The sequence below is a fragment of the Papaver somniferum genome, unplaced genomic scaffold (genome assembly GCF_003573695.1).
Source record: "Papaver somniferum cultivar HN1 unplaced genomic scaffold, ASM357369v1 unplaced-scaffold_128, whole genome shotgun sequence".
In the NCBI taxonomy this organism is placed as follows: Eukaryota; Viridiplantae; Streptophyta; class Magnoliopsida; order Ranunculales; family Papaveraceae; genus Papaver; species Papaver somniferum.
Genome location: NW_020621936.1, coordinates 2355821 through 2427909, shown reverse-complemented (window position 1 = coordinate 2427909; position 72089 = coordinate 2355821). Strand labels below are relative to the sequence as shown.

At 36.4% G+C, this 72089-nt stretch overlaps 4 protein-coding genes and 1 pseudogene across 5 annotated transcripts; 2 read left to right on the top strand and 3 right to left on the bottom strand.

The window, feature by feature from the left end:
- The first annotated feature begins 27587 nt into the window (after positions 1 to 27587).
- Positions 27588 to 30602, top strand: LOC113332111. The gene is made up of 4 exons (XM_026578786.1): positions 27588 to 28218; positions 28395 to 29527; positions 29849 to 29884; positions 29991 to 30602. Exons 1-4 carry the CDS (start codon positions 27588 to 27590, stop codon positions 30600 to 30602), a joined length of 2412 nt encoding a protein of 803 aa, XP_026434571.1.
- A 1251-nt stretch (positions 30603 to 31853) lies between these two features.
- Positions 31854 to 36620, top strand: LOC113332058 (low affinity sulfate transporter 3-like). The gene is made up of 12 exons (XM_026578732.1): positions 31854 to 33089; positions 33180 to 33228; positions 33315 to 33522; positions 33613 to 33787; positions 33901 to 33966; positions 34062 to 34292; positions 34535 to 34661; positions 34746 to 35032; positions 35640 to 35833; positions 35924 to 36030; positions 36111 to 36187; positions 36282 to 36620. Exons 1-12 carry the CDS (start codon positions 32736 to 32738, stop codon positions 36432 to 36434), a joined length of 2028 nt encoding a protein of 675 aa, XP_026434517.1. The 5' UTR covers positions 31854 to 32735; the 3' UTR covers positions 36435 to 36620.
- Positions 36621 to 37149: 529 nt separating this feature from the next.
- Positions 37150 to 43573, bottom strand: LOC113331760 (annotated as a pseudogene).
- Positions 43574 to 44206: 633 nt separating this feature from the next.
- LOC113331727 (bifunctional aspartate aminotransferase and glutamate/aspartate-prephenate aminotransferase-like) lies at positions 44207 to 48399 on the bottom strand. 2 transcript variants are annotated; one of them, XM_026578375.1, is made up of 11 exons: positions 47995 to 48399; positions 47735 to 47898; positions 47676 to 47689; positions 47469 to 47562; positions 46382 to 46485; positions 45846 to 46094; positions 45651 to 45764; positions 45466 to 45549; positions 44884 to 45054; positions 44690 to 44803; positions 44207 to 44502 (listed from the first exon to the last, which is right to left on the bottom strand). In XM_026578375.1, the coding sequence occupies exons 1-11, from the start codon at positions 48201 to 48203 to the stop codon at positions 44362 to 44364; spliced, it is 1458 nt and encodes a 485-aa protein (XP_026434160.1). In that variant the 5' UTR covers positions 48204 to 48399; the 3' UTR covers positions 44207 to 44361. The 2 variants fall into 2 exon arrangements, with proteins under 2 accessions (XP_026434160.1, XP_026434159.1); XM_026578374.1 differs by having other exon boundaries at positions 47676 to 47898; positions 47995 to 48394.
- Positions 48400 to 48793: 394 nt separating this feature from the next.
- LOC113331728 (trafficking protein particle complex subunit 12-like) lies at positions 48794 to 51804 on the bottom strand. Its single transcript, XM_026578376.1, has 2 exons — positions 50479 to 51804; positions 48794 to 49201 (listed from the first exon to the last, which is right to left on the bottom strand). Exon 1 carries the CDS (start codon positions 51608 to 51610, stop codon positions 50480 to 50482), a length of 1131 nt encoding a protein of 376 aa, XP_026434161.1. The 5' UTR covers positions 51611 to 51804; the 3' UTR covers positions 48794 to 49201; position 50479.
- Positions 51805 to 72089: the final 20285 nt, after the last annotated feature.

Genomic DNA, 72089 nt, shown 5'->3' with positions numbered 1-72089 from the left:
GGTTTACATAGCCTATGCTTGAATGCTTTTATCTTATTGCTATGTATGTTTATGGGATGTTTGATTTCGGTTTTACTACCTTAATATTCGATCTCATATATTGTGAACCCTTATGGTTTGGGTGACTTTTTGATTTAGCAGGATTAAGTTCTAACCCATGTTGGTAGGCTTTATCAAAGAATCATGAGGGGTTCTGGTAGAAACAATATGTGAAAAGTCACAATATGTTGAATCGGTTTTGGTTTAGCATAAAAGCATATGTGTTTCGACGGTTTTCAACTCTTGCTTGCAATTGTTAAAACCGGTTTTCAACCTTTCTATGGTAAAGGTTGAGGGTTGTTGTTATTCTTTTGTTTTGGCAGAAGGATGACAACGTGATGATATTTCGATATTAATTCTCCCTGGACGAAGATGCAAACATATTGGAGAAGTGGATGCAAAATTTGAGGTAACAATCTTGTTAGTTAATTGTTTTCCTGTTTAAGAAAAGCCTGAGTTTATATTATATATATTTGTTGCTTTTGCTTAACAAAATTTCGGTACAATTGATGTTTATTCCATGATGTGTGTATGGATATGTGATTCAATTGGTTCCAGTTAAGAAAGACTATTGTTATCTTGCTTTGTTGTGTGGTATCAATTGTTTAGGCTTACAAAATTTTGGTATAATTGATGTTGTGTGTGATTCAATTGGTTCCGGTTAAGAAAAACTATTGTTATCTTGCTTTTGTATGGTATCAATTGTTTAGGCTTACAAAATTTCGGTGCAATTGCGGTGCTTTTAATGTCTATGTTGTTTCAATTGCTTCCGGTTAAGGTGAATAATTATGCAAGTTGATTTATTTTGGTTTGTATGAATTATTTATGGATTAACGAAATAAATAAGTGTACGGGATGAGTTCTTTAGTCCAATTCGATTCCGGATAAGAGAAACTAAGTTAATTCTGATCTTAGTTAGATTTATCGAAGTGAGGTTTCGGTTATTCAAGTCTAATTGAATGCCTTAACAAGAAATGCTAGTTAACTAACCTAGTATTTGTCTTGTTTAAAATTGAAAGGTCTAAGTTTATGGATAATTAGAACCTGATGAGAAAAATAGAATTTATCTTTATTTTTGTTTTATCGAATTAAGCGGTTGTTTTTGAACAATCGGTTTAGCAAAGGGACTAAAGTGCTTTGTTGATTTTTGGTTTGCTAAGCTAAATTGGAAAAATTGTTTCGGACAACTGTTTCCTTGATAACATATCAAAATAAAACTACTTGTAGTTTCGGTTTTGATATTGGTTATCAGAACATGATGTGTGGAACCCTCATGCCTAACTCTACAGGTTGCAAGTCTTTTGAGATTTGTAAGATTCTTTTCGTGTTGTCCTTTATTTTTTTCGTTTCTTTGTCATTTTTGTGACAAAAAGGGGGAGAAATATATGGAGTAAATAGGTGATACTGGCATTGATTTTATATTGATTGGTATCGCTAAGGAAAAGAACAATGGTGCTTGAACGTTTATCTAAAGAAAGAGTGAAAGCACAGACTAAGGGGGAGTAACATGTCATATGAATTGGTATAACAAAGACGTGCGGATTGAATATATACATATCTTCCTTAGGGGGAGTAATAACTTTGTTATTATATTGTCAACAACGACATTTTCAAGGATTGAATGTAACCAGTTTTACTGTGATGTTGAATCGAGAATCAAGCGGATGTGTAATGAATTCTTGTAATTTGTTTATCCATATGATGTAAGAGTTTTATCACTAAAATTGACAAAGGGGGAGATTGTTAGAGCATGGCTCGTTTGAACCCACCAAGCATTGGTATGTCAAGTTTAGTTGTCATATTTTAGTAAATCAAAACTCATGTTAAGAGTCGCTTGATTATGTAGTAGAGTCAACTTCATATAGGTTAGATTTAAAGTATTAGGATATGAGACATTACAAGTATTGCAAAGTCTTGAAGATGTGAAGAATCAAGGAGCTACAACGACAAAAATCATCCTTCCACTTGAGGTTAGTGATATTTGACTTGAACTGTTTCATTCCCTAACGTATCTTTCAAGTCGTGCATATTGAAAGCATAACTGTGAAACATATTTGAACTCTAGATAGACATAGTATTAAGAAATACAATACGAGGTTTATTGCTTAACCATTAAACTTTGTAGATAAGACATCGCCATAATCATTTGAATTCTATTGTGATTATGTATGGGTATGAGGTGAGGATTTCATCCTAGGAAACAATGTTTACATGTGTTCTAAGGAAGTAAGTTCATAAACTTGTTTGTGAACCGAAAAGGAAATTGCCAGGTGTTATTGGTTTTGTTATTCATTGCATATCTTATGAACAACCAATATGTGTGATTGAGTATAACCACTCACAACTTGTTTGTGTTCTTGGTAGAACTATTCACAAAGTCCTGACTTATGTATTGGTATGACTTTTATTAGTGAAACCGATCTTAAGTAATCACCTGAGATGGTATGATCGGGTTTGTGTTTTGTCTGACCAAATATGGGAAAGGGGAACCGATCCTAGTAAGAGGTGCAGTACATCACAAAGGGGAACCAATCCTTGTATGGGGTGCAACAAAGTTTATAGCAGAAAGGGGAACCGATCCTATGGACATGTGCAACACGTTTTTAGGCAAAGGGGAACCGATCATATGGACATGTACAACACATATAAGTTATATACCATATATATGTGGGGAACCGATCCTAGTACCTAGCAACCCGAATTTTGGAAAGCTAGTGTGACTATGCATAGTACTCACATGGAGGTAGAACCGAAACTTGTTTTGGTAGAACCGTTAAACCCACGATTGTGATTGAATGTTGGTTTGATCAATCCCATAGTTCTTGAAAGTCATATGAACCAATTCTAAACTTGTTTGGAAGTGTGGAAAATCGGTTTCAAGGTTGTAAGTGTGAAAGAGAACTTACAAATTAAGGATGTCGACATACTTTGAACATGTGTTGTGAATGTTCATCTCTTTAATTGTTCAAAGATATTCCTTAACGGCTAAGGGAAGAGAATCCCAGGATCGAAACATAAGTAAGTTAAGAAATCTTTTAGTTAAGGTTATTATTTCATTTTGTAGGGAAATTCCAGAATTAGTAATGTGCATTTACTAATTAGATTTTCCGAGAGATTTCGATCATTATTTTTGGACAGAGCATGTCCAGGAATTATGAAAATCGAATTTGTGCTTTAATGAATATCTTGAGAATATTTTCGGTTTTGGAAATTCTTTGGTGTCAAAACTTCCTTGTCTATAAACACTTGAAGTTTTTTCTAGCAAACTAATCCTTCGTAACAACAGACTTCCTCTTTTGTTTTTGTTACTGGTGTAGCCGCCTATTCGGAGAGGAGAGTAACCTAATTAGGCGAAATCTCTTACGGCCGCTCAGTTTAAAGTCTTATTTAGGATTGAGAAGCTCTAGCGTGTATCATTGGTGGGAAACTAGATAATTGCGGTTTATCTTTTGTTTTCGATTGATTTGATTAACTAACGGTGGTTGAAATCTGATTGCACCTAGTTTGTTTATTCTTGAGAATCTTCTCTTCTGATATAAGATTCACTCAAACTAGTTCAGAGTTTCGACATGTATCTTTAGACTGTTGTGAGTTCTAAAGATGATCTTGTGATAATCCATTGTTAACTGACTCTGTTATGTGCGTGATTGATCACAAGATATTCAAGTGATTGTGTGCAGGTTTTTATTGAAGATTTAAGAAGATTTGTATACAAAGATGATATTGAAGATCTGACATAATCTTTGGTGTGCACAATACTTGTTTTGGTAAAAGAGGATCCAATTAATAATCGGTTTATCCTTATGGTAGATTGGATTGATTAATTGAGTAGATCGGCATCAACACAATTCTTTGGATTAAGAGTGTTGTTGGCTTAATCTTAAATTATTACTTCAGTAATTGAACATAAGATAGATCTAAGGACCTGACGAAGGAGTTTATGTTAAGATAAACGGAAGAGCCTTTGTCCGACTCATATCACTTGGTTGAATAGAGTTGATACCAAACAGATTTGTTGTTCCTTTACTGTTTGGAATACGAATCAAAGGAATTGTTCCAAGTACATGACTTATTTATAAGTTGGAGGCGTGGGAATACATACGAAACTAGGTGAACTATAGGTTTGTTGCTTGGTCTCAACTATACTAAGTTAGGCGTAATTTTGTGTAGCGGCTTATTCCTGAGAGTATTCAATTCTGGACAAGGTCCCGGGGTTTTTCTGCATTTTCCGTTTCCTCGTTAACAAAATCTTGATGTGTCATTTACTTTATATTTCCGCATTATAATTTTTTTATTATAATTAAAGTAAATCGCACAAACGTTAATTCCTATTTACTTGATAAGCAATCCTATTGTGTTTGGTCAAGTCCGAACCTTTGTATCAAGTAAACATACTTCGTTGTTGTATTGTCTCGATCTCGTATCCATAGACGATCACACGAAGTGTGAACCGATTAGTTGTATTGTCTCGACTCTGTCCATAGACAATCACTTTCGGAGAAAGGACTTATAGGTAGGAAAAGTTATAGCTTGAGGTATATTTGGGTACCCTCGCATTTTCAGACCATACAAGCATCCACAACATATCATCATCGCAATCATAAAGGCAAGAATAAGCCTTCCAGACACCGGCTCAGCAGTCCAGACACCAAATAACTTAAAGTCAAGGACGGATCAATAACGCATCTACACTCTTCTAGATTAGCCCTGACATGATCATTGCCGAACATATATTTCATCTATCCATCCCAGGAGTGCAATGGATTTTGGTAAATTTTGAAATCCACTGGAGAGGTTAGATACTCATTCTTCTGGAGATAGAGCCTTATTACACATTATGGAGAAGATCGATGGTACTGTTGGGTGGATGCATGCGCAAAAGAGAAAAAAGTACCTACCTTGAGCTCTCCTGGATCGCCTTACTGCTGATTATAACTATTGGAGATTTCTTTGTTGCCATTTCTGCCGCTTGTGACAAAGAACGTCATCCACACCGAGCTAAATGTCCAAGTTTGATCAACTACTCACGGATATTACACTCACAGCTAAAATACGGAGACAAGACGAACATACCTTACCGCTGACGATTGGCACGCTTGCGATGGAGCTGATAACAGTAACGAAGAGGAGCCGACTACTGCAGACGAAAGCACAGAGACAGACGAGCAACAAAAACAAAAGAGGGTTGATACCCCTTTTCATACGTACGGAGTTTCTAGAGTTTGAACAGAAGAAGGATTCCTTCTTGCTCCATGAACGGGAATAGATGGTTGGGCGCACCGCACTCATACTCCATAGCCGAATAAGCAGCGCACCAAGATCACCAGCCACTCAGACCTGCAATGCTCCATGACCGAACTAGCAGCGCGCTAATACGAGGATCACCGGCCAAAGGAAAACAGTTGGACCCGCGGCTCCAACACTCTATGGCACCAATACTCCGTGGTCAAGTCAGAAGCGCGCCAACACAAAGATTGCAGACTACTCACGTCTCTTTCCAAAGGTCAGTCGAATTTTCCTGTAAATCTCTGCATGTTTTCCCCTTTTGATTTTATCCTCGTCTGTTACCATCTCATCTTACCCAGCAACAATGCCACTATTACGTGCTAAGCATGAGACTTAATGTTGATGGTGGTTTTTAGTTTAGGGTTAAAATTGTAAAACCTTGCATTTAATGTGCCGTCACTCTGCAAAGAAACGGAGCCATGTAAAAGTGATGAGTGTTCAACCTCTTCGCTGGCGCATTTATTGAGCAACTCAATATATTCATTCGAAATTTATCCAGAATGGTCCATGTAGCAACAATCCCAGATATTCTATAAATTTTGGTACCTTGCCTGTATTATTCAATTAATATAAGTTTCTTTGGACGCTTTCTGTGCTATGTTCCCAGGATGAACCCTTAATATTGATATGGCATGACAATTTGTGTTCACTCGCATCAGAGTAGCACGAATTTCCCGAAAATATCAAGGTTAAGGTCCTTGCATAAAAGTATTCAATCGGAAAGCATACTTCTCTCTGGTAATAAACTTAAAGAACTCTGTGTCAACACACAGAATTCAATCAATTTTGTGATGATTCACAAGATTAAGATATTAACCTGATTTGCAAAAATTAGAGTTTTGTGCCCTGCGCAGTATATTAGACCTCGTTGGTCGAAACTAAGCTTAGGTAAACTAGGAAATTAATCCTCCATGGATTAGTAGGTGCAAAATCCTACCCAAAGTCAGAAAACAAGGAATAAAAGGAGTCGCGGAATAGGAGCAGCAACAAAGGGAGGTATGGCCATGCCATAGGCCAGCCGGCGCCACTTGTAAGTGGCCACGCCCCATTTTGCCCGACCGGCCCCTATTTCCCATCGACCAATCATGTAGCTTTAAATCCGCCACGCGCACTGGAAGTGTGGCCACGCCCATGCTTGGCAGGCCCCTATTTTTATCGACCAATCAGGTTGCTCTAAACCTTCCACAGTATTAAAAGAGGCAAAATTGCGCCAGATGGTCACAATGCCAAATTGGCTTTCCAAAACCGCGCCCACATGCCAATGGCATGCCAAACGTACATGCCAAAAGTGTCATCCAGCTCCGTATGTTAATGGCATGCCAAACATGCCATGCCGCGTCAATGCACTAAACGTGCATGCCAAACAGGCTAAACATGCCGCGCCAATACGCTAGTTGGCATGCCAAACATGCCAAATGTGCCACTATGCCGCAGTAACATGCCGAACGTGTCAAAGTGCCATAAATAACGCGCCTACGTGCCAACTCACATCATGTTCATGGCCAACGCCATAACGAATTCCAGTTAGGGTATTCTAATCAGAAACACGGCTTTTCTTTAATGGCATTAGTCGAAACCCTAATTTCCAGTTGTGGCCCAAATTACGCCAGTTTGTCCCCACAACATGCCACGAGCCATGTGGGACCCGAAAAACCCTAAAAATGGCGCCATACTATAATCACTCGTGGCCATCCATGCGCCCGTGGTTATTCCCATATTATGACCCGCCATAATTCCTTTAATGTGGCCATGACACCGGTTTCGATATGCCAAACCCTAATTTAGCTAAGGTTTCCACGCCGACCAAGCCAAGTAATGCTCCCTAGGGCATTAAGTTTGATATGGCAACTTAAGCCAATGTTGTCGAAGCCATATTTGGGTCTAGCACCAATATGCCAAAATCCTAGTCTTGGACATGCCGTCAAGCCCTAACTTTGGCCACGGCGCCAAATCCTAGCCTTGGTCATGCCACCAAACCCTCAACTTTGGCCACGACGCCAAATCCTAGCTTTGGCCATGCCACCATGCCACAGGCGCCGCGATGCCACCATGCCACCGGCATGTGCCAATGGATCCACTATGCTATTAAAAGATGCCAACGGAATGTGGCCATAATCAATGGCCACCCTCTCGTATGAATTACAATCTCATCCATCCAAATTCGCCACAGAATTAACATGCCTACGGAAAGTTTTAGGAGACCAGCCAAGACAAGCCTAATAGCATCACACGCTATTCTCATGCGGCAATTCTCCTTACTTTGACTTGCCACGCATGGCTATCTGCTACTTAGTTGGCACACAATTAATCATAATAACCAGGTCTTGCATACAAGACCCCTTCAGCAATCTGCTGCATATTTTCCACGAAAATACTCGAGACATCAAACATGTCACAAACTGGGGGATGTTCATAAGGGTATTGGTCTGGCGGTTTACAGCGTGCGGCGTGCAACACGTCCATTATAAGAAAGTGTCAGAAAACAGGGCAGTTAGTAGCGGCAAAAAGTAGTGGGTGTAAACTAATCTTTTTCCTTCACAGTGGGAATGTGGTCTCTAGGATTTACACATTACCCCACTTCTCCATCACTCAATCACTCCCACTTTATACGATATCAAGGTGCGTTCAATTATGACTTGTATAAATAGGTTTCTACCTATTTCGACCAAATACAGGGGTTTTGGTTAACAACAACACAAGTATCCAGAAAAACACCAAAGAACTGATAGCTTACATTCCGCAAGCCAGTTCCATATTCTGATACAAGTCATAAAAAAGCTACACCTTCAGAATCAACCATTCTAGTCTCAACACCTTCTTTGCTTCCCTTCCTAAGACCAACCCTTCTCCTTCACTTTCTGACTGAAGCAAGACTTGAACGGCCATTTCTTGGTTTAGGCCAGGATTGTACAGATTGATCTCTCGAATCTAAAAGTACTCACGTGCAGTGCATTTGTTTAGGGTTTAGATTCTTTTCTCATCAACACACCCAAATTTACCAAAACCAGCAGAAACAGTTTTTACACCAAATTGAACTGATCCTATGGACATGTGCAACACATATAAGTTAGATACCATATATATGTGGGGTACCGATCCTAGTTCCTAGTCAACCGGATTTTGGAAAGCTAGTGTGACTATGCACAATACTTACATGTAGGTAGAACCGAAACTTGTTTTGGTAGAACCGTTAAACCCATGATTTGTGATTGAGTATTCTTTATCAATCACATAGTCCTTGAAAGTCAGATGAACCAATTCTAAACTTGTTCGGGGGGGGGGGGGGGGGGGGGGGGGAGAATCGGTTTCAAGGTTGTAAGTATGAAAGAGGACTTGCAAAGTAAGGATGTCGACACACTTTGAACACAGGCAGTAATTTTTATCTTTAATTGTTCAAAGTTATTCCTTAATAGCTAAAGGAAGAAAATCCCAGGATCGAAACATAAATAAGTTAAGAATCTTTTAATTAAGGTCTTAATTTTATTTTAGGAAAATGAGAATTAGTAATGTGCATTTACTAGTTAAAGACTTTCCAAAGAGATTTTCGGTCAATATTTTGGACAGAGTATTTCCAGGAATTATGGAAACCGAATTTGGAATATATTGCATATCTTGAGAATATTTTCGGTTTTGGAAATTCCTTGGTGTCCAAACTTCCTTGTCTATAAATACTTGAAGTTTGCATTTCTAGCAAACTAATCCTTCGTGATAGCAAACTTCCTCGGTGTAGCCGCCTATTCGGAGAGGGGAGTAACCTAATTAGGCAAAATCTCTTACGGCCGCTCAGTTTAAAGTCTTCTTTGGGATTGCGAAGCTCTATTAGTACCGTTGGTGGGAAACTAGATAATTGTGGTTTATCTTGTGTTTTCGATTGATTTGATTGACTAACGGTGGTTGAACTTTGATTGCACCTAGTTTGTTTCTGCTTGAGAATCTTCTCTTCTGATATAAGATTCATTCAAACTTGATCGAAGTTTCGACAGGGATCTTTAGACTGTTGTTAGTGCTAAAGACGATCTTGTGATAATCCATTGTTAACAGACTCCGTTCTGTGCGTGATTGATCACAAGAGATTCAAGTTGTTGTATGCAGGTGTTTATTGAAGATCTAAGAAGATTTGAAGACAAAGAAGATAATGAAGATTTCTGATTTGGGCTTATAATCTTTGGTGTGCACAATACTTATTTCAGTATAAGAGGATCCAACTATAATCGGTTTATCCTTGTGGTAGATTGGATTGATTAGTTGTGTAGATCGGTATCAATACAATTCTTTGTGATTAAAAGTATTGATTGCAAAATCTTAACAATTACTTCGGTAGTTGAACATAAGATAGATCTAAGAACCTGACGAAGGAATTTATTTGAGATAAACAGAAGATCCTTTGTCGAACTCACATCACTTGGTTGAAGAGAGTTGATACCAAACAGATTTGTTGTTCCTTTACTGTTTGGAATATGAACCAAAGGAATTGTTCCAAGTACGTGACTTATTCATAGGTCGGAGGCGTGGTAATACATAAGGAACTAGGTGAACTATAGGTTTAGTTGCTTGGTCTCAACTATACGAAGTTGGTTTAATTTTGTGTAGCGGCTTAATCCTAAGAGTATTCAATTATGGACAAGGTCCCGGGATTTTTCTGCATTTGCGGTTTCCACGTTAACAAATCTTGTTATGTCATTTACTTTTATTTTCCGCATTATAATTGTTTTATTATAATTAAAGTAAATTACACAAACGTTAATTCCTATTTACTTGATAAGCAATCCTATAGTGTTTGGTTAAGTCTGAACCTTTTAATCAAGTAAACATACTTCGTTGTTGTATTGTCTCGATCTCGTATCCATAGATGATCACACGAAGTGTGAACCGATTAGTTGTATTGTATAGACGCAGTCCATAGACAATCACTTTCGGAGAAAGGACTTATAGCTAGGAAAAGTTTTAGCTTGAGGTATATTTGGGTACCCTCGCCTTTTCATTATTGACTAGTCGTATTTAGATCGACAAGCTATCATTTAGTGATACTCTTCAGTATCCGAATCTGGTAGTTCTGTTAGACTTGATCTGGTTAAATTGTTTAATCCAGGTCTTGGAAGATCTAAACCCGACCAAGGAGTTTCATTTATTTTAATAGGAAAGCCTTTGTCACACTAAACATACATATCTCTGGTTGATTTCCTGAGATAGGAGAGTGGTTACCAAAAAGATTAGTCCTTTACTGTTTGGAAAACGATTGAAGGGTTGAGTGGTTAAAGTTTTCAGAGAGGCTGAAGCAACTTAATATAGTGAACTGTATCTTAGGATTCACGTGCGTCGACTAGATTGGTTGTAGGCGCAAGGATACTGAGGAAACTAGGTGACTATGGGTAGTCTACTTGGTCTCAACTATACGAAGTTGGTAGTGTCTTTGTATAACGACTTAATTCTGAGAGTATTCAAAACTGGACTAGGTCCCGGGGGTTTTCTGCATTTGCAGTTTCCTTGTTAACAAAATCTTGCTGTGTCATTTACTTTACTTAGGAATTATAATTATTCTTTAGTTATAATAAAGCAATTTACACTTGTACGTGAACCAGGCGCTTGATATTGATCCTATAGTAATATCTGTCTTGTACCATAACGATTATCAAGTGATCATCTTGTTGTTGTATTATCTCGACTTGTTTTTCCATAGACGATCACGCAAGGTGTATTGTATTCCAATAATTGGATTAACCTTATAGTTTAAGGTTCAGTTTCGAACTAGAAACTACATACCAAGTGTATACCTTGTGGTTGCTATCTTCTTGACAGTTTATGTCTAGAGTAGATCACGCAAGGTATCATACTAATAGCTTGATATAAAAAAGAGTTGGTGTACTTGGTACCCTCGTCATTTACTCCCTCGGATTTTCGACCCATAAGTTTATGTAATGTCTCATATAAGATAATCACTAAGCTCGTGATAATTAGAATGAAAAAATTGTTAAACAAATGCATCTCTGTGGCAGGATGCTTATGTTCCAGGCAGAAACATTCTTGATAATGCCACCATTGCTCGTGAGGTTATCAATTATATAAAAACAACTAAAGCTTATAGTGGGTCTGTAGCTGTGAAATTAGATATGTCAAAGGCTTTTGACAGAATGGAGTGGACTTTTATTATTCAAGTTCTTCAAAAACTTGGATTAGATCAACACTGGTGTAAAATAGTGAAGCCGTATATATCATCAACTACTTCTGTATCAATACTTCTGAATGGGGATCTTATAGATATTATATATCCAACAAGGGGTTTACGACAAGGGGAATCTTTGTCTCTTTACTTTTTTATTATGTGTATGGAGGGTTTCAGTAGGATTATTTCTTTTTTTTTGTTGCTAATAGACAAGTTTTCCTTGTTTATAGTCCAACCATTTCTCATTTGTTCTTTATGATCAATTGCATCTTATTCAGTTCAACAAAAGGAAAATCATTGCATAACTTACTTTATATCATTAACAGTTTCTGTGCAGCTTCTGGAGAAATGATTAATTTCAGCAAGTCAAGCATACATTTCAGCAATAATCTAAGTCTTGAAGCACAAAAAGACATTGCTTATATGATGAGAATGAAAACAACGCCTTTTGAAGAAAAGTACTTAGGCATCAATTTGTTCATTACAAGAAACAAGCATAAATTCTTTCATCCTATTATAGATTAGATGAAGCAAGCTACCCAACTAGAAAGGAAATCTAATTTCATAGGAAGGAAGGAAGGAGTACACAAATTCAGTCAGCAATTGATACTATGGCTTAGTTCTAAATGGGTTACTTCAATATTCCAAAGAAAGCAATAAATGATATTGAGTCCCTTTAGAGAAGATATTGGTGGCATAAGGCAAATTGAAGAGGATATTACATGATATCATGGAATTTAGATTGCAGGGCAAAGAGATTTGGTGGTCTAGGATTCAAAAATGTTCAAATCTTTAATGAGGCTTTATTAGCTAAAATTGGCTTGGATACTCATGAAAGAAAAAGATGCAAAGTGGGTGCCAATGAGCAAGATATTTTAAAGATTCAGATCCTCTTAAGGATGATGTTAAAATAAAAGGCACTTGGATGTAGAGGAACACTTACATTGGTCTTGAATGGGTGAAAAGACACTGCATTTTGCAGTTAGCAATGTATAACATATAAGAGTTTTTAGGGACTGATGGATTTCTGAAAATGGCATTCTAAATCATTCTTATCAAGGAAACAATATTAACATTCATAATAATTTGAAGGTGGATGATCTTATAGATGAAGATAATAATTATTGGAGCATAAATCGGCTTAATAATTACTTCACTGAAGAATAACATAGTATGGTTATGAGTATAAGGCCATCTGTGAAAACAGAAGATGAGTTAAAGTGGTCTCTAACTAGAATATGCCACTTTATTATAAAATTTCCTTACAATGCTGTAATGCAGCAGTAACAAAATGTGAGAGACTATAATCCAGAAGATAAGAAGTAAAAATGTCAGTTATTTCTCTGAAAATGCCATTCTAAATCATTCTTCTCAAGGAAACAATATTAACATTCATAATAATTTGAAGGTGGATGATCTTATAGATGAAGATACTAATTATTGGAGCATAAATCAGCTTAATAATTACTTCAGTGAAGAATAACATAATATGATTATGAGTATAAGGCCATCCGTGAAAAGAGAAGATGAGTTAAAGTGGTCTCTAACTAAAACATGCCACTTTACTATAAAATCTCTTTACGATGATATAATGGAACAGAAACAAAATGTGAGAGACTACAATCCAGAAGATAGTAAGTAAAAATGTCAGTTATTTCTCTAGAAAGTTTCTAAATGACAGTAATACTTGGACAAAGATATATATCTTCATCCTGGTTGCAAATACGTTTACGGAATAAAATATAAATCTGATGGTAGTGATACAAAGCCGTTTGGTTTCCAAAGGTTATACACAACTTCAAGGGGTAAACTATCATGATACTTTTGCCCTTGTCGCAAAAATAATTACTGTTAGAGTTTTGCTTTCTTTAGCTGCCGTAAAAGTTTGGCGTTTACATCAACTTGATATTAGCAATGCATTTCCTTCAAGTTGATCTTGATGAAGAAGCTTATATGTGTTTACCACCTAGATTCAGTAAACCTAATTAGGTTTGTCGTTTAAACAAATATATTTACAGCCTTAAACAACGCTCTCGTCAATGGTTTGCAAAATTTTCTTCTGCCATTTTATATTGCTGAGGGTTTCCAGCTGTCCATTGTTGATTATTCGTTGTTTTCTCTAATCGAGATACTTTATCTTTATATGTTTTAGCCTACGTGAACATATAAAGATATTGTTAGTTGAATGTCTAGAAACATTATTTTCTATCAAAAATCTTGGACATTTATAATCTTTTCTGGGAATAGAGGTTTCCCACTCTTCCAATAGAATTTTTCTTTTCCAACATAAATATACTCTTGATGTTTTACTTGATGCTGGATTAACAGGTACAAAACCATTTCCCTTTCTAATGGAACAACATTTAAAGTTGTTGTCTACTGATGGTGAACCTCTTTCTGACCCTCTTCAATTTCTTCGACTCATAGGTCGCCTACTTTTTATCTCATAGTAAACATACCTCATATTGTTTATGCGGTTAATTATTTAAACCAATATTTGTCTTTTCCTAGGTTTTTTCACCTTGATGTCGCTTTGCACATTCTTTGGCATTTAAAAGCTTTAAGGGACTATAGGGTATGGTATTCTTCTTTCCTCTCGTATCTCTTTACAATTACGAGGTTTTTACTGATTCATATTGGGCTGGATGTCCTATCACTCATTGATACACCACTTGATATTTTGGTTGATTGGTTGATAGCCATATTTTTTAGAAATCCAAGAAGCAACCTACTGTCTCACGTTCGTCCGCTAGAGCGAAATAATATTGTTTAGCTAACTTAACGGCTGGACTACAGTTGTTGCATTATTTAGTTACTGATCTTCGTGTTTCGATGCCTTCTAATATCCCTATTCAGTCCAACAGTCAGGTCGCCTTGCAGATTGCAAATAATCTTGTTTTTCATGAACGCACAAAGCATATCAAAATAGATTGTCATTATGTTCATGATCACATACTTCTCAATCTCATTCAACCACAAATTACAGCTTCTCAATCTCAAATTGCATATCTTTTTACGAAGCCTCCATGTACCGATCAATTAAGAAAACTTGTAAGCAAGTTGGGAATTTTTCAAAGCTTCTCCGCCTGCTCCAACTTGAAGGGGTTATTGACTTGTATACACTCTACCAGCCCATGGTTACTATAATCTTCAAGGGGTTAGTCCTCGGGGGAGTTGGGAGAGTTGAGTGTAGTTCAAGTTTTACCCGTTAGTCGTGGGGGAGTCTGGAGGAGTCTCTCAAAATCCCCCATTAGTCGTGGGAGAGTTTAGAAGAGTCTCTTAAACTTCCTATAAAACCCCGTTAGTCGTGAGGGAGTTTGAAAGAAACTCTTGAACTCCCTGTTAGTGGTAAAACCCTAGAATGCTAGGGAGTTGGTTGTTTTGGGGAATTTACAGTGTGTTTTTGCCTCACTACAAATCTCTCAAAAGAGCAGAGATTTTGGAAGAGTCTCCCAAACTCCCTATACTCAAAACACCAAACTCTCTCAAACTCCCTCAAAATCCCCACGATTTAAAATACACTAAACTCCCCCCAACTCACCCGTGGACCAACCTCCTGTTTATCTATTTGTTATTTTGTTTTTATTGATAGATGTATTTCCTGTAATATAATATGAGATAAATTGACTAGGTAAATCTAGAATTAGTCAATGCCTATCTCACATCTTGTTATATATGTGTTACATATAGTCGTGCATTCTACTTTTTTTTGAAGGAAGAAGGGGTTTTGAAAAGCCCCTAATTTTATTTATTGACTACCTCATTCAAATTGAGGTTCGAAGGATTACATAGAAGAGGTGGAAGATAGGCACACCCTCCTGGTTGATCATGATAAATTACATCAAGAAACAGGACAACACAGATAGTACATGATTTACATTTGAAACTTAAAGAAACAAGATGTGGGAATTAAACTTTTGCATCCCGTTGAAAGATTGGATATCCTTATAATGGTTTCAAACCAATTTGTTTCATGATCATCATGGATATTAGACGCTTCCATAAAAGGGAAGTAACACGCCCAAATTAATTTCTTCACAAACGATCTCCATATCTGACTAAGTAGATCATTTTCCTCCATAACATGCTTGATGATGATGCAAATCCACCAGAAAAACCTAATAATACAATAAGAAGACAAGTCCTGATAGTATTGTGAAACCATCAGACCGATAAGAAATCATAAAAATTATTTAGAAGCAATTTCTTTTTATTGGAAAATAAATCTATACAAGTAAACAAACTCGATCTTCCCGGTTGATCTGGTGGAATAATATACCGCAAGCTCAGTATTCGATCGAGCTTTCCCTAGATTTTTCATCTCAAATTCGGATTTTAAATAGCTTTTAAGGTATCTTATCACATCAAGAGTACACATCATGTTTGTACCATCAACATAAATAGGTACAATTCCAAATCAGGAACTTTCTTATGAATACGCAAGGAAAAATTACTTGTCTATCCCCTCCAAATCAAATAGCCACTTAGACGGGTATACCACATCCGTCTGATTGCTTGAATCTATAAGTGAGTGTTCTATCTAACTGTAAACGCACTCCGTGGTTTAGAGTCATTTGATTTGGGCAACAAAAGTCTATCAAGTACTTTTGTAAATATCTTCTATCTATTGATTCTTTCAGAGATAAGTAACAACCACATACATATGCTGCATTTCAAGTCCTTTTTAAATTACCAAGATAACTAGGTAGCAGAACTCTATAACGTTCATTACAAGAGAACAATTCCAGGGCTTTGTGAGAAACCTCGCACCACAAGGCGAGTCTTTGTACTTTAAGACTACTTTCTTCTCATTATGCTTTATGACAAATTAATTATATATGTCCAATAGGATTTACACTTGGTTGGTTAGCACTACCACACTAAATACCCGTATATTTTCCAAAGAACTAAGTTCTACCTAGATTGTGTAGGCCAAATATGTTATTTATTTGAAATTAATCAAAATAAAGCATAGTTCGATCTCATTGTGCTCTACTTCTTGAGAAACTATTTATGGACTATATCATCACTGTGCACGCATGATCCTTCCATTGACTCATGTGCATTCTCATAATCCGTTAGGATTTCATTTTTCTCTAGAATCATTTAAAACTTCGGAGCGTCCTCCAGTTTGATTCATGGACATAGTCAGAGATAATCTTATGAGATGATTTATGATGACATAAATAAGTTGTTCCTTACTCACCTATATCCTTTCTAGGTGAGGATTGATCGAACTTGGTGGTATCTCCATCTTCCTTTATGGAGCCAAGGCCTCAACTACACTTCCACCAAGTGTAGTTGCAACACCTAAGTTTATGGTGTACCCTATACTGATGATTTTTAACCTTGCAGGAATATTTTCAGCTGGTATGTGTGATCTTGTCACTTTAGCGACATCAGTGTACATTCAGAAAATCAATATTTTGTCACTTCACATTTACATTTGTGGAGTACAAGAATCAATATGAGACACAGTGGGAACACACCACGACAATTGTTGTCGTTCCCTTAGAAAATACGTTTTCTTATCTCCCCCTAACGATGGGAAGATTGTCTCATTAAAATGACAACCCGCAAATCTAGCGGTAAGAGATCTCCTGCCAAAGGTTTTAAAAATGCGGATAATTGTTGGGAACTCGTTTCCAACATAACTACTTAACATTTTTGAAGACCCATTATAGTACGATGTGGAATCTTAATGGCACATGTATAGTGCAACCAAAAATGCGTAAGAACACAAATGTCAGGCTTAAATCCAGTTACCAACTGGTACGCAAAAAAAGGTTGACTAATATTTGGGTCTAAAAACTATTTAAGTAAAGATGCGCGTAATATTGCATATCCCCAAAGCAATAAAAGGTAGGTTAGTATGCATAACCTATTCCTTAGACATCATCTGTAACATTTGATGGTAGTCTGTGCTAGACCAATGGGTATAAGATGCTTTACATTGATCCTATTAAACATGCAATATTCATCAAATCCTTTTGATGTACACTCGCTAGCATTTACAATAGGTGGTGAGCCCTTACATGTATTTTAAGTGCTAGTAGTTTTCCATACGCAAAATTTCTTGGAAACTATAACTAGTCCAAAATGTCAAAACATCCACGAGAGCCATAAGTCACTTTAATGGTCCGCATTCTGTATGGATATTTTTCTAAATATCAAATTGTTTTCCTTGTAATATGGATTATTTACCATTTGCATCTTAGGATGGCATGTTTTACTGAAGACTTTATAAAATGAGTGATATGTTTTCTTATTTAAAAGCGTGGGGTGGGGTGGGGTGGGGGGGGGGAGGGGGAATCTAGTACTTTAGAAAACACTTATTGAGAGATATGTCGTCACTTTGCATTCCGTCAATCTGTTTCCCATTTTCATTCACTCAAATAAAGTGATATTTGTATGAGTTCTTTCAAACAATCATCATGTCACAACCAAAGTTGCTTTATGGTTAAGCCCAAAGCATGTATGATTCAGTTCCTAACATTCAAAGTTGCTTTATGGTTATGCCCAAAGCATGTATGAGTCAGTTCCTAACATTTCATCGTCAGAGTCAATATGGATTCAATAATACAAATATTATAGTGAATTACATTTCACTAGGTTAACTCATTAGTTTCTCTAAAATATATCTCCTTCCAAATATATTAGAGACTATGAAAGATGCAATCAATTACATTCTCATCATTGTGATGTTCCACATGATATCCATTTGCATGGGTTACTTGAGAATTTAACAAGGTGTGATTATCTCTTGGTACATATGGAGATTTTGCGACGTCTTTGTTTTATCTTGAAAACAAATTTTTAAGCAATGTTGCGCTCAATGATCCAATCCTCGTAGTCACATTATAAAGAGATAGTTCAACAACTAGTTTAAATTCCTTAAATTAGTGAAGAAAAACAACTATCAGGTAGACATTTGGGTCTTGAGAGTTTTAATAAGTTGTGTCGCCTTATTACGTAATAAAAGTGGGATTCAACTCAAAGTACTTTAGGGTGAATATATATTATGTTTCACCCAATATATATCAAGCGCTTTAGAGAATTTATGTCTCGTGTTTTCATTCCATAAGTGCACACATTGGATTTAGTTCAACTCAATAAGATAGTCAATTGGCCCGGCAAAGTTCTTATTGTCATTAAAGTTGAGGTGAAAATTGGTTGTTACTATGATACACAAATTACATTATATATACCAGTACCTATGACCAGGTGCATTTCCAACTCTTTCATTTATGATGGGAGCTACAATTACATTTTAGCTAATCCCATACTCGGTTGATACTTATGTACTTGTGTTATTACTTACGAAGACAAAAGTAAATCTTTGTCCTCATGATACATATGTCCCTTTTCACATGCTTTATATGAGTCGATACGTCTAACCCTCATTACTTCGGGGTTCTTTCCATTTTTAATTTTGCTACATTTAGCTTAATTTGAGAAATTTCTTTATCTCAACAGGCCAAGAGAATCTCATTTTGAATGTCAACCATTTACTTTAGGTTGAATAGCTTACTAAATATAGTGAATCTCTTGTTGATACTTTAACATATACTGGTTCATTAGTTTTGATGAAATAGAAAAAATGGAAGAGGGGGAAAAAATCTGACTCATATCACTTTTCGTGAGTTCTTCCACAAAAATTGGGATGCATGTGTAGACATAAAGTTGTACGAAGGAATAAATTCCTTCTTCTTTTTGAAAGAAATGATTTCCACCTCAAATACACAATAATGATGCTCAAGTACTTCTGAGTCCAAAATGTCATTTTTGAGTCGAGTTGGGTCCAACTGGAAAAGACCTTACTAAAAGAAAACCATAACCCGATTAACGGCCAAATTACGATGATCCAGTTAGTAGTGTTAACTCGTTAAGGTCATAACGTGTTCAAGGCCCATGAAGAGTTACATGCCCATTTAAAAAAGGTAGTAGTGCATTTTAATGTTTTGGTTTCACAGGAAATAAAACAAACAATCAAATGACACCATTTTTAAATAAGTGTGATATTTATACGATATGATTATAATTATTATTCTAATTGTATATGTGCATGAATGTATTTGTGGAAACTAAATTGACTTGCATGAATATATTTTATTACTCTTATTTATGAGTGGAAGGTAATTATAGTTATTATATATTAGTTACCATTAATTAATTAATTTATTTTTTTTTTCATTTTTAATTAACATGTATATTATTTATTAACTATATTATTATGAAAAATATTTTAATTATCATGTATATTATTAATTAACATTAATTCATTAATTAGTTCAAATTGTATATTAATTAATATTGTTTCATCTTTATGAAGCTAAAAAAAACGTTTCATTATAATATTTATTTTTATAAGAATACAGACGTTACAAATTAATAGAACAAAATTTATGAGAAAAATGTAACAACACACAATAATTATAGTAAATAAATATCACAAAATTATAACTATACAGGATTAAATGAAATCTAACCTATTTGACGTTACACAAAACAATTTTGAACAAATCAATTAAAACATTCCATGGCATACAAATACAAACAAATCATCCATCATATTAACAGTACAGACATCGGCCAAATTTATAAACAAATAATACGTACATAATATGAATATGGCATATACATGCCTAGATAAAATTTAACTTATTTCATTGACACACAGACAGAAGACTTTCATATACTTATAAAAAATAAATTAAAAAATGTTAAAAAAATGAGTCTTTGTTGCTGTTATTATTATTATTTTAAAATAATAATGGAATGAAACAGATGATATTATTTATATACACCAGACAACATTATTAAGTATGGATTATATATATATATATATATATATATATATATACATATCAATTAATATCAAACAGGACAAAGATCTGATGACGCATCTAAAAAAAATTGAAACAGAACAGACAAAGTCTTATGGTTACACCATATTTTCCTTTATATACAACCCTAGGAATCTAGTTGGACCGCACATCCATGGGTCGTAGTCCATGTAACATTTCCTTAATTATAAAAATTTCTTTAATATTTTAGATTATGTCTCATTAAAAATGCATTTATGAATATAATAAATTGAAGGTTATTATAGAGAGTTCATTGGAAAAACACGACTATAAACAGAAGTTGGACACAATTTTGAAACTGGCGAAAATGGAATAGAGGATGATCTTTTTGAAACAGAGGGAGTACAAAAAACCAAACAAATAATGTTATGGATGATTTATGACCAGGTTGCGCTCTTTAAGACGTTTCGCGGCTCTATCCAAGATTGTGCAAGCAGTTCTTCCATGTCGCGTCGTCCACAGGATAAAACGGGCGAGTAAAATCTCTCTCACAATCACTCTTATACTTTGAGAGTACGTGATACCAATACATTTCAGTTCTTTGGTCAGAATTAAACTTGTAAAAAACGAGTGATGATCACACAGTACTAGTTTTTTTTATCTCAAAAAATACTTATTGTTTCTTTAAACTCCAAAAGCATTAAAGAAAAAACTCTCTAATTGTTTTCCAACCAAAATCTATTTTGTAATCGAAGGATCTTAAATGACTTTAATGAAAACATTAATATGGATTAATACAAACCATTTACTCTTGTAATCTGAAACAGTTAAAGAATTTATAACAAAAAATAAGTTTCTTTTATGAAGATCATTAAGACTATCATAAATAGTTTTAATAAAAATAATAAATGGAAATACATTTTTGTTTTAAAAAATATATTTTCAACAATCCTCCACTTATATTTTTAAAACATTGAGCAAGATCTGTATAGTGATGTGCATAAGTAAAGGTATCTTTCGATTTTGAACCTTTATATAGTGCTAGACTCTCTCAAAATCTAACCATAGAGTGAACATAAGTCTTTGAACTCTAAAAGATAAAAATATTGTTTAACACACACAACTATACTAGTGTAAAGTCTAAAGCCAGCACATAACGGCTCTGTGCTTGAATCCCGGATTAATGAATGATCTAGAGAACTGCCCATATTCTCATAGAAAGCGGCCACACTTGTACATCAATATAGGTGAGTTTATCATGAGTACTCTGATATAAACATTATTAAGATTTTTAGAAACAAAAATTCAATCTTAACTTGCTTCAGGATATCATGTTTTGGGATGACTTCTCAAATGCATGATTCTGTATATACATATTATCCGTGATTTAGACCCATTTGGACCTACATATTGGGATTTCCATTCGTATGTAGGGATTACCTTTTGAATATACTTTTAGAATCTTGAGTTATAGGTTGGGTGTACATCACGAACAACTATGTCCATATCATTTATGGATCGTTATTCCCTTTGAACTTATTTCTAAGTGGGTATCCATCACAAATGACTCAATTCTCAATGGGCATCAACATCATCCCATATGATGTAATCGCTTCTTATTAATCCTTTCGTCAATGGATCAACGATAACTCTTTTCAGACCATATATAATCCATTCTCATAGCATCAACAATGCCTTTATATCACCATATATGTCGACTCTTGTCGTTATTTAAATTAACGATTCTCAGTTCTTGCAATAGTCGCGGTACTATCGCATTGGATTAATATGTATGGTATTTCTCTATCTAGTAGATGACTGAATTGAAAAAGCGGGGGGTCTAACAACACCACCCAATATTTCACTTAGCAATCTGTATGGACTAACTCTGAAATACTTTGCTAGAGAATCAACTAGACAGTCAGACTCAATCTAGATTAAAGTATCTCAAGGAGTCAATATCTCTCACTTGTTTTGATTTACTCAAGCTAAAACAATAGCGAGTCTTTAATCAAACACAAGGAATAACTTGGACGGTACCAAAGACCAATATCCAAGGATCAATCAATATTAATCAACAACCAAAGGTTGGATTACCAATTGATGATCTTTAACGCACAACCTGTATTATTTCAATTATATAAAATATAATGCGGAAAAGAAATAACACAGACACCAGAAGTTTTGTTAACGAGGAAACCGCAAATGCAGAAAAACCCCGGGACCTAGTCCAGATTGAATACACATTGTATGAAGCCGCTACAGACACTAGCCTACTCCAAGCTAACTTCGGACTGGACTATAGTTGAACCCCAATCAGTCTCCCACTAATTCAAGGTACAGTTGTACTCCTATGCCTCTGATCCTAGCAGGATACTGCGCACTTGATTCCCTTAGCTGATCTCACCCATAACCAAGAGTTGCTGCAACCCAAAATCGCAGACTTGATAATAAACAAATCTGTCTCACACAGAAAAGTCTATCAAAGGATAAATCTGTATCCCACAGAAAAACCCTAGGTTTTTTTCCGTCTTAAGATATAAAATCAAGGTGAACAGGAACCAATTGATAATCCGGTCTTATATTCTTGAAGAACAACCTAGATTAATCAATCACCTCTCAACAATCCTTCTTGACTACACAAGCGGTTTGTCGAGGAATCACAAACAGTGAGACGAAGATGTTTGTGACTTCTTTATCTTGTCTATCGGAGAACTCTCACGATCTCAAGCCAATCAAAGATTGTACTCGTACGATAGAAGATGCAAGATCATATCACACAACTACGATAAAAGTAGTATCGGTCTGGCTTCACAATCCCAATGAAGTCTTTAAGTCGTTAACCTGGTTTTAGAGAAGAAAACCAAAGGTTAAAGGAGAATCGACTCTAGCGAGCGCACTAATATCATACAGACGTGTGAGGATTAGTTTTGCACAATGCTAGATGTCTCCTTTATATAGCCTTCAAATCAGGGTTTTGCCTTAGTTACAAAGCAATCCATATTCACCGTTAGATGAAAACCTGATATAGATTCAAGCTAATATTTCTCAACCGTTAGATTGAAAACTTATCTTGTCACACACACTTGGGTAAACGTTTACTGGGTTTGTGAAAACTATGCCCAAACGTGTACGTGTATGTTGGTTAAACATAGTAACCCAAAAGGTTAACCATATGAGCATTTCATATTAACCTAGTTTTTCTTCACCATAACTAGTTCAATTGAATCAAATGAACTAGTTAGAGAGTTGTTCAATTGCTATGAGATCTTATGTAACTACACAAGACACAATTGAAACAAAGGTGGTTCGATTCTATGAATCGGCTCATGAACTTTATCGCCACGGTTTGCATAAAGAATTCCTTAGTAATTTAAGTTTCATGTTCAAAGCACATATTTAGATCATAACCACTTAAGCTCACAAACAAGTTCGCGGACTTAAGGCAACCGGCAGAGTTTTCCAAACTCAGCAGAAAATCTCGGCAAGGAGACTTCTGCCAGTTCGCGGACTAAACACGCAAACGAGTTTTTGGAAAATCCCAGCAGAAATTCTCGGTAAGAGAACTTTCGTCAGTTCGCGGACTTGGAAAATCCAATTCCTCCGGTTTCTCTCAATCAACAAAGTTCGAAAACTTCCGATTATGGAATACATGGTTATGTAATCTAAACTCTCGTTCCAATCATTGAGACATTCTCAGAGGACGTTATATAGCTGTTATTTACAGACCGTTTCACGTCAGAGAAATTCTAAAAGTAATTGAAACTTTTCATGACTTTCGTCACTAGGTGAAGATAAACTTGATCAAAGCGAAACGCTTTACCAACACACGATTTCGAGAAAAAGATAAGTAGTAAATACTCAGCTCGAAATGTCAAATGTGTATGATCCAGTCTATATAGCATACGACTTTTTGTCTCATAAGAAGTACAAGATAGAATAGATAGACTTTTGAGTGATAGATAAGTTCAAGTCTTCACATACCTTTTTGTTGATGAAGTTCCACGATTCCTTGTACAGATATTCGTCGTTGTATGATGGATCGCCATGAAGTCCTTGAGCTCAACTACACTTTTCTATCCTAATCCGAGACTTCGCTATGTAGACTAGAAATCAAGACTCGTAGTTTTGATCACTAACATTTACAAACATGCTTGATATAGCGACGCATGCGAGGTCGACCGAGCTATGCTCTAACATGAATTTCTCCATCCCTTTGAGGATTCATCTGAAAGGATAACCCAATCAGCCTTGCAATATTCTTAAAGGACTACAATAAATATTTCAAATAGTGTATTTTAGGTTTAAGTTATTTTCAGACACCTCATAACCTTCTCAATGTTTTCTAACTTTCCATACAAGGATTATTAGTAAATCTGCATGTATAACCCCCAATACAGAAGCAATATATATATATAGTCGATCGTGAAGCAAAGAGCGAGTACTATGTTATCATAAACACAACCACAGATACGTTAAAGCTAGAATCAAAAGAGTGAGGTCGCATATCCTTTGGCCCGAAATATGGTTGTTCTTATCCCATCAGACACCTTCATTGTCGATTGATACTATTGATTCTGAGGATAGGGCCAAACTGAGTTGAATCGGTTTCCAAAATCTGAAGCTTTTCATTGATTTTCAAATACTATTGATTCTCTCTTTTCTTCTTTTAATCTATAAACAATGCTATGAGTCCATCATGCTAATTTTTGTTTCCAGATTAACAGTTCCTTTGGTATTTCAATGCATTACATGATTCTCTCTATATTACTAAAATGTTTTAGTTAATATTTCTCTTTAATTTCTGTGGATTTTGGTATCTTGTTTTATTTTTGATTCTGTTTTCTAATGGATTTCTAATTTATTTTGCAGGGTCTCCTACTAATTCACCATGGGAGGCATCCATTTTTGGGCTTTTGTATTATTTAATCTCTTTCTGTCAACTATATTGTTGTAGACAAACACAGATTTGATTCCATCTCCGATAGCAGTTTTGCAGGCCATCAAACAAAGAATGGTTTTTATCAGTATGATCCAGTATTGCAGTTTAGATCATGTATATGATTACATTGTTGAAGGTATGTTCAGTTTCAACGATTCAACAAGACCGATTCAAGTTCGCGAGATTCAGAATTTGAATTTTGAAATTTCAGAATTTCCCCCTATAGATCAGCGTAATTTGTCGGTTTCCAGTTATTCTCAGTATTTGATAGAGTTGACTATAATTGATTTCAATGACAGATTTCATTGCATTTCCTCATCGGATATATTATATCCTTATTTACCTCTCAATAGTTATAACAATATAACTAATTATAGTTACAAGTTATTCGATATGTATCTATATATTAGGAGGAAAACAAAGCTTTTTCACATATTATCTTCATCTGAAGTTTTTCATAGAGTCTTCCAATCTAGAATAATGGCTTCCGGTTCAAATACCCAAGTTTCTATCATCACTTCTCAGATGAATGAAACTCGTATTCGAGATATCAACAAAAGAAATCTAAGGAAAGTTGTGGGTTCAGCAAGAGCTATTTCAACTGCAAAGGAGGAATGGAAAAACACTTTAATTGGCAAGCTGCATTCAAAAGACCCAGTTGAAACGGATACTGTGAGAAAGGATGTAAGTGTTCTCTGGAAACAATATCAAATTCAAAATATGAGAGGTTTGGATAAAAATATCTATCTTTTTAAGTTTAATTCCATGGAAATAGTTGAAGCAATTCTCAAGAGAAGTACTTGGAATGTTCATAAGAGTCATATTACTCTTGTCAAATATAATCCTTCAATTGTTGTGAAGGAACATGATTTCTCTCATCAGGAATGGAATGTCCAATTCAAAAACATTTTGCTAGAACATCATGCAGTTCCTGTCATTGATGAAGCTTTGGTGGAATTGGGTCCAAAAATCTGGACTAAACCAGAAAACTGTCGTCCAGATTTTGGTTCAGTGATAACTGCAAGAGTGAAGATAGATCTTACAAAGCCTATGCACATGGGAGGTTGGTGGAACACAACAGCTGGTGGTGTCACTTGGGTTCGTTACCATTGGGAAAGACAACCACATCATCTATGTGGTCATTGTTTTACCATTGAACACAATGATGAAGAGTGTGAAAATACAGCTTTGGATCTAAAAATCAGAAGATACGCTAATGAGGAATATGTTAACTACTGTCATAATCTAGCAAGACATTATGGTGTGGAAATAATTGAGGACCTAGACCAACTGTTGCAGAATATTTGTGAAGCAAGTCGAAGACAGATGGAGGAAAAAGAAAAGGCAGAGAAACTAGAAGAAGCAAGAAAAGCTAAGAGATCAAGGAGTGATGAAGATGTTGAAACTAAAAATAGCACTGGTCACAATACTGGATCATCTGATAAAATGGATAACTTTGATAACATGGAGCATGACTTGGCTGAGGAAGGATAGGTTTATGCAAAAGAGAACTCTCATGGCATAGTAGAGACCCATGTTGCTCTGGTAAATTTCTCAGTTAACTCAAACTTTTTATACTTGATTTTTTAAAGGTTTTTAGTAATTTTTTAAACATGAGAATTTTATCTTGGAATGTCCGAGGTATAGCAAAAAAAATCACTAAGGATCAACTGTTTGTTCTAGTTAAGAAACAATCTCCTGATTTTCTTTTTCTCATTGAAACTAAGGTAGATAGTGACAGGGTGATTTCCTTAGCTAATTCTATAGGCTATTGCAATCATGTTAACATTAATAGAGTTGGTCTTGCTGGAGGATTGATTATAATGTGGAAAGATGGAGTGCACTGTGAAATACAACATATGTCAAATAATATGATTCATGCTATTACTAGAATAGACCCTAGTTAACCAGATGTGCTTATACCCTTCATGTATGGCTCCACTTATTTTGATAAAATTAAAGAAAGAGCAATGGGATTTTATGGTAGAAACTAGTAAGAATATAGTGCAACCATGGTTAGTTGTAGGAGATCTGAATTTTCATCTTCATGATATTTCTGAGGCTTCTAATTTCTCCACTGAAGACAGATATGTTCAAGAGAAAATGAATATTTGTGGCCTTATGGACACTGGTTATATAGGTAAGACTATACTTGGTCTAGTAATAGTTTTGCACTGGTAGTAGAAAATCTATAATTGACATGGCCATAGGTAACAGTTATTGGTTCAACTATTATCCTCAATCTAAACTTTTACACTTAGTTCAAGCTGGCTCTGACCATTGTCCTATTATGCTTGTTCCTAAGGATTTCACTAGTAATACTTGAAGACCTTTTAAGTTCTTTGTTATGTATATGAAACATTTTGCCTTTAGAAACCAACTTCAGATTGCTTGGAACTCTAACGTTAATGGCTCTGTTGCCTTTAACTTGACCAACAAACAACAAAGAACTAGGAAAAGATTGTCTCATTGGAATAAAGTTGAGTTTGGAGATATTGATAAAAATATCAATAACTTAGAGATTCAACTTGAAAATGCTCAAAATGATCTCTTTAATGACTCTCAGCATGAAAATATTGTGGCTATCACTAAGAAACTTGATGATTGGTTTAATATTAAGGAAGATTTCTATAAGCAAAAATCTGGTGATTCTTTTATAACTGAAATAGATCATAATACCAAATATTTTCACACATTAGCTAATAGAAGGATGAGTAGGAAAAATATCGATTATCATTGTGATACTAATGGTGTTTGGTTTAGTGATTCTAAAGATATGGCTAATTTGCTTGTGGATCATTTTTCTCAGGTAAGTAAAACTATTGTTCCAGTTTTTACTGATATCACCTTTGACATTATTCCTACTATTATTACTGAGCATGATAGTTCCTTGTTGACAAGAATTCCTAATAGTGATGATGTTCACCAAATCATCAAACATATGAGTGCCTGGAGTTCACCTGGACCTGATGGATTTCAGGCAGGTTTCTATCAACACAATTGGGATATAGTTGGTAAGGATATAATCATTGTTGTTCAAAGTTTTTTGCAACTGGCCATATGCCTAAGGAGTTCAACAAAACCTATCTTAGTATGATTCCTAAAACTGATAATGCTATCAGACCTGTAGACTTTAGACCTATAGGTTTGTGCAATACAGTTTATAAAGTTATTTCAAAAATCATTGCTGATAGAATTAAACCCTTTTTAAAGCACCTTATATCCTCTTACCAAGCAGCTTTTGTTCCAGGTAGAGATATTCATGACAACATTATTGTTGCTCATGAGATGATACATACAATGAAACATAAAGAGGGATATAGTGGAACCATGGCTTTAAAACTTGACCTTTCTAAGGCTTTTGATAGAATTGAATGGTCTTTTCTATTAGGTATTCATAGACAATTTGGTTTTGATGCTATATTTTGTGGTTACATTGAACAATGCATATCTACAACAAATATTTCTGTGTTACTTAATGGTTCTCCCACTCAAATTTTCTCTCCAACTAGAGGTATTAGACAGGATGATCCTCTTTCACCCTATCTTTTCATTCTTTGTATGGAATTTTTGTCTAGGTTGATCTTAAATGCTGAGACAAATCACTTAATATCAGGTGTAAAAGCAGCTAGGAAGGCTCCAGGTATTACTCATCTTATGTTTGATGATGATATTTTAATTTTTACTAAGGCTGATATGCACAACAAAGAGGGTATTATGAATGTTCTTAACTACTTTAGTAGTGTTTCAGGTCAGATGCTTAACCTAGACAAGTCTAGTGTTTATTTTAGTCACAATATTAGTCCAAGTACTAGAGAAATTCTAGCCAGAGAACTTAAGATGACTGAAATGAAGGATTCTGATAAATACCTTGGTGTTACTTTGCTTATTGGTAGAGATAAAACCAAAGCTTTTAAACCCCTTATTAAATCTTTTGGCACTAGACTGAAGTTTTGGAAAGGTAAGACTATGAATCGCTCAGCTAGAACTACCATGGTTAAGCATGTTTTAAATGCCTTGCCAACTTATCAAATGGGTTGTTTTAAAATTCCTAAAACCATGATAGATCAAATGGAGTCAATCCAAAAACATTTTTGGTGGGGGCATAGTGATAACAAGGGTCTTTGTATGATAGGATGGAATAAACTTAATATTCCAAAGGCTCTAGGAGGTCTGGGTTTTAGAAATCTTGAACATTTCAATACTGCTTTGTTGACTAAGATAGCTTGGAAGGCCTGCAATGATGATAACTCCTTATTATGCAGATTGTTATGGCTAAGTATGGCAAGAATGGTAATTTACTTCACCTTGATAAATTGAAAGATGATTGTTCCTGGTTATGGAGGAGTATTTATTCTGGGATAGAAGTTGTGCAACAACACTCCAAATGGATTGTTCAATGTGGCACAAAAATTAAAATTTGGCCAGATAACTGGATTATTGGTCTTAATAGTCCACCTGTTCCAACCGTGGGACTTTCTAGTCTTAATTCTCTTAATTTTGTTTGTGACCTTTTTCATCCTGGTACCAAAATTTGGAACAATCAACTTGTTAGTGCTATTTTTGATCAAGAAACTTCAAGTGTTATTCTCAATATGTATGTCCCTGACATAGGTGAAGATTATCTTATCTGGACACCAGATAGGAGAGGTAAGTTTTCAGTTAAGAGTGCATATAATACACTCTGTGCTAATCATGTCAACTATGCTATCATTGATGACTATATTCCTACAGATGTATGAAGAAATTGTGGCAGACTAAAACTCCAAATAGAGTTCAACTTTTCATCTGGAAATGCTTGAGAGATATTGTGCCTGTAAGAGGAAAATTAGTTTCTTATAAGTCTGACATTGATTCGAAATGTAGCCTATGTAGTAATAGTACTGAGACTATTAGTCATCTTCTGGTTGAATGTACTTATGCTAGATCGATTTGGAATGCTTTAAATGTGCACATTGCTGATGTTACTCAAAATTTTGTCACTCTGCAGGATTGGATTATATCCTGGTTTTATACTGATGCAGATGTGAACAAAAATATTAATTATATATCTGATTCTCTTGTGTTTAAGCTTATGTGTGCAGTTTGGTATATATGGAAGGATAGATGTAGTTGGATTTTTCAATCTGAAAAACCTAATATGAATAGAACTCTCTCGAGAATTCATAATCTTGTTAAGCAATGTGAATTTTCTGCTACTTCCTCTAGTGTTCCTAGGAACAGATTTATCCTTTCAAAGATTTGGTTTCCACCTGGTATAGGTTACATAAAAGTTAATATTGATGCTTCCTATGATTATGAAACAAGAAAAGGTAGTATTGGACTAATAGTGCGTGATCATGCAGGGTATGCGTTAGCAGCGAAATGATGCAATTTGGTGGAGGAAATGGCAGCTGAAGTTGGAGCAGAAAAATTTGAATGCAAAGCTCTGATCAAAGTTGTTGAATGGATTGAAGATAATGGATTTAATAAAGTAATCATTGAGACTGATTGTCAAAATCTGTTGAACTCAATACATAGTGAAGACCCTCAAGTGCATTGGTTTAACCACCATTTATTTCTATCAGTCAGAAACAAGTTTACAAACAATGAATTTTGGTTTTGCAAACTAGTTAATAGGATAAGTAATAGTGTAGCTCATGAGTTAGCAAGAAAGGCTAGACTTGAAGCTAATAGTTTCTCTTATGCTTTGAATTATCCTCCTGATATTGTTAAATGGATTGAGGATGACTTTGTATTACATAGAAGAAACTGATCAATAAAATTTTCTATTAGTATCAAAAAAAAAAAAAAGTGAAAACAAATTTTTAAGCATACTATATTTCAATTTCTTTATAAATTGCTTTTCAATGTAGTGCAATATATCCAAAAGAAATACAAATTCAATTCATAAATTTACGTTATCTTCACCCAAGTCTTTTATGTCAAAAAATAAACTAAACATATCTTCAGTTTTACGAACAACATATGAGTTATCACACAAATTCAACAACAATCTTGTGTGTTTGTCACCCTAATCAAATTTTGAAACTATTCGAATTAAACAAGTAATCAAATTTCTTATTCAATTGTTTAAAATAATTTATGGAAACACTTTTTTATTTTAAAACATATATTTCCAACACAGAAATTTGACATTTTGCTTATAGAACTTCCAAAAAAAGTACTCTTAGTGGTGGGTAAAACTCAAACTAAACGTTCCAACTAAAATTACATTTAGTACAAAACTAAGGAAAACATGTCATAACAAACAAAAAACTGAAGCAATAAATAGAGAAAAAGTGTTACCTCCACTCTTAATGGTTCTCCTTTTTCAAGATTTTTATCACCCAAATTCTGTCCAGATTCATTGAACCTAAGGGTTTTTTCAATGGGAAAAAGTAGTATCAGCAGTTATTGGCTTTGACAATTGTAATTCGAATCAAAACCAACTAATATAAGAGCAATAATTTTCAGAAGTCTTGAGACACTGTTCTTTGGTCACCAGATTGGAAACTCCATAGACGTTCCTTATATTCAGATTGATTCGACTTAAATGTTGTAATCTAAACATTTTTGTCTAATTAATACAGTATTATTAATATAATCGCTCTTTATAACTGTTCCATTTTAATTGGATTTGGACTACTGAACTTTGGTTTCATTTCTTATTTCTTCTTCTCTTTTCTCCAAGTCTTGGTTGGTTGCTATCAAGAATCATAAGTTGCATGCCCGCTTAAAAGAAATAATATGCCAAATAGCTCAGCATATGCAATGGGGAAAAAGATGAGTCGGTGTTAATCGGTAGGTATGACTTGCGGGTAGGGCTGTCGATAAATGAAATGAATATCCGGTATTACCTAAAACACCATCTTAAGCAGATGATCAGAACAAATCATGGATCTGTGTTGGCGTGTCCATTATCCTTTCGAGTCCCTCTTTGATGATCTGGTCTTATAGGTGTCCACCCGCACCCTATTTGGATTGAAGCAGTATGAAAAACCTGGTTGTTCTTTAGCTAAAGCATTTGTGGTTTGGAAATGGGGTTGATAATCCGTATCGAGAAACTCAAATATCTTGGAAAGGTTAGTTTTTGTTCGAGAACCTTTCCTTTGAATTTGACCTGAGTCAATGTGTTCGGACTTGATTTTCTCATTGTCAGTCCTGAGTACTTGTCATTCGTTTCTGCAAGAACTTTCTTTTCACTCTCTTTCTCTTAGTTGCTTTCACTCCATCTCAAATTCTGCACCACCAATTGTGCATATTTTTCTCTACTCTTCTCGATCCTCTTCTCCTTCCCTCTCCTTTTGACACTCCCTCTCGCCCTCGCTTTCTCGCTTAGCTAGCTAGGCTCCTCTAGCTAACTAGGCAAAACTCCTTATATATAAACAAGATCCTCCATGCGTAAGAAATTGCAGCTCCTTTGTTTCCTAAAAACTATGATCACCAGATTCACCACTTATATCATCATATAACTAGGACCAGTTCCCATTTTGGTTCCTCCAAACTCTTCAAAAACACTATGGCTGATAATACTTCGTTCAACGAAAGAATCATCCCCATGGATGATCATCAGCTGGACGTTGATGTTCAAAATCGAGCCGAGAGGGCTCGATGGATACTTGATTCCCCCGAGCCACCAGGTCTGATACACGAGCTAGTTAGTTCGATCAAAGAGACCGTTTTTCATTGTGGAATGAAAACGTATCCTTCATCAAATAATGCCAAGACAAAAGCCAAAAGCAACCCGAAGCGCATTTTTTCGATCTTACAGGGGATATTTCCAATTCTTCGATGGGGTCGAAAATATACTGCTTCGAAATTTAAAAGTGATTTCTTCGCTGGCTTAACTCTAGCAAGTTTGAGCATCCCGCAGGTAATCTATACATATGATTCACAGGTAAATTACCCCATTCAGCAGTAAATGATTTCTATACGTTTCACAACTATCTTTGTATATATGCAGAGTATCGGATACGCTAATTTAGCGAAGCTTGATCCTCAATATGGACTTTGTGAGTCGATCTTTTGAACAGAATTTAGTCATATTCTATACATACTTTTACGTATGTAATCTAAGGATTTCTAATATGATTTTTAGATACCAATGTTGTTCCGCCATTGATTTATGCGGCAATGGGCAGTTCAAGAGAGATAGCGATCGGGCCAGTAGCCGTTGTTTCGCTTCTTTTATCAGCAATGATTCAGAAAATTAGCGATCCCTCCGTTGATCCCATCGGTTATAGAAACCTTGTTTTCACTGTAACATTCTTTGCTGGAGTTTTTCAAGCTGCATTTGGATTACTCAGGTGCATGTACAAACTTGAACCTTAATGAAGTTAAGAATGGGACAGTTCGCCAAGATATATGTATTGACTATTTTCTTTTCCAAAATGCAGGTTGGGTTTCCTTGTGAATTTTTTATCTCATGCTGCAATTGTGGGATTCATGGGTGGTGCCGCGATTGTTATCGGATTGCAACAGCTGAAAGGACTACTTGGGCTTTCAAATTTTACAAACAAAACCGACGTTGTGTCCGTTGTCGGAGCTATTTGGAAATCAGTACACCACAGTGTAAGGACTCAAATTTATTTTAACATTAAGGCAAAAATATATCAAGCTTTTTATTGTTCGCATATTTTTATTTTAAATCCAAATTTTATAATTTTGATTTATGCATTTCGCAGTGGAATCCTTACAATTTTGTGCTTGGGTGTTCATTTCTGATTTTCCTCTTGTCTACCAGATTCTTGGTGAGTATATGAAATGCGTAATTTATTTACTTTTTAAATTATTACTTCGTGAAATATTTATTTAACAATTAACCACTTATTTTTCTATTTTGCAGTGTAAAAAGAAGAAGAAGCTATTCTGGTTGCCAGCAATTGCTCCTCTGGTATCAGTTATATTATCCACTCTAATTGTTTACATAACAAAAGGGGATAAACATGGAATTAAAATTGTTAAACACATCAAAAGAGGAATCAATCCAATTTCAATTCAGCAATTAAGTTTTAATGGCTCAAATGTTGGAGATGCTGCTAAAATTGGATTAATTGCAGCAGTTGTTGCTCTAGCTGTAAGTATCCAAAACTTAAGATTATCAAGTTGTAGCTACCATTCAAGCTTAACAAAAAAAAACTCCCTTTCAATCAACAAAATCAAAACTTAAGACTTCTAGTTGTCGTTTTTTTTTTTTTTTTTTTAACTATTTGGAATATTGGACGTTTTTATTGCTGATAATGAAATTTATAAATTGTTTAAGAAAAATATACAAGCAAATGACCCGACACCTGATTTGACCTTAATATGGCATTACAGGAAGCAGTTGCAGTAGGTAGATCTTTCGCGTCAGTAAAGGGATACCACCTTGATGGAAATAAAGAAATGGTTGCCATGGGCTTCATGAACATCGCAGGGTCCTGTACTTCATGCTATCTAGCAACGGGTAGGATTTGTAAATTGTAGTAATTTGTTCTTTTCATTTCAGGCTAGTAATTTTTATTGATGGATAATCATTGTCGTTCTGTAGGTTCGTTCTCGAGGACGGCTGTGAACTTTAGTGCGGGATGTGAAACAGTTGTATCAAATATCGTCATGGCTGTAACTGTTATTATAGCATTGGAGTGTCTCACTAGGTTGTTATATTTCACTCCAATTGCGATATTGGCATCCGTAATATTATCAGCTTTGCCAGGGCTTATCGATGTTCATGAAGCTTACGACATTTGGAAGATTGACAAATTCGACTTTCTTGCTTGCATTGGAGCATTTTTTGGAGTCATTTTCTGTTCTGTGGAAATCGGTCTTCTTGCTGCGGTACGTACTTGAATCAACTGAACTTATTATTGGAGTCGTATCTTCTTGTGATTTCTTTTTAAGGATTTCATGAGAATCCATCAATAAAATGAAAAAAGAAAAATTTTGTTGCAAGAGGTATGTAACAAAAAAAAAAGGAGGTAACCAGGCCAATCATTATAACTGAGCAAAAAAAAGGTCGCAATTAGACCCTATGTGCAGGCATATCTATGCCATAATTAGAATAACCCTTTTAGCTTGTACTACCTCCCCTCCTTTTGGGATGCTAAAGGCATCAGTTTCAAGGGTTTATATCGTTTCACATAGAAAAATAGTGGAAAAAATGTAGCATCATCATATGCAGAAGAAGACATAATTGAGGGAAATATATATAGAATACCTTTTCTAATTTTCTTAAAAACCCCCTAAAATAAGACCTCTCAGTGCTAGTGGCTTGACCACTACCATGCTAAAAATGTTTCTGGTCCTACACCTTTTGAACAAAGTCAATCCATCCGTTGACCAAGTTTGTAATAGGGACTTTCACAAAGTTAAACTTGAAGTAACTAGACTAACTTTACACCACCATGGAGTAATTTGTCTTCAATAATTTACAATATTTTTGCAGCTGATTATATCAATCCTGAAGATCATACTAACTGCAATTCGACCTGGCATCGAAGTACTTGGAAGACTCCCTCGAAGTGATATTTTCGGCAGCATGAATCAGTATAAAATGTTTCTTCCGACTCCTGGTGTACTCGTAATACGCATAGACACTGCATTGCTTTGTTTTGCGAATGCCAATTTTGTCAAGGAAAGGTATGTCTTATAAGGACCCAAAAAAAAAGGAAGATTTGATTTTTAGTAATCTTAAGATGTTTTCACAAGTAAATGTATGTCTTGTTTTAGGATAATGAAATGGATATTAGACGAAGAAGAAGAGGAGGAGGAAGAAGAAGAAGCATCCAGAACAAAAGAAGAAAAAAAGATTCGAGCGTTGATCCTTGACATGTCGAGTACGTTATTTTTGCATCCAATAAGATACTGATATCACTATTATTCATGTCTTCTAATAATGGGGTTTGATTCAATCTAGATTTGTTGAACATCGATACATCTGGAATCATTGCACTTGAAGAACTGAAAAAGAAGTTGTCTTCCTTCGGAATTAAGGTATAAGAACATGTTATAAATAAGCTTTTGTAAGAAAATAATAAAAATTGTTGAAGGCTTTAGTTCTCATAAAAGATTGACGCGTGTTTTGCAGGTAGCATTAGCAAACCCAAGTTGGCAAGTTATAAATAAGCTAAAGCTAGCAAAGTTTGTCGACAAAACGGAAGAAGAATCCGTCTTCCTCACAGTTGGTGAAGCTGTGAATGCTTGTCTTGAATCAAAGACTGCTACTGTCAATACTTGTTAAGCATTACTTTACTGCTAGTATTATCTGTAGTGTTAACTACTAAGGATGATATGCATAAAAATGTTGTCTTAAGTACTATGTGTCTCGCCAGTTCTGGTGAGACGGTCGTCTTGAGTTCAATTCCTGCCGATTGATGTTGTTGTACATGCGTTATTTGGCTTTTCATATGGACCATGTTGCTATGTATGTGATCGACTTGGTTATTGTGGATGCTTTATTTGGTGTACATGCTCCACCAGAAGCTCAGGTTTTTCAATCCATCCGTAGTATTTGAACGATAATATGCATCCGTAGGTTTTTCAAAATGCAGTATCAAAGTAGAAGAAGGAATGAACCTTTCCGAGACAGTTACTAGGAGATTTTTCACTACTGGATTCGGCTTGATGAAGCACAATGGCATCAGAGAGTAGATTGACAATTGGAATACAAAACACCCCTATAAAACTGTAAACTGTATATTATACTGTATAGATGGCGTTGGATCAAAGTAACAAGTCGGGTTTATACATGAAAACTAAACAAAATGGAACATAAATGAAAGAATGGTTAGACCCAATTGTTAGAATATGGACATTTGTGATCTAAGAAGAGCATTTGATTCCGAAACACATCCCCTTGATATATGGTTCCGCTTGAATGTAAGTCTTTGTTCGATGATTGTCTTTTAGTAATGGTTTAAGTGCTAAATGTGAGATGTCTTTGACAACTTTCGCCTTCATTTAAGTGCTAAATGTGAATACTTCAGCAAGTTGTTAATAATGTGTTGTTTGCCTTGGGCTTTGCACAAAACATCAGTCATTCTCTCAGTAACCTGCAGCATCATAATAAAAATAAATATATTCTATCAAATTGCTTATTTGATTAAAAACACAACATAACTAATCAAATTAAGATGAAGAAATGAACCTTCCGGAGCCGGCCTTTGGGAACTGTTTTTTGGATTCCAAGAGGAGGAGGAGATTTTCTGCTACTAGTTTCGCCTTCATTTTTATTCGAAAATTTAAAATTGTTGCTTCGACTTCTGGTAGTAATGGTTGGAACAGCTCGACTACTGCTGATCAATAGATTCGGCATAGTCGATTCCTGTCAAGAATTTGATATATTTCTTATTATCATTCTCTAACTCTTTACAACGAATTATATATATGATTCAATACTTAGGAAAGAAATAACTTCTTTCCTAATACGACTCTTTTCTACACCGACCTTAAGAGTCCCAATTAAACCATATTCCTAATCAGTCTCGGATCCTCAGATTTCTTACCGAGCTTAGAAGTCTTATTGGTTAGACTTTCCTAAACAATCTCTAAGAGACGTATAACTGAGACTTTCCTAACAGTCTCGGTACACGTCTCAATACCCCCCCTCAAGACGGAGCATGCAGGTCACAAATGCCCATCTTGGAAATAGCATGGAACTGAGCTTTTCCCAACGACTTTGTGAATATATCCGCCAACTGCATTGTGTAGGAGTATAAGAAGGTAGAATAATCTTTGTATTACCGCATCCCTGACTAGATGACAGTCCACTTCAATATGTTTGTTCGTTCATGAAAAACAGGGTTCTTCGCAATATATAAAGCTGATTGACTATCGCAAAGAAGACTCATAGCTTGTGTATGTAAACCCCAATCACTGAGTAATTGTTTCAACCATTTTAACTCACATGTAGCCGCCGCCATGGAACGATATTCTGCTTCAGCCGAGCTACGAGACACAGTTGGTTGCTTCTTAGTCTTCCAAGATATTGGCGAATCTCCAAAACAAACAAACCATCCCGTCAGTGAGCGCCTAGTTAAAGGACAACTTGCCCAATCTGAATCACACCAACCTCTCAAGGTTAAACTACTATCAGAGCGCAACAGAATTCCTTGTCCAGGATTCTTTTTAAATATCTAACCACACGAAGTGCTGCTTCCCAATGCTCCATTCTTGGTCGTTGCATAAACTGAGATAAGATATGCACTGAGTAAGCAAGATCTGGTCTGGTGACAGATAAATAGATCAAACGCCAACCAATCTTCTATATTTTCTACATCATAAAGCAAATCTCCTGTTGCTAAAGCAAGACGATGATTGGTTTCAATAGGAAATTTGCAGGTTTCGCACCCAATAAACCTGTCTCCATTATAATATCCAACGCATATTTCTCTGGCATGTAAAACCTGTTTACTACGAGCCACTTCCAACCTAGGAAGTATTTAATTTTCCTAAATCTTTCATCTTAAAACATTGACCCAAGTATGCTTTAAATTGTGTAAGCGCAACTAGATCATTCCTGCAATAATCAAATCATCAACATACACCAGCACATTAAGTTGCATTTTCCCTTCATCATAGTAAAGAGAGAATAATCTGAGTACGATTGCCGAAACCCATAATTCTTCAATGCAGTTGACAGCTTCGCAAACCAACACCGCGGTGCTTGTTTTAGGCCATACAACGATTTCTTCATCTTACACACCATATGAGGGTTACCCTTAGCAAATCCAGGTGGTATTTTCATATATACTTCCTCTTCCAAATCTCCATGTAGAACGCATTATGCACATCCATCTGATGCACATCCACTGTTTAGCTGCAGACAGCCAAGAACATACGAACAGTTGTCATCTTGCCACTGGTGCAAACGTCTCATTGTAATCTAATCCTTCAACTTGATGATTTCCAAAAATCACAAGTCTCGCCTTTAAACGCACCAAACTCCCATTTTCATCATACTTTTCCGTATATATCCACTTACTTCCTAAAGCTTTCTTACCAGGTGGCATTCTGTTAGATCCCACGTGCCTTGTTCTTCTAAGGCCCGTATTTCTTCCGCCATTGCTTTCCTCCAACCTGGATGTTTCATTGCCTCTCTGAAATTCCTCGGCTCAGACTTTGCAGATATGCAGCAATATAATTTTTATGCATGTCAGAAAACCTGTCACAACTAACATAATATGTCAAAGGATAAGGTGTACCTGAGGATGATGACTGTGATGTTGAGAGTGAGATGGACTATTTTCTCTAATGGTGTGTGTCACAAAACCTTTCAGCCTACTCGAGGGAATCTTCTGACGCTTCCCCTTACCTAAATCATCATTCCACAACTGCAGCATCTGTGGCTTGTCCATCATTTGTCACAACTGCCTGTTTTCTGAGTTGTAGTCTGACGCTGAACTGCTACATCGTCACAGGTGTTGCAGTTTACTGCGACATCTCATCGTATGTCGTTGTTCTTCTGCAGTTTCTTCACCATCAGCGATATGCACTCTTCGTCATCACTCCATTCTTCACCACGATCAGTCTCAGTGTAGTCCCAGCAACATCAGTGCTATATGACTTCTAGAGCTCTCCATCATATCCGTTCAACTTTACCATTCAACTCAGTCTTAAATGGAAATTGTGTCTCATAGAATTTACATCTCGAGACACCATAAATTTTCTTGTGTCTAGATCATAAACTTGCCATGCCTTCTTACCATATGGTAGCCAAGAAACACACACCTCCGTCCTCGACTAGCAAACTTATCTCCTTTACTTTTTGATCATGTACATAGCACAAACACCCAAACACCTTCAATTGTTTATATATAGGTGGTTTTCCAAACAATACTTCATATGGTGTTTTATTATTTAGGATAGGTGTAGGCGTACGATATCAAGTACGCTGCTGTCAATGCACACTCTCCCCAAACCATTTCGGCAAGCTTGCTTGAAATCTTAAAGCCCTTGCTACATTCATTATATGTTGATGTTTTCTCTACTCTTCCATTTTGTTGAGGAGTACCTACACATGACGTCTCAAAGACTATTCCATTAGTCTTAAAATAACCACGTAATGCATTAAATTCCGTTCCATTATCACTTCTAACAATTTTAATATCTTTGTTAAATTGACGCTTCACAAGAGCAACAAATTCACGAAATATTGATTCAACTCTGTTTTATTCGAATTAAATAAATCCAAACACCTCTTGAAAAATCATCCACTATTGTCAGAAAATATTGAGCTCCACATGATGAATGGATCTTATAAGGACCCCATAAATCTATATGAAATCAAAAATACAATTGATTTACTCAAACTACTAGAAAAACTGCTTCTACGATGCTTTGCCCGGGGCAAATATCACAAGCATCATTATTCTTTTGATTAATCTACTAACACCTTGCAACTTCTGCAAAACTTTCTCTGAAGGTGTCCCATACGTTGATGCCACAACTCATATGTATCTTCACGCACAGCCATAACTTCAACATGCGGCACACCACAGAAAATATATAGTCCACCTTGTCTCTCAGCCACTCCAATCATCCTCCTCGTAGACCGGTCCTGTATAAGACATAATTTGTTAGTACACTGAAAATACAACTCATCTCATCAATAAGTTGTGTGACTGAAATTAGGTTACAGGTTATCTTTGGCACATAAAGTACGTTTTCAAGTTTCAATCCACCAGGAAGAATCACAGTTCCTATTTTCTCAGAGGATGCATACTTTCCATCAGGCAATCCAACGAACATGCCCTAATATCTCTTACATTTATCATGTTAAGAAGTTCATACGTAACATGGTTTGTTGCTCCTGTGTCAACAATCCAAGATGTTTCATTCTTTTTACCTTGTAGATGAGAACCCGATTTCTTGAGTTTAAAAACTCCATCACCTGTTGAACTGTGCTGCTGTGTACTCCTACTAGAGACGTTTCATCAGCTGATGACGTACCAGCACTATCTTTGTTTGCCGAAACATGCAGGTTATGAGCACGGACAGGATTCCCTCCTTGTCCTCTACCTCCTCTTCCAGCACGTCCTCTTCCTCCAGTTCTTCCTCCTCTGCCATTCTTTGGTCTGTCTCCCCACCATTCTGGATATCCAATGATTAAAACAGCCATCATCAGAGTGTCCTTGTCTGCTGCAAGTTTTGCAGTACTTGGTGGGATCATAAGCACTATTAAGTAGGCGTTGATCAGCTTGCACTTGAAGGCCATAACATTCTCTGCATCTCTGTAGGTACTACTCCATCTCCAATCTTAGGCGTTCTGAGTTCACAATGGTTTGATACGCAACATCTACAGACGGCAATGGTTCCCTTGCAAGCAATTGTTCACGCAAAGAACTGTATACAGAATCTAACCCAATCAGAAAATAGTGCAAGAAATCTTCTTCTCTTAACATACTACCTGAGATGCAATATTACATGTACACTGTCCACACTTGCATTGCGGTATCTTCATATAAGTCACCATCTCATCCCATATTTTGTTCAATCTCCAAAATATATAGCAACTCCCTCTGTTTTCTTCTGTTTACAGTCACTTAAAGATGCTTTTAGTTGACATATTCTTGTCCACTAACAACACAAAATCTTCTCTTCAGTGTGCCCATAATAGACTTGCATCCTCATAATCTCCCAGGGTTGATCTTACTGACAACTCCAACGTGTTAGCAATCCATGACACCAACGTTGATTGCACTGCTATCCATTCTTCTAACTGATCTGGATCTTCAGGTCGCTTAATGGTTCCATCAATGAAGCCATATTTTCTCTTGGCTATCAGCGATCTTCTTATGGCTCTAGCTCATTCATCATAATTATTTCCTCTCATAACTATTGGCGTGATGATAGTTCCTGGTCCATCACTCGATCCTAGATGATATACAGGATTCTTCTTCTGTGTATCATATTCCACCATCTTACTTTTTGATGATTCAATCTCATTGACCATCCTTGTTTTTTTTTTTTTTTAGGTTTCAAAACTGGCTCTCGATGCCATGTCAAGAATTTGATATATTTCTTATTATCATTCTCTAACTCTTTACAACGAATTATATATATGATTCAATACTTAGGAAAGAAATAACTTCTTTCCTAATACGACTCTTTTCTAGACCGACCTTAAGAGTCCCAATTAAACCATATTCCTAATCAGTCTCGGATCCTCAGATTTCTTACCGAGCTTAGAAGTCTTATTGGTTAGACTTTCCTAAACAATCTCTAAGAGACGTGTATAACTGAGACTTTCCTAATCAGTCTCGGATACACGTCTCAATAATTCCTAATTGTAATTAGTCCACAACATACAAAAGGAAATAAAAAGCATTAGAAAGTCGAACTGTTATAGCTACCTAGAAAAACTTGTTCTACTTCTAGACTGCCGTAATTGATATTAAAGTACGTCTGTGAATGCTTGCTACGAAATTCTATAGGAATTAGTGTCTTTCTGAGATAGACACTGCTAGATAAGTGCATAACCAAACAGAAGCTTAAAAAATGGCTCCAAGTTAGCTACCAGGAATAAGACAGTTGCGCAGTGCTTGAGGACCTCCAAGTTCATCCGAACATCAGCGAGACTCCTGTTAACCATAAGCAAAATGGTTTAAATACACCATCAAGACGTTCTTTTTTATCCATGAATCAAGTAATAAATTAATACAAAAAAAAAACAATTAACGGAATCTACCTGTGTTTTTGTTTCCCCAGCCCAAAATAATCAGCCAATGATGCCATCTACATTCCAGAGGGAGAAATCAGTACATGATCAGAGCTTATGTTTTGAGGTGCAAACTATACCCTCTCCGCTCTCTTAGCATCGGAAATTAAAAAACGATAATATATGCGTCTAGTTTATCGTAGTTGTTATATCCTAGTGTAACACTAAAATGTTATGGAATTCTAACGATGAAATATCACGGTTTCATACCTTCATATTACCAGCTCTTCTGCCGAACTTCTGTGAAAGAACTCCTAACGAATCAATCATACCAACAGGTACAGGAGGTGGCCGGCCGATATCAGCAAATGCTTCTTAATACGAACACAATCGAACCGCTGAATATTATGTCCTGCCCAAACTCTACCATCTAGAATGTCAAAAATGCAATCCGCAACATCTTCAAACATGGGTGCATCAGCAACAGTTTCACGTGTGATTCCATCTGAACGTCCAGATTTTAACGAGACCATGGATAAGTCACCAGGTCTAATAAGTGTACAGTAGCTCTTTAATTCTACGAGCTTTTGCGGGCATACAATTATTGCTCCGAACTCCAAAACCCAAAATCTCCTCCCAGTTTGGTTAGGAACGGTTGTTTCTAAGTCGAAGAAAACGATCTCAGCAGCCGAGTTTGCATTCATCTCCATTTTCTTTCACTAGGACTAATACCAAATATGAGTACTTGTTGTATTTTGAGCTGTTATGGTAGTTTATATAAATGATTGCTGAGGGAGAATATCTCTTCTTTGTGCTTGATTGTTGTGTAATTCAAGTTATAAGTTGGGGAGAAGTAGTCCTTAGCTTCTGTATGATGTTCTATTTAAAACAACCCAAGTTAGATTCCTCTGTCTTGCTTTAGAAACCAAAAAACATCTCAAAAGATTCCAACTTTCTCGAATAGATTTGGTTTTGTAAGAACTTCAGAAACAAGTAATCCATGCAAAAGAAATGGATATCATCAGTACTAAGAAAACTGGAGATAACCTCGGCCTATTAAAAATTAAAAGTATAGCCTTAGGGAGTTTCTCCTACCGTTTACAGGTACCGTCTTTACATTTTTTCCCCTTTGCTTGTTTTAGGGGGTTCTGGTAGATATATCCACTTGGTTTAAGCATATTTCTCTTTTTGACTTTCTATTAGAAAGAAACCAGACAGGTTTTGAACTTTTCTCACTGCAGAAAACCCTCTGCACCTGGTTAGATGATTCCAATAAAAGAACATAAGCAGTTATCAATCAAAATATATAATGCTGGGCGGTTAGAAAATTGACGGTGAACAATCATTAAACAGACTAAATGAGGGAAAGCACATTATACATTTTAGATAAAAAAGTTCAGATTACTGAAAATACTCTCTTATCTTATTTTGGTTACAGAATAGAAACATTCAAATTCAAATTAGTACACAGCAATCAAACCCCTTTTTGGGTTATTCTATTCAATTTATTTTAAACAGCGCCTGCAGGCCTAAGTGCAAGTATGGCTTCCTTAATATTCTCCATTGCTGCTTGCAAGGTTGATAGGGATGCTGCATAAGACATTCGAATGCACTTGTCATCACCAAATGCATCTCCTGGGACAAGTGCCACCTGCAAATTTAAATAATTAATAATGGCTCATGTTTAAATGGCGAAATAAAGTAATTATAGAAGAAACAGTCTCAAGGAGATCATGGTTAGGAAGAGACTATTCTATGTATAAATGCCATATGTTAGGAATAGATTTCTACCATTCCTACCAACCAAAATGAATATAGATACAATCCAATATAATTACCATTCCTTTATCCAGAAGGTACCGGCAGAGTGATTCTGAGTCCTTGATGATACCAAACCCTTCAGCTTCTGATCCATAATAGGAGCTGCAATCGAAGAACAGATAAAATGCTCCCTGCACCAAAAGAGGTTTGCTTTAGCGGATCAAGCTAGCAAGAGGGAGGTAAAGAGGGAGAGGGATATCAGAATTTGTACCTCGGGCACTGATATCTTGGCACCTGGAAGTTCTCTAAAGTTTTTAACCAAAAAATCTCTACGCTCACGGAAAGCTTTCACCATATTTGCGACTGTCTCACCACCAGCATAACCCATTCCTAAAGCAGCGACTCCTCCTTTCTGGGAAATGCTGCTAGCTCCTGATGTAATCTGGATACCATTGCATGAATTGACTCTTGTAATATATAAAAGAATGTAAACAGAATTTTGTCCAACAATCTTAATAGGATGCAATTATGGATTTTGGTCCTGTGCCCTTGCACAAGGTAATAGAATTAAAGGCTTATGGGTAAGCCCTTGAAGATACAACCCAAGGCTTAAACGCTAAATATATTAAACGACGATAAACAATTGATGAATAGTAACTTTTGTGGTCGGAAACTTGTTTACAGAGTCAATTAAATTTGATGATGTACACAATTAAACAGTTTACAGAATTAAATTTGTAATAACTAATGTCAATGCGGAAGCATTCAGCGTTGAGCTTTTCTGGTTGAACCCGACCAACCCAACTAAGAAGAACCGAACCTGACAGACTAAACCCAGAGTTAAAATTAGTACCTGACTCTGGATCTTATTACATGCTGCAATGAAGTGTTTCGGACCAGCAATATATCCAAGCCTCCAACCAGTCATTGCAAAGGCCTACAAATGTTGCACCAAGAAATTGTCAAATCCCATATGCATTAATATTATTATTTAGTTGCCAAAAGGCCAAACAGACTGAGGGATTGCCACTAAATTACCTTAGAAAACCCGTTAACTGTTAGAGTTCTCTCCCACATGCCTGGTAAGGAGGCAAAACTTGTATGAGTAGCTGGTGCATAGATAATGTGCTCATAAATCTCATCTGATATTACCTAAAAAGAAAAACAAGAAACTACTCATTAACCTTCAAAAGCCTTGGTCTCTTGTTTTAGATTTCATGTGTGTAATCATACCAGAAGCCTGGGATGTTTTGCAACAATTTCAGCAATTTCCTCCAGCAACTTCCTTGGATAAACCGATCCAGTTGGGTTGGACGGGGAACATAGAATAAGTACCCTTGATTTCTCGGTAATTTTAGCTTTCAACAGCTCTGGGTTTACTAAGAAATCATCAGAAATGAGAGTAGGAACAATCACAGGTTCTGCATCAGCTAATCTTGCCATTTCAGGGTAGCTGACCCAAAATGGAGCTGGGATTATAACCTGATTCAAAAGAGTTAACGTTAAAAGCCTTTGTAAGAGACGACATGTAAAGTTTAAACAACAAAGTAAACAACAAACATGAGCTGCAGAATTAAACAAATGGAAGGTCACAACTTATAAAATCTGAATCCATAAGACAGACTCTAATAGTGAAGGCTCTAAAGCTACAAAGAAATGTGCAAAAAAAATAAAAATAATAAAAATAAAAAATAAAAGAAAACAAACAAAAAAAAAAACCATAGCTACGACTAAATGAAGGACTACAAAACAGTCTATAAGGAGTGCACCTCATCGCCTGGCGAACAAACTGCAGCCAAAGCTTGCGCAATACACTGCTTGGCCCCATTACTAACGACGATCTGATCAGGAGTGTATGTGAGTCCATTCTCCTCTACAAAAGGAGAAAAACAATACAACTTCAAAGTTAAAATCATTCTCAAATATTAAATCCTAAAAAGGAACTACCAAATTGTACTGACAGAGTTACTCGCTTTACAAAATGAAACAAAACGTTTAGTTGTCTACTACTCCTATAAGATCAACTTCCAAAGCTTCTTTCTCGTAATACTAATCACCCTTGACACAAGTTCCCTAATGCTAGAAATCATGGTTAAAGCAATCTATGTCAAGTTAACCCACTTAAACTTTACAAACTAGATGAAGAGGCAACGCAAGCCTACATACAGATGACTCGCTTTATCTTTATGTAGTTTCTGTAGACAATGCAGATGGAGACATCAAGCATTGTTTCAATAGCAGTGGGAAGTACCATATATACAATGGGCGAGGTACCATATAACCACAATGAATTCTTCAAATCGAAAAATACATGCGGTAAACATTTACTGTAAGCAACTGCCATGTATTTTGACAATGTAATTTCACATAGATCGCCGAATCTCTGATTCTAATGTGTACTGTTAACTACATCCCTCTGTATGGAAAGTTGAAGCATCACGGTTCCCCATTGTTAGAAAGAACCTGTATGGAAGTCGAAAGAAGATTTAATGGAGAACGATCAGAGATGCTCCAGAACACCGATTCAAATTTAGTAACCATGATTACGCAAATAGCAATCGCGTCACTGCATAGGGATTTAACCAATCGCCTTGTAGCCACGTGGGTTGCGCAAAATAAAGGATTCAGACAACATTTATTCAAATATGCCATGGTTTGAACCATACTTGAGTATTAGAAGTTTCATTAGAAGCCAAGATTTCATTCTGTTGGGTCATAACTTTTCTACTTCCCTTCTCACTTCTATATAATTCTAGTAAGTATCCCAGGGAGTTATATTTTCTTTCTCACGAACAATCTAATTCCTGAAAAAGGAACTATCAAATTGTAACGACAGAGTTACTGGAGAATACTAACCCTGAAGCTTATGACAAATCGCTGTCCGAAGTTCCATAGTCCCTGCATTTGGAGAATACCTTGTGTGACCTTCCCTAATGGCTTTTATCCCAGCCTAAATATACAAAGCAAGTCAAATTGCATATCCACATTGGTTTAGAACTCGCAAATGCCAAAGAAAAGAATTCACACAAAAAAATGCAAAAGAAAACAAGAAAAAACAATAACCTCGGTAATAACAGCTGGGGTATCAAAATCAGGTTCACCAGCTGCTAATCTTATAACAGGAACACCGGCTTGAACAAGAGCAGTAGCTTGATCAGTTATAGCCACTGTTTTTGAAGGCTTCACAGAATTGACCCTCGGACTAAGTGAGATATCAACCTGCATTTCTGCTCTTACAGTAGCACTTGTTCTAAGCGACTGACCCTTTCTCCCTTTCTCCAAATATCTTCACAGAAAACAAAATCAATTCAAATCAGTCTAAATTCAAATTGGATCCCAAACCAAAATTGAGGTTCTTAAAAAAGACACAAAAGAAACTTACTTGAGAGAGAAATTAGGGAGTTGGGAAGAGAAAGAAACGCTGGATTTGGGGATTTCGGAATCTAAGATACCGATTCGGTTAGATCGGATGGGAATGTTGCAGGAGGAAGAGATGGAACCTTGGAGCGAGTTTGCCATCGAGTTGTATTGAACTCGGAAGAGTACGACGTAGTTTTGACTGCCCGGGTTTGAGTCTAGCTCTAACTTCATAATAAAGGGGAGTTGGTAGGTTGGGGTTGGTGAGAAATTTTGGGACAGAAAAGGAGGCTGCTAATAGTACTTCTTTGAATAAACAAACCAGATATCATATGTTTACCTACTCGGCATCCAACATGTAGTAAGGTTTATTTGGTGCAGCTTAAACAAGGGAAAAACCTGTAGTGGATGATGAATTAAAGGGAGGAGGAGGACACCGAGAGGAGAGGAAGGAGGCGGTAGAAATTAGGTTTTGGAGAAAATTTTCATTCATTTAGTACATAGAATGAAAAGGTAACTTTCATATACCCATTTGGGTTGCTCTTTACCTGCATATCCAAATTATTCTCCATATCTATTTTTCGATGCATTTGGGAGAGGTTATTAACTTCTGATTTTATTCAATATTCGCAATTTAATGCAGAGGCTGCCAGGTAGTACATTTTAATAAATGGCAACTATACTGAGGGTATACATGACACAAAGAAGTTACTCTTGGCAATTGCTATTTGCCAAATTTCTATTCTCTAACTCCATCCTTGTCAATACCAAACAAAAGATAACTGGCCGGAATGCAAATTTAACTGGTGAATGCCAGGCCAGTCTGAGAGTTGTGAGCTTTTAAGTCTTGCAACACTAATTGAAACATGGTATTTGTATCTTACAATATTAGAGTTTCGCGGATATTCAACCTTCACTGGATCAATACACTGGTTCCCCATTGCTAGGCTCAAAGATTACAAACATCTAAAAGAATGTCAGATACAATACGACCTGCCATTTTATCTGCATCAGAACTTTCTAATACTGTGAAGTAGTGGACAAAAGACACCACTACATTGGGTTTCCCGTAGCGCGTGACTATAAGTTGACACACTTTCAGTTCCAGCTTTCCAACTTGGGTTTATAAAAGTCTAGCTTCTTCGTTGAACACCTATATAAAATCAAGGAATGAATTCCAGTTCCAGCTTTCCAATTTGGGTTTATAAAAGTCTAGCTTCTTCGTTGAACACCTATATAAAATCAAGGAATGAAATAAACATGTTAAAAAGGGTAATCAAAGTTATATAAAAAAAAACAGCAAAACAAAATCAAGGAATGAAATAAACATGTAAAAAAGCAATCAAAGTTATTAAGAAAAAAACAGCTAAACAGAATAGAGGTCCATAAAAATAAATCTTTTGCAGAAATCATAGAAATAAGCATTAAATCATTAAATGATTATATTAAAATAGAGGTCCACTTAAAAAGAAATTGTTTTAAGAGAATGATAATAAAAGTATACAACTCAAAACACCCTCAATGCAGTAAGACACGGAGATAGACGTAGATGAAAATAAGATTATATGATAAAAACTTACAAATATTAGAGGAAACTGGATTTTCTTAAAAGAATCTAAACCATTAGAATGAAATTTATAATAAGTGATCACCAAATATAGAGAGAGGGGGGTGAAATAAGTATACACTTGTTAATTCAACAATGCCCGGCTTTTTCGTAAATCAACCAAAAATAGGACATCTACTATCTCATATTGGTCTTATTACTCAAATGCTCATCTCATATGGTCTTGTTACTCCAATATTTACTCAAATGCCCATTCTACGACCCTCTGCTAATTTCAAAACTTCATTGAATATAAACCCCCGACTTTATCACTTTTCAAAGAAAATAGTAGAAGAAAAAGAAGATATTGTTGGTGGTTACCATTTTGTAAGCATACAAAAACAGAAGACACAAATCAAAACTTAGAGGGAACACATGATATTCAGTTTGCTACATATTCAGTTAATTACTCAATGAATGTTAGGTTTTCCCTTCAAAATACAAATGCCTTGCAAAATTGCAACCAAAATATCCTTCAACTTGTCATTCCTTGATAAGCAAGTGATCAAGACAATTTACTGAGTTTATTCCTTGTATGGATTGAATAAATATTGAATCTGACTAAAAAAATTCACTGCTCAATGTTGCACTGCTAAGAGATGAACAATTATTCGTTTTCCATGAATTAACATCTTAACGTCCGTCGTCCGGAACTTTCAATCAACAAGACACAAGACACTTTGAAGAGGTAAGCAACACAACAGGAACTTTTTCATTTCATGCTTGCTACCACAAAGAAATTTGACATAAAAATCTTGCAAAAATGAAATGCAGATGAAGTTAAAAAGGAACAGAAAACAAACACAATTGAGTACAGTTTTGACTGTCAATCAACAACAACAATCGGTAATAATGATTCACTTAAATTTCTTAAAAGAATTAAACAGATATATCAAAAATTACCTTAAACACGAGTACAAGACGAATCAAAATCATCAGGAGCAACTTTGGCAATCCAATTGTTGAGAGTCTTCTTCACATCAGAGTGACCCACATATGCCAACTCATACATACTGCATAAATTCACAACAACAGTCTCGTTCAGTGCAAATGTCGGAATACTCTCCAATGCACTCTCCAAAACCTTAATCGAATCTGTAAGATCCCTCAAATACATCAAACACAAAGCTTTATTATTAACAGCCACAACATCTGTCGCGTCTCTCTCAATACACTCATCATACTCCCTCACAGCTGATATATAATCCTTTCCAACCAAATAAATCAAAGCTTTATTACGATTTACTAAATTCTTCATCTTTACTTCATCTAAAGAATAATTTCCATCCTTCAACAAATTCTCAATGAGATTAAACGAATTCTTCGATCCCTCAAGATCACCAAATTGCAACTGAATATAACCTAATTTCGATAAAGACAACGGATCCGATTCATTCTTATTAACTAAATCTTTCACTAATTTCAAACAAACACCAAATTCTTTATTACTCAAATGATGATTAGATATAGAAGTAATAACGAATCCTTCTCTTTTCCTCCAATTCTCAACACTAACATCAAATTTCTCCAATTCTTTGATTCTCAATTTCTCCCTAACAAAATCAAGCAATAAATATAATCTATCTAAAGTTTCACCGCGATTACCTAACCTCATCGGAAGCTCAGCATGAATCCAGCGAAGAGTAAAAGGAACCATTGAACCAAACCGATTTGGATAAACCTGTGGATACGTTTCATACTTGTATTGACTACTTTCAAAATCTTCAAGTGTATCTAATTCTTCAGAAGCTTCAATGAATTTACGAAGTTTTGTTAAGGCTAAAACATTGTAACACAGATATATTAAATGTTCGTGTGGTTTTTGAAGAAGTGATAGTTTTCGAGATCTCGAAATCTTGTCTAGAATTGATCTCCATGAACCTCGAAATGCTAGGTCTTGTAATGATGAGATTTCGAAACAGAGATCGTTTACTGAGCCGAGTTGATTTGATAATGGATCTGAAATTGATTGGTTTCCTAGATCGGGATTTAGGGTTCTATTTTCTTCTTCGTGTTCTTGATTTTCGAGTTCCATTTTTTTTTCTGTAGGCTCTAGCAGAGTCGTTTGTGCATAATAAGATCACGACAATCAGGAGACTTTGCAGTACTTAATCTAAACCGTTAATTGTGTTGGCTCTATCACTAGGCTTCAGCCTGACAGTACTGCGATTGGGTTTTGGCTTGTGGGAACTATCAACAGGGAGCATTAGGCTTAGTCCTATCGGCTAGATATCTAGCTGCTAAATTGGCCATCCATGTTAGATAGGACAACCTCCTAAGTCTTATGGCGTTGCTAATCTAACAGCTAGATACGCTGAATGAAACAGCTTCCATACATATTTTCTTCTAACGCCGAATGAAACAGCGTCTCAAACATTAAAAAAAAGGCCTGTACGTTCGTGTAGTTGAGTATACTCCACTACTTTAGATTAAAAAAATGTTAAAATAATTAAAAGCAAAGAAAGACTACTGATACACGCATAGAAGGACAAACCCACTTATTCTTGGTCGGAACCCAACATACACGTGTCACGAGGTGGTATGTTTCCATCCAAAAATATTTACTTTAAAATCATTCAGCGCTGAATGGATCAGCGTCGGGATCACTTTTTGAGCGCTGAACGGTTCAGCATTTCAATCTCGCTGATAGTTGGACTGCGAGCACTTGCTAGGAGAGAGAACTATCAACTATCAGTGTTAACTTTTTTCCCACACTTTTTTCTTGATTTGCAACACTTTTTGGCCAATCTAGCAGTCCAATCTAGCCCATAGGGGTTAGCCTTAGACCAGGAGTGCGAGGATTCCACCAGCTAGGAATTACTGGTTAATCCAGTATATCCATAAGAAGTGAAAACTACAGTGAGATCCATTTTTATAATTTTTTCTACTGTGAAACCCACGCGTTTAAATTCACACACGCGCACCCAGAATCGGCCTGCAAATTATTCCGTCACCCAGAGTTTTCAAAATTACCTTTCCTTATTATTTTATTTCCCAGTTTAGCCTCAATTCTTTTTTTTCTTCTGAAATTCTGTTTCGAGAGATAGCTGAGAGTTTGAGAAGAAGATTGAGAACGAGATTGATCCTAAGCTTCAGTTTCGAGAGATTGAATTATCGAGAGCTGAGAAGTAGCTGATTGAGACATTGAATTTACTCAGCAAAGATAATCTGAAATTCAAGCTTTCAGGTTTGTTCGTTTTTTATTCTGATTTTTTTTAATGTTGATTCGATTCTAGGTTTTAGTTTCGAGAAGGAGATTGAGAACGAGATTGATCCTAAGCTTAAGTTTCGAGAGATTGAATTATCGAGAGCTGAGAAGTAGCTGATTGAGACATTAAATTTACTTAGCAAAGATAATCTGAAATTCAAGCTTTCAGGTTTGTTCGTTTTTTATTCTGATTTTTTTAATGTTGATTCGATTCTAGGTTTTAGTTTCTGTAAGATTAAGATCTATTATTTTAGGTTTTCGACCTTTCTTATAGATCTTTTAAGCTTGTTTTTGAATTTTAGTTTATTTTTTAGGTTTTGAAATTGTTACGATCAATGTAAATCTTTTCGATTCAATCTTTTTTGTTTCAATTTCATCTTTTGATGTTGATATACCAAATTTCGCTTCTGTTCTAGCCTATTTTTTATTTGATTGGTTTTCCAATCCTATTTTTGATTTTTTTTCTGTTAAGTTAATGTAGATGTTATTGATTTTGATATCCGGTTGATTTCTGATCTGATTATGGTTAATGTAGATTGTCTTTGCTGTTGTTGATTAGATCTTTCAATTTTGAGTAAGAATTTTTGTGAAGCAATATACAGGATAGATATGTTGATTTTTTTCACTTTTGTGTTTTGCAGGGTGAAATGCCTGTTGTTAGTGCACTAGTTGTAATTCACTACTTCAGTGAATTCTTAGCACATCATGTTGATGTCAACACAACTCTAGAGACTTTGAAGATAGCTGTTTGCCAAAAGTGGACTCGTTTATTGCCTCATCATGTCAGATTTTCCTATAATGATGGAAGCAAGTTTGTGCGAGTTGATTCTGATGTTTTGCTTTAGTGTTTTGTATCTCGTTGCCACTGTAAAGGTCAAAAGAGCTTTGATTTACTTGTCGAAGTTGGCTGCAATTCTTCCAGCAATCGTAGTAGGGCTTCATCAAGTAGACGTGTAATAGAACCTGAACCCGAAGAAGCTATGGTGAATTTCCTTGAAGATGGTTCTGTGCCTGTTAACAAGGTTCTTAGGACTGGGGGTTGGGATAAATTACTTGGTGAAGTTGGTAAAGTTTTTTTTGGAGGTGTAGGAGAGGTATGTATTGCAGTGAAGAAATACGAGGTAAAGACTGGGCGTGTTCTTGTATATACTAAGAATGAACCTAGCAGGTTATATGCAAAATGCTCAAAAGAAAATTTCCCTTGGGAGTATAAGGTTTGTGTTGTTGATGTTGAAAACAGGATGTTTAAGGTTAAGAATTATGCTAGCAGTCATAGCTGTGGTGTGGGATGTGAAAGGCTTTTCCACAGGCTCGGCAGTAAATTTGTATCTAATCTTATCAAGGATGAAATCAGAAGTAATCCGAGTGTCAAAGCTTCTGATTTGAAAAAGTTTTTTAAATCTAGCTACGGGATTAATGTGAAATACAAAGCATACAATGGAAGGGATAAAGTCTATGAGGATATATTTAGTGAGGATGCCATATCGTATTCGCCTCTGGTATGGTATGTAGATTCCATTCGCAGCATAAATCCTGGGAGTTGGATTGATTTTCAAGTTCAAATGGATGAAACTGAATCGAACGAGGACAGTTCAACTGATTTAGAAGTTGAAGCACCTTCAAATAAGTTTGTGCGCCTTTTTATTGCTTTCGAGGCATGCATCCATGGTTACCGTTACCTTCGTCCCATGATTTATGTTGATGCTACCTTTCTTACAGGGAGATTTAGAGGATGCCTCATGGCTGCAACCGCTATTAATGCTGAAAATGGTAATTTTTCTGATAATGCATCCTTTTTATATATGTGCATAATGTCTCATACATTATTTATTTTGGCTTCATAATCTCTTATGCATTTTTTTATTTATATGCATAGTATCTTATAGATTATTATATCCACTTTTATGGTAATTCATCATTTTTGTTTAGATGCATGAGACATTATACATTATTTTGTTTCAGCTGCATAATGTCTTATGCATTATTGTTTTCACTTTTCTGATTTATGGATTTTTTATGCACGTGCATAATGTAGACGTGCATTATGCATCATTTTGTTTAGATGCATAAGACATTATGCATTAGTTTTGTTTTAGCTGCATAATACTTTATGTAGACGTTGGCTTGATTTTATATTTTTTAAAGTCCTGAAACATGTTTTCTTCTGTGCAGGGTTCTTTCCACTAGCCATGGCTCTAGTACCTGGTGAAGATAATGATAACTGGGAATGGTTCTTGAGGAATTTGAGGTATGTTCTTGATCATGATCAAAGGACAATCACATTTTTATCTGATCGTGCAGAAGGATTAAAGAGAGCGATTCAAGTTATTTTTCCTGAAGCCTTCCATAGTTTCTGCTATTATCATCTTAAGATGAACTTACCTATTAATGCTTCTGACGAAAGGTATGGTGCCGCTATTGATGCATTTCAAGCTTTTGTGTATGCTCTTAGTCCCGAAGGTTTCCAAATTGCCATCGCTACGATTAAGGGTCTTGGTTGTGGTTGGGTTGCAGACTACATTGAAGATATCCCTCCCAAGAAGTGGTCAAATGCCTTTTTTTAGGGATGTAGGTATGGAAGGTGAAAAAGCGGGGGTCTAACAACACCACCCAATATTTCGCTTAGCAATCTGTATGGACAAACTTCAATATATTTTTTATGAGAATCAACTAGACAATTAGACTCAATCAATAAAAAGATATATCAAAGAGTTTATATCTCAATCTCTCGATTTGATCTTTACTCAAGCAAATGGAAATTTGTGAGTCTTTAAGAGAGATAACTTAGACGGTACCAAAGACCAATGTCCAAGGATCAATCAATAGCCAAAGGTCGGATTTCCAATTGATGATCTTTAACGCACAACCTGTATTATTTCAATTATAAAGATCAACAATATAATGCGGAAAATGAAATAACACAGACACCAGAAATTTTGTTAACGAGGAAACCGCAAATGCAGAAAAACCCCGGGACCTAGTCCAGATCGAATACACACTGTATTAAGCCGCTACAGACACTAGCCAACTCCAAGCTAACTTTGGACTGGACTATAGTTGAACCCCAATCAGTCTCCCATCGATCCAAGGTACAGTTGTACTCCTACGCCTCTGATCCCAGCAAGATACTGCGCACTTGATTCCCTTAGCTGATCTCACCCACAACTAAGAGTTGCTGCAACCCAAAATCACAGACTTAATAATAAACAAATCTGTCTCACACAGAAAAGTCCATCAAAGGATAAATCTGTCTCCCACAGAAAAACCCTAGGTTTTGTTCCGTCTTAAGATATAAAATCAAGGTGAACAGGAACCAATTGATAATACGGTCTTATATTCCCGAAGAATAGCCTAGATTAATCAATCACCTCTCAACAATCCTTCTTGACTACGCTAGCGGTTTGCCGAGGAATCACAAACAGTGAAACGAAGATGTTTGTGACCTATCAGAGAACTCTCACGATCCCAATGAAGTCTTTAAGTCGTTAACCTTGTTTTAGAGAAGAAAACCAAAGGTTAAAGGAGAATCGACTCTAGCGAGCGCACTAGTATCACACAGATGTGTGGGGATTAGTTTTTCACAATGCTAGATGTCTCCTTTATATAGCCTTCAAATCAGGGTTTTTCCTTAGTTACAAAGCAATCCATACTCACCGTTAGATGAAAACCTAATTTAGATTCAAGCTAATATTTCTCAACCGTTAGATCGAAAACTTAGCTTGTCACACACACTTGGGTAGACGTTTACTGGGTTTGTGAAAATCGTGCCCAAACGTGTATGTGTATGTTGGTTCAACATAGTAACCCAAAAGGTTAACCATATGAGCATTTCATATTAACCTAGTTCTTCTTCACCATAACTAGTTCAATTGACTCAAATGAACTAGTTAGAAAGTTGTACAATTGCTATGAGATCTTATGTAACTACAGAAGACACAATTGAAACAAAGATGATTCGATTCGATGAATCGGCTCATGAACTTTATAGCCACGGTTTGCATAAAACATTCTTTAGTAATTTAAGTTTCATATTCAGAGCACATCTTTAGATCATAACCACTTAAGCTCACAAACAAGTTCGCGGACTTAAGACAACCGACAGAGTTTTCCAAACTCAGCAGAAAATCTCGTCAAAGAGACTTCCTCCAGTTCGTGCACTAGGTTCGCAGACTGAGTTCGCGGACTAAACACGCAAACGAGTTTTTGGAAAATCCCAGCAGAAATTCTCGGTAAGAGAACTTCCGTCAGTTCGCGGACTGGGTTCGCGGACTTGGCAAAGCCAATTCCTCCGGTTCCTCTCAATCAACAAAGTTCGAAAACTTCGGATTAAGGAATACATGGTTATGTAATCTAAAATCTTATTCCAATCATTGAGACATTCTCAGAGGACGTTATATAGACGTTATTCACAGACCGTTTCACGTCAAAGCAATTCTCAAAGTAATTGAAACTTTTCATGACTTTCGTCACTAGGAGAAGATAAACTTGATCAAAGCGAAACGCTTTACCAACACACGATTTCGAGAAAAAGATAAGTAGTGAATACTCAGCTCGAAATGTCAAATGTGTATGATCCAGTCTATATAGCATACGACTTTTTGTCTCATAAAAAGTAGGAGATAGAATAGATAGACTTTTGAGTGATAGATAAGTTCAAGTCTCCACATACATTTTTGTTGATGAAGTTCCACGGTTCCTTGAGTAGATCTTCGTCGTTGTATGATGAATCGCCATGAAGTCCTTGAACTCAATTACACTTTTCTATCATAACCCGAGACTTAGGTATGTAGACTAGAAATCAAGACTCATAGTTTTGATCACTAACATTGACAAACATGCTTGATATAGCAACGCATGCGAGGTTGACCGAGCTATGCTCTGTTAAGTGCATATTTTGCATACATCCAACGGCGAAAGAATGAAGTAATTCTGAGCTCGTATGAAGAAGTTATGAGCAAAACAAGAAAATGGAAGCATAAAAGGGCAAAATGGTCATTTCGCGGGAAACTACTATTGGCACCTCGTCGAGTGTTGAGGGGCATCCAATCTGTTAATGGGCGGTCAGTTTTCAAGGGATGTGTTAAGCACAGTCCAGTCTATTACAAAGGGGAAACCAGCATTTTACATATTGCTAAAAACAGGTGCGCGTATTTCTTCTTCCTCCCGACGAGACTTCTGCATGGATATTTGTTGCTCGATATTTTGCTGCTATCATGATCATCTCGTAAATATGGAGTGTTGAGTTACTACTGATTTCAAATGGGTTCGTCAGGATTAAAAAGATGGAGTAGATACTCGGGATTGTGATGCTGTTATCAAATGCTGACATTGGCAGTGATGCCGATGAAGTTTGATGGAGATGGAGTGATTGTTTCCATTGACGAGAAGGAGATGATTAAACTGAAATTATGAAGTACAACAGAGAGAATACGAAGGAAAACGAGTGTTGGTTTGTTGCCATTATCAAAGGAAGAAAAGAGCTCAGCAAAGAACAGATAATGGTGTTGAATATCATGATGACTGGTCATGATAGGATAACGATGATGAACCTCTGCCATTTCCGAGAAAAGAAGATGGGTCACTGGTAAAACAAGTTAGGAAGGAGACTGCCAGTATTGATGATCCGATGGAGCTGCGGCTGTTAGCATGAAGGAGTTTTTCTTGAGAACAAAACACAGAAGATGTTGCTCGAGAATATCAATGGAAGTGAGACTCGAGTTGCTGCTAATGATCACGGGAGTATTGATGGAGCTGAGTTGCCGATGAAGTTTGATCGAGATGGCAGTGATGGAGAACTCGCAACATTTGAACTATATATACTGTTGTCATTATCGGCAGTAGATGATGTCATTGATTGATCATGATCATGGCAGTAATGCTCGGGATTTGTTGTGACTGAAGAACACGACCAGGCAGGAATGAACTCAAGCTGGCAGTGAACGTTGCTGCCATTGTTGGTGACGAGCTCGGGTCCGAGAATAGGTCGAGGTTGAATGATAAAACAGGAACTCGTGTTTGATTTGGAACCAATTTACTTGACCGCAAAACAGGGGTGAAACAATCTTGTTGCTACCGTGAGTAGTATGGACTCTATGGAAGATCTGTAGGTTATTTCCGCGTCTAAGATAAACATGAATCACTCGTACGCGGCTGTAGAGATTAGGTAATATTGGGAAGTTGAAACTTGACCGAGAATTCAGAGTTTGGATGAGAATAGAGTCGTCAAAAAAAAAAAAAAAGTCACCAGGCCAAGCTTTCACCGTCGATTTATGAGATGAATGGTGGAGATTTGAACGTGTTTTAGGATTCGAGTCAGCTAAGGTAAGTTTGGTGATTATCAGATTCGAAATATCAGCTACAAAAGGCTATAAATAGAGGCTCGAATCACCACAGAGAAGTATCTCCTCAACCTCACTTTCACGTCCAGAAACTATTCGACAGAAGTACCCAAAGAGAGAACAGAAGCATTAAGAGTTCATATATGCAGTAGTAGCTAAAGTTTTCTTGCAACAAGGCGACAATGGCTGATCTCCTGCAACTACAGTTTTCTCTACAACTACAGTTTGCTTTCTATAAACTCCATTATGTCTAGCTAATTTACTTATTTGATTGAGGATGAATTCTAAGTACTATATATGATTTGATTTAGTATATGAATCTGTTCTGATTTCTTCATATGATTATTGTTTGTGTTAATTATTAAAAATGAATGTGATTGATTGATAGATTGTTTAGGTGGCCAACTGAGTATATTTGTTAACTCAATCTAATGCTAATAAGGGTTAGGATATCCGTAATTGTTGAATAATTTCTTACACAAGTAGAGAACGTGAGACCTTGCGGAGGGATTCCTTAAAGCAATCGCGTGTAAACACAACACTAGAAAGTATACCGAGCGTACTGAGTCTAACTACTAGGATTAAACCTAAATTCACAGACCATAAAATATTCGACTGAGTTACATCTTGTAAGCGTACCTCAAGGTGGTTCATACGGATAGACTCTGGCGACTAAGCGTACCTGTTGTCCAGTGGCTTCAGGATTTTGGAGATAGCTAAGCGTATTTGTTATCTTACGGTTAGTAATAATCTATGATTAATGATGAATGGATGAATATACTACTTTGATGAATATTTAGTTACGAAGAAGGATTCCTCGATCATCTCACTCCATTTTTCTTGCAATCTTAATTACTTCTCATTGCTTTATTATTTATTTAGCTTTTGAATCTAAAACAATAACCCCCATTTGTGACATTTTTGATAACTAAACTCCCTTCTCTTCGTGGGAACGATCCTTGCTTCCATTATATTACCAGCTAATTGTGTGGAAATAATATTATTAATTGGTAGAGCCTACGACACCCATCAAATTTTGGCGTCGCTGCCGGGGAGCAGTCGGTAGCTTTAGTTGTTTCTTTTAGTTTTTTTTTTGTTTTTTTTTTTCTTTTAGATTTTATTTTTAGTTTTTAACTTTGTTTTCTAGATTTTTGTTTTAGGTACTTAATCTCTGGCATCAAAGGATTGGGATTACCCCAGGTGCGGAATTCAAACTCGAAAGGGAACGGTACTAAAATCACGTCCAAAGTTGCAACAAGAACCTTCTGCAGTAAAGATGGTTAATACAGACGACGGGGGAAATCCTCTACCACCTCCACCCGTTGAGAGGAAGTTAGGAGAGTTGGGATCTCCATGCTTAGATTCACAACCACTGTGTATTACAATCACTAACCCAGTAGAGCTGAAGTCGAATCTACTTCATCATATACCAAAGTTCAAGGGACATCCAGGTGAAAATCCAAATCGACACCTTCAACAGTTCCAGAACATAATGACAAGTTTGAGGCATGCAACCGCAGACAGAGATATGGCTATGCTACAAGCCTTCCCGTTCTCATTGACAGACTTAGCAGAAGAATGGTTGTATTGTCTTCCTCTAGGGAGTGTTACAACATGGACTGAGATGAAAAAGCTATTTCTTGAGAAATATTTTCCTGCTTCGAAAGCGGCATCCGTTCGTTAGGAGATTAGTAGCATTCTACAGATGTATGGGGAGTCTCTATATGAATACTGGGAGAGGTATAAGAAGTTGTTGGCAAGCTTCCCACACCATAATATATCCTCAATACTTATCATTCAATACTTCTACGAAGGATTACTTCCAGAACAGAGGAATTTGATTGATGCGGCTGCCGGTGGTTCACTTACTGAGAAGACAAACTCGCAGGCAACCAGTTTGATTGAGAGTATGGCTTCCAATGCTCAACAATTCTACACCATAAACAACTCTAATGTCAGAAGAGTTACCGAGATAGGAGAGTATGCACAGTCAGAGCAACGGATGAACAACATAGAGAAGGTAGTACAACGAATGGCGGCAGTGATTATTCCTACTTATGAAGAAGAGTCTGAACAGGTGAATGCTATGTTCCCTAATCAGAGGCCAAAGTATGATCCCTACTCTAATACATATAATCCAGGTTGGAAAGATCATCCAAATTTTAGTTATGCAAATCAGCAAGCTGCAGCTCCTAATCCGTATGGGCGACAAAATGGTTTTCAACAACCACAGTTCCGACCACAACCTCCACCTCAACAGAAAACTCAGAATTCTAGTTTAGAGGAGATGATGAAAATGATGATGCAAAAGCAAGATGCAAATGCTCAGCGTCAAGATACAATTCTACAGAAGCAAGATATGACTATAAAGGACTTGCAAACTCAAATTGGACAATTGGCTACAGACATGAATAAAATAAAAGCACAAAATTCGGAAAAGTTGCCATCACAGCCTTTCGTGAATCCAAGAGCGAACGTTAATGCTGTAACTCTAAGAAGTGGGAAGCAAACAGAAGAGCCAAAACAACAAGAAAAGTTTAGTCACGACTTGGAAGAGGAAAATCCAACCTCAACTGGCCAACCTAAGGACAAAGTTCATACCTATACCACACCACCTCCTTTTCCTAGTCGTTTTGCCAAGTCAAAGAAGCAAGCTCTAGACAAGGAGATTATGGATATTTTCAGCAAGGTGCATATCAACATTCCATTTATTGAGGCCATCAGAACGGTACCCAGGTATGCCAAAGTTCTGAAGGATTTGTGCACAAGGAAGGAGAGGTTAATTGCTAACGAGATCAATCAGGTGGGAGAAAGTGCTTTATCTATGTTGTTGAAGAAGATGCCTGCAAAGTGTAAATATCCTGGTGGTTTTACAATGCCAATTACTATTGGTGAAAAACGGTTTGAGCGTGCTTTGCTTGATTTGGGAGCTTCCATAAGTGTGATGTCAGCCGATGTTTATGATTCATTGAATCTTGGGACTTTAAAGGAGACAGGGATTATCATTCAATTGGCTAATAAGTCTAACATATATCCTAAGGGACTCGTGGAAGACGTGTTGGTGCAAGTGAATGAACTAATCTTTCCGGTTGATTTCTTTGTTGTGGATATGTAAAATGGGGGCAATTGTTCGTCTACTTCATTACTTCTTGGGAGACCATTTATGAAGACTGCTAAGACGAAGATTTATTGTGATACTTGGACACTCACTATGGAGTTTGACAAAGAGGTTATACGCTTCAATATTTTTGAAGCCATGCGTTATCCAAGTGATATCCATTCCGCATTTTCTGTTGATGTTATTGGTTCATTAGCACAACAGATGTTTGATTTGCACAACGAAGATGAACTTGAATCTGTGCTAAAAAATAGCATAGATATGGACGTCCATGGCATGCCTAACTTGGATGTTGATATTCCCAAAGAGTTTGTTGAAACATGTGGTGCTTTAAAGGCATCACAAGAAGTTACCAGAGGTAATATTTAATATATCTCCTTACCTGTAACTGATGAAGTTCCTTTACCTTCTGTTGTGCAGGCACCTAAATTAGAGCTGAAACCTCTACCATATCACTTAAAGTACGCTTACTTGGGTGATGGGGAAGAGCTTCCAGTCATTATTGCAAAGAATCTCACAACAGTACAGGAAGAACGCCTTCTTCGGATTCTGAAAGAGCACAAAACGGCTATTGGTTGGACAATTGCTGATATCAAAGGAATTAGTCCAGCCATGTGCATGCATAGAATACTAATGGAAGATGATGTAAATCCAGTACGTGATGCTCAGCGTAGGCTTAACCCCCCAATGATGGAGGTCGTGAAGAAAGAGATCCTCAAATTACTAAGTGTGGGGGTGATTTACCCAATTTCTGACAGCAAATGGGTTAGTCCGGTGCAAGTGGTGCCTAAGAAATCAGGTGTCACTGTTGTTAGAAATCAAGATGATGAACTTATTCCAACAAGAGTTCAAACAGGATGGCGAGTGTGCATAGACTACAGAAAGCTCAATTCGGCTACCCGCAAGGATCACTTTCCTTTGCCTTTCATTGATCATATGTTAGAGAGGTTAGCGGGACATTCTCATTATTTCTTTTTGGATAGTTATTCGGGCTACAATCAAATTTTTATTGCACCGGAGGATCAAGAGAAGACTACCTTTACTTGTCCTTTCGGTACATTTGCATATAGAAGAATGCCATTTGGTCTTTGCAATGCGCCTGCCACTTTTCAAAGATGTATGGTTAGTATATTTTCTGATTACGTGGAAAACATCATTGAGGTGTTTATGGACGACTTCAGTATTTATGACGATTCATTTGATATTTTTTTTAAATAATCTTGAACTTGTGCTTAAAAGATGCATAGACACTAATTTGGTTTTAAACTGGGAGAAATGCCACTTTATGGTAAACCATGGAATTGTACTTGGCCACATCGTTTCCTCTCAAGGGCTCGAGGTATACAAGGCAAAGATAGACTTGATTAGGAACTTACAATACCCCACTTCGGTGAGGGAAATTCGCTTGTTTCTTGGTCATGCAGGTTTTTATAGGAGGTTTATCAAAGATTTCTCCAAAATCTCAATGCCGATGTGGAAATTGTTGCAAAAGGAGGTTGCCTTTAACTTCAACCAGGAGTGCAAGGATTCCTTTAATAAATTGAAGGAATTGTTGACTACTGCACCAATTATTAAGTCACCTGACTGGAGTTTGCCGTTCGAGTTAATGTGTGATGCAAGTGATTATGCAGTCGGAGTTGTTTTGGGTCAGAAAGTAGACAAGAGGTCACATGTGATTTATTATGCATCAAGGACCCTAAACGATGCTCAAATCAACTATTCTACTACTGAGAAGGAGTTGTTGGCTATAGTATTTGCATTAGAAAAATTTAGAGCTTATTTGGTGGGTACCAATGTGATTGTATATTCTGATCATGCAGCACTACGGTACCTATTAAAAAAGAAGGAGGCCAAGCCAAGATTCATACGTTGGATTCTTTTGCTGCAAGAATTCAATATGGAAATCAGAGATAAGAAAGGTGTTGAGAATACAGTTGCCGATCATCTTAGTAGACTTGTTGTTTCCGAAGAAGCACTTCCTTTACAAGATCGTTTTCCAGACGAACAACTTTTCTCAATTGAAGAATCAACACCTTGGTATGCTGATATAGTAAACTATTTGGTTATAAGGCATGTACCTAGTAAGATGTCTAACTTTCAAAAGTTAAAGCTTAAGAAAATAGCCAAGCAGTATGTGTGGGATGAGCCCTACTTGTGGAAATATGGTGTTGATCAGATTATTCGCAGGTGCGTACCTAACTCTGAATTTCAATCTATTTTATCTTTTTGTCATTCTTATGCTTGTGGTGGTCACTTTGGTGCAAAACGTACCGCTCTCAAAGTCCTTGAGAGTGGCTTTTATTGGCCTACCCTATTTGAGGATGCATATGCTTTTTGCAAATCTTGTGATAGATGTCAACGAACAGGCAATCTAGGTGCTCGAAATCAACTGCCCCTCAATCCTATTCTCACTGTCGAGATTTTTGATGTGTGGGGCATTGATTTTATGGGTCCTTTTGTTAATTCGAATGGAAAATTTTATATACTTCTTGTTGTGGATTATGTTTCTAAATGGGTGGAAGCAAAAGCCACCCCTACTAATGATTCTCAAGTTATATGTGAGTTTGTGAAGGAATATATTTTCTCTAGACATGGTACACCAAGAGTGGTTATCAGTGATGGAGGCTCGCACTTCAAGAAATCCTTTCACGCTCTCCTCAAGAAGTACAACATTACACACAAGATTGGTACGCCGTATCACCCACAAAATAGTGGGCAAGCTGAAATTTCAAATCGTGAGATTAAGTCCATCCTTGAGAAAACCGTTAAAACCACACGAAAGTATTGGAGTTTTAGACTAAACGATGCATTATGGGCTTATAGAACAGCATACAAGACGTCGATTGGTATGTCTCCGTATCGATTGGTTTATGGAAAAGCTTGCCATATCCCAGTTGAACTTGAGCAAAAGGCTTTATGGGAAGTAAAGATGTGCCACATGGAGTATGACAAAGCGTGGAAACAAAGGCAACTACAAATCAATGAGCTAGAGGAGATACGTAACGATGCTTACGAGAGTGCTCGTATATACAAGGAAAAGACTAAGCTTTTCCATGACAAGATGATTTCTCGAAAGAATTTTGTTGTGGGACAAAAAGTTCTTTTATTTAATTCTCGTCTTCGTTTATTTCCTGGTAAGCTAAGGTCCCGATGGATTGGACCTTTTGTTGTTAGTAATGTTTTTCCTCATGGTGCAGTTGAGATTACTAGTAGTAAAACCGGGATAACATCCAAGGTCAACGGCCATAGATTGAAGCCATATTACGAAAACTTATCTACTGAGAAGGTGGACGCAATTAGACTTCAAGATTTACTCCCTCTGGAGGAGTAGTAAGGAGACTGCCAAGTCAGGCTGACGACTTTAAACCAAGCGCTAATGGGAGGCAACCCATAGGTTTTGTATCTTAAACCCTTTTATTTTTATTTTGTTTTTATTATTTTAATATCATATTTTCATCCCCATGTTTAATTTCACTGAATCTGGAATCTATCTTAGAAGAGAATTATGACGAATACCTTTTCGTCAGAAATATTCAGACTGCACGTAGTTCAGTCCAGAGACCATAACTGTTAGACTGTTTATCGAAAAACTGTGCCCTTTTGACACTTTGTAGAAAACACTTAGATGAACAACTTTCGTGAAACGAAGTTTTTCCAAATTCCTCACCAATTTGCACAGTTTTTGCGTTTTATCTGCTGCAGAATTTTCGGTTTTACACATTGAGGACAATGTGAAGTTTAAGTGTGGGGGAGTATTTTGCATATAGATTTTTCATTTTTTTTTTTTGCATAAAACCTTCAACTTGTAGAGATTTTAGAGTCACTAGCATACTTCTAGGTATGTTTACATAGAGAATTCTGACCGACATAACTGAATTTGGAAGTGTTAGGGAACTACGTTCGGATTTCTTACGAATTGGAGTGTTAAATAATGGACTTAATCATGCCGGTGATGCAAATGAGGTGCAGGTAGAAATGCATTATTAGAATTTCTGATCAATCATTAGTGGAGACTACCCATTTTCATATCAACCGAGGCACCAGACCAGATTTCTTTTTTATAAATGACTAAAGAGCTTTCTTCTGAGTGTGTGTCACCGCACGTTAATTCCGGGTAGAATGGTGAGCTACCCAACCTCCCACCAATAGAAGCACTACTTTTGATCTCTTGAGTGCTAATTTTGTCAATCATCAGGGTGACGTCTATAGATGAAAACCACCTTCTTGTAGTTTGATTTGCAGTTAGCACCATGGGAAGTTGAAGACGTTTGAGGTTTACAAGCAAAAATTTCATATCCAAGTAAAAACAACATATAATGAGAGGATTTTTATATACATGTTGAAGACTTATTACAAGAGCAAAGAAAATCAAAATATGAGAATTATTGAAGTTTATGATACAAAGACATTACAAGTTGTGAAGATCAAAGTGGTAACATACTTCTCGCATGGCCATGTTAATTGTATTTCATATTTATTGTTTTAGTTGCAATCTCTTTTCAAAAAAAATAATAATAATAGTAATAATACAAAGAGATTTACATTTAGGTTGTTATTTCATCAATAAGGCCATGTGGAAGAAAAACATATAAAGAAGTTTCAAACAACAAGGAAATTGAGGAAAAGAGTTACAAATTGTCAAAGTTCTGCGAAGTTCAAGAGTTTATCATCAACAGTTGAAGCCGAAGACGAAGACCGAGAAGATGAAGAAGACGAGCTGAAGACTACGTTTCTATTGGATGCTGTGAGAGTGGTGCTTTCATCACTGCCGATCGGATGTGAAGGTGGTAAGTACTCCCATCCTTGCTATAGTGGTTGATTTCCTTTCTTAGAGATCATCAGAAAATATTTTTATTTCCCACGATCTGGTGGGTTCTCCAGAAATAATTCGGAAGGTTTCCTTCCCACCATTCAACGTGTGTAGGATTCTCTCTTCATTCCTACCTGCACACATGTGAGACCCATAAAAAAGCTGTCTTATTGAGTGCAATTATCATAAAATCCTTTTAAGTGAGGCAGAAGTCGAGGCGAAATGCTTATTGATCGCTCTCAAACACGCATTCTCTGATTATGGTGTGGTTATTTCTCACTCAAGATTTAACAATGAATATGTTCTTTGGTATTTCTAACTTCTTATTACTAGCATGCAGAAACTCTATGTCCTCATAGCTCTTTGGATGCTTGGGAAGCTGGAACGCTTTGAAGTTGGAGTAGGTTTTGTGAGTATACCTCTCGTAAGCCCTCACGAGACTATAACTCGTCCACTAGGGACACCTAGGGGTTTAAAGGCTTGTTGCACATGCTAAGTGAAACCTTATCCTCGGCGAAATGGAGTTGTTGTATTTTGTATTTAGATAGTTTGCTCGAGGACTAGCAAAAGCCAAGTGTGGGGGAATTTGTTAAGTGCATATTTTGCATACATTTATTGTCGAATCCATGCTAGTATTTGCTACATTTTCTTGTGAATTATTGTATATTACGTTTGTTTTTATTTTATTTGTGTTTTATTAGGTGAATCATCCAAAAGAAGTGAATTGGCACTTAATTGTGCAATAAAAGAAGCTAGCTACAAGTGGAGAATGGTCAAAGACCAAGTGAAACTCATTCAAGTACAAGATTTATACTTTTATTCTTGAAGAGGACGAAAATATGAAGCCAACGGCGAAAGAATGAAGTAATTCTGAGCTCGTATGAAGAAGTTATGAGCAAAACAAGAAAATGGAAGCATAAAAGGGCAAAATGGTCACTTCGCGGGAAACTACTATTGGCACCTCGTCGAGTGTTGAGGGGAATCCAATCTGTTAAGTGGCGGTCAGTTTTCAAGGGATGTGTTAAGCACAGTCCAGTCTATTACAAAGGGGAAACCAGCATTTTACATATTGCTAAAAGCAGGCGCGCGTATTTCTTCTTCCTCCCGACGAGACTTCTGCATGGATATTTGTTGCTCGATATTTTGCTGCTATCATGATCATCTCGTAAAGATGGAGTGTTGAGTTATTACTGATTTCAAATGGGTTCGTCAGGATTAAAAAGATGGAGTAGATACTCGGGATTGCGATGCTGTTATCAAATGCTGCCATTGGCAGTGATGCCGATGAAGTTTGATGGAGATGGAGTGATTGTTTCCATTGACGAGAAGGAGATGGGTAAACTGAAATGATGAAGTACAACAGAGAGAATACGAAGGAAAACGAGTATTGGTTTGTTGCCATTACCGAAGGAAGAAAAGAGCTCAGCAAAGAACAGATAATGGTGTTGAATATCATGATGACTGGTCGTGATAGGATAACGATGATGAACCTATGCCATTTCCGAGAAAAGAAGATGGGTCACTGGTAAAACAAGTTAAGAAGGAGACTGCCAGTATTGATGATCCGATGGAGCTGAGGATGTTAGCATGAAGGAGTTTTGCTTGAGAACAAAACACAGAAGATGCTGCTCGAGAATATCAATGGAAGTGAGACTCGAGTTGCTGCTAATGATCACGGGAGTATTGATGGATCTGAGTTTCCGATGAAGTTTGATCGAGATGGCAGTGATGGAGAACTCGCAACATTTGAACTATATACTGTTGTCATTATCGGCAGTAGATGATGTCATTGATTGATCATGATCATGGCAGTAATGCTCGGGATTTGTTGTGACTGAAGAACACGACCATGCAGGAATGAACTCAAGTTGGAAGTGAACGTTGCTGCCATTGTTGGTGATGAGCTCGAGTCCGAGAATAGGTCGATGTTGAATGATAAAACAGGAACTCATGTTTGATTTGGAACCAATTTACTTGACCGCAAAACAGGGGTGAAACAATCTTGTTGCTACCGTGAGTAGTATGGACTCTATGGAAGATCTGTAGGTTATTTCCGCGTCTAAGATAAACATGAATCACTCGTACGCGGCTGTAGAGATTAGGTAATATTGGGAAGTTGAAACTTGACCGAGAATTCAGAGTTTGGATGAGAATAGAGTCGGCAAAAAAAAAAACAGTCACCAGGCCAAGCTTTCACCGTCGATTTATGAGATGAATGGTGGAGATTTGAACGTGTTTTAGGATTCGAGTCGTCTAAGGTAAGTTTGGTGATTATCAAATTCGAAATATCAGCTACAAAAGGCTATAAATAGAGGCTCGAATCACCACAGAGAAGTATCTCCTCAACCTCACTTTCACGTCCAGAAACTATTCGACAGAAGTACCCAAAGAGAGAACAGAAGCATTAAGAGTTCATATATGCAGTAGTAGCTAAAGTTTTCTTGCAACAAGGCAACAGTGGATGATCTCCTGCAACAGAAGCAGCAGTAGCTAGAGTTCTTCTACAACTACAGTTTGCTTTCTATAAACTCCATTATGTCTAGCTAATTTACTTATTTGATTGAGGATGAATTCTAAGTACTATATATGATTTGATTTAGTATATGAATCTGTTCTGATTTCTTCATATGATTATTGTTAGTGTTTATTATTAAAAATGAATATGATTGATTGATAGATTGTTTAGGTGGCCAACTGAATATATTTGTTAACTCAATCTAATGCTAATAAGGGTTAGGATATCCATAATTGTTGAATAATTTCTTACACAAGTAGAGAGCGTGAGACCTTGCGGAGGGATTCCGTAAAGCAATCGCGTGTGTAAACACAACACTAGAAAGTTGACCGAGCGTACTGAGTCTAACTACTAGGATTAAACCTAAATTCACAGACCATAAAACATTCGACTGAGTTACATCTTGTAAGCGTGCCTCAAGGTGGTTCAGACGGATAGACTCTGGCGACTAAGCGTACCCGTTGTCCAGTGGCCTAAGGGATTTTGGAGATAGCTAAGCGTATTTGTTATCTTACGGTTAGTAATAATCTATGATTAATGATGAATGGATGAATATACTACTTTGATGAATATTTAGTTACGAAGAAGGATTCTTCGATCATCTCACTCCATTTTGCTTGCAATCTTAATTACTTCTCATTGCTTTATTATTTATTTAGCTTTTGAATCTAAAACAAAAACCCCCATTTGTGACATTTTTGACAACTAAACTTCCTGCTCTTCGTGGGAACGATCCTTTTTTCCATTATATTACCAGCTAATTGTGTGGAAATAAGATTATTAATTTGTAGAGCCTACGACACCCATCATGCTCTAACAGAAGGACATCTTCTACTCTTGCTGAATCCTTCAATAGTTGGATGAAGGTACACAAGAAGCTCCCTGCAAATGCTCTTCTGGATATGATAAGGAAGGATGTGATGAAGATGATGTCATAAAGGAGGAATACTGGTAAAAGTTTCATAACAATTCTCACACCGAAGAATGTTATACAGTCCGATACTCATGTTTATGAAGTGGAAGGCGGTGAGAGTTCTCATTGTGTTAACCTTGAGGCAAGGACATGTACCTATCAGAGGTGGTGCGTCTATGGGTTTCCATGTGTGCATGCTTTCGCTTCGATAACAATGTCTGGTTCTAATCCATATGATTTTGTTGAACCTTATTTCACTACTTCATACTTCAATAATGCCTACAGCCATGCAATTCATCCTATTCCAAACTACAACATGCCTGAAGTTTATGAAGGTAATGATATTATCGATGTACCTAATGTTAGGAGGCCGCCAGGGAGACAACAAACTAATAGGCATTTGAGCAGATAAGAGAAGCCGCCCAGGAGAGCTATGCGCTGGTGGTAATTATTTTGATCTTGGTCATCACAACAAACAAACATGTACAAATCCTACCTGTTACAAGAAGCCTCCAAAGCCGCCGAAGCAGCCTAAGGGAAGTTAAGGGAGAGCAATTATCTTGTTTGTTTCTTCAGACTATTACTTTTACGTTTGAACCTTATTCATTTTTCTTTAATTAGTTTATGTATTAGTTTTTATGAACAAGTACTTTTTCTTTACTTAGTTTCTTTTTTGTATTGGTTTTATGAAAAAATACTTCTTTTTTCACTGTGTGTTTTTATGCTTCTATCAGATAATGTTATCCATTTTTATTCTTAAATGCATAATAAATTATGCATTAGTTTTTGATGATGCATAACGTGTTATGTATTATTGTTTAAAGATGCATAATCTCTTATGCATTCTTTTTCGAAGATGCACAATCTGTTATGCATTTATTCTTTTAAAGATGGCTGCATAACGAGTCATGCAACTGTGGTTCCTTCATGCATCTGCATCTTCATAACAAGTCATGCGTCTGCATAACAAGTCATGCACATTTATTTTATTCTGCATAACATGTTATTCGGGTTTTTTTTGTTGCATAACATGTGCTTTTTTGTTGCATAACATGATATTTAGATGTTTATATGTAACCTGTTGTTCCTTCATTTTCCTTGTAAGATTTATATCATGTTATGTTTATAATCGGGGGTAGAGGGGGCAGCGCCCCCTCGTTATCATAGTACAGTTAAATGAAATAAGATTGTAGCAAATAGAAGCACTGAAACAAGCATTGATATATAATAAATATATATATAAACATCGACAAGATAACAAGATATAAGTTGCTCAGACAAGATTCATACCAACACATTACACATAACTACTGACTGAAGTTAAGCTTCACACTAACTACTTTCCCATTAGTTTTCACTCCCAAGTTAAATTGCTCAACCTACCAACAACACACAGGTTGTTAAAACAAAGTTAAGTTTGAACCTTTCTATTGTGCACGACATCAGGAACATTTACGCACAACTTCATCACATTGACGCGCAACATCATCCCAGATGTCTTCATTGGCATCTATCACCCAACTTTTTTCAAGATCCGTCAGCATTTTCAATACCAGACTTACTCTTTTCTTGTTGGCTTTTTCTACTGCATCTTCCTTTCCCAACTTCAGCC

Bases quoted from the DNA above. Each gene is read 5' to 3' on its own strand.
- LOC113331728 (XM_026578376.1), bottom strand. From the start codon at position 51,610: ATGGAACTCGAAAATCAAGAACACGAAGAAGAAAATAGAACCCTAAAT.
- LOC113332111 (XM_026578786.1), top strand. From the start codon at position 27,588: ATGAAACATTTTGCCTTTAGAAACCAACTTCAGATTGCTTGGAACTCT. The intron at 29,528-29,848 runs GTAATTTACTTC...TCCCTGACATAG, and splicing joins GGCTAAGTATGGCAAGAATG to GTGAAGATTATCTTATCTGG. The intron at 29,885-29,990 runs GTAAGTTTTCAG...AAATTGTGGCAG, and splicing joins CTGGACACCAGATAGGAGAG to ACTAAAACTCCAAATAGAGT.
- LOC113332058 (XM_026578732.1), top strand. From the start codon at position 32,736: ATGGCTGATAATACTTCGTTCAACGAAAGAATCATCCCCATGGATGAT. The intron at 34,293-34,534 runs GTAAGTATCCAA...ATGGCATTACAG, and splicing joins CAGCAGTTGTTGCTCTAGCT to GAAGCAGTTGCAGTAGGTAG. The intron at 34,662-34,745 runs GTAGGATTTGTA...GTCGTTCTGTAG, and splicing joins TTCATGCTATCTAGCAACGG to GTTCGTTCTCGAGGACGGCT.
- LOC113331727 (XM_026578374.1), bottom strand. From the start codon at position 48,203: ATGAAGTTAGAGCTAGACTCAAACCCGGGCAGTCAAAACTACGTCGTA. The intron at 45,765-45,845 runs GTATGATTACAC...TTTTCTTTTTAG, and splicing joins CAAAACATCCCAGGCTTCTG to GTAATATCAGATGAGATTTA. The intron at 45,550-45,650 runs GTAATTTAGTGG...CAACATTTGTAG, and splicing joins CAGTTAACGGGTTTTCTAAG to GCCTTTGCAATGACTGGTTG.